This window comes from Benincasa hispida, chromosome 1 (assembly GCF_027475165.1).
Source record: "Benincasa hispida cultivar pf3 chromosome 1, pf3_genome.v1.1, whole genome shotgun sequence".
Lineage (NCBI taxonomy): Eukaryota > Viridiplantae > Streptophyta > Magnoliopsida > Cucurbitales > Cucurbitaceae > Benincasa > Benincasa hispida.
In genome coordinates, this window is record NC_143478.1 from 46529899 (window position 1) to 46590846 (window position 60948).

Consider the following 60948-nt stretch of genomic DNA (forward strand, 5'->3'; position numbering starts at 1 on the left):
CTTCCATTTGTTGGATAGTCAGATATGGAAGGACAAAGAGTTGCGAGCCAATAAGGTTTGTGTAGGAATAGATTGAGACTTGTAGTTGGTTCAGTTTAGAATAGCAACGGGACGTATTGGCCAGCTAGCGGCTGGTATAGCCAGGAAACTTTTCGGTGTTGATTAAGGCATGCAACATTCAGGTATGTGTTATCGTGAAAGGGATGAATGGTCCCAGTGTGGGTAGGTAAGTCCGCTTAAGAAAGAAATGTTCATAGTTAGTTCATGTAGCTCAATTAGAGCAAAAGATGACTTGTTTGATGGGAAAAATAGCTAGACGCTACTAAAGCTAAAGACAGGGTTTTAGTGGAGTTTAAAAGAGTTTAGTAGTGGGATGACCTCCCTTTTCAGATGACGGTTTGTGTAATGATCCAGTGGGCAACGGAGGAGTTCCAGATATTGTAACTAGCAAAGTACTAATACAGAACTAGCATGTTTATGGTTGTTGAATCCTGATGTTATGTGAAAAGCAAGGATTATCAAGCTTGCTACTTAGAGAGGGCATCGAATTTGTTGTGAATTTGATCCTAGGTATATTGGTTCCATAGGCACTGTTCGGGATACTGGCAATATAATTGGAAGAGCTAAGGGTACTTTTATCGGGAATAGGAAACGAGGAGCATCTAGATTCGGTACGTCACCTTAGGAAGTACCAGTCTTGGTTATAGGAAAGAGAAGATGGTATTCTTGAGTAACGTTAAGATTATTGGTAGGTCAAGAAGACAGTCAAGAATTGGTGTGTATTATTCCGACTTAGGTGAGTTCCCGTATAGTTTGAGGTAAACTGTGTGCTAAGCACATCGAGCGTGACTTCCGGGAATGCCAAGATGGTAGAAAGTTTATGTTTGCCAAATTTTATCTTATGCTAGGGCTGAAATGTGAATTCCTATGTATGGTTCCCATGTTTAACACATGTTAACATTTTCAAAAGACAGTTTTAAAATGACTTAAGATAACTTGTTCTTAAGTTATAAAGCATAGTTAGGGGTGATGTTAAGGCCTTAGTTGTTTGGAATGTCCTAGAACTCGCAGTTCGTAAATTTTGTGTTAAACATTCTATTTATCAATAAAATATTATTGAGTATCTTATTCAATAATTTTGTTGATTTTGCATTCTATTATGAAAATCCAATAAACATATCCATGACTAGAGTTTGTATACTTTAACTTTATGTGGTGACATAAATAGGATTAAGTTAATAGTATATAGCCTAAATGGTCTATAAGTATATGGATAAAATTGGGTATCTCATTCTCGTAACCCTATTGGATGCGACCCATTTTGTATAGGTAATACAAATGATGTGATCCACAAATCATTTATATAGAGACATGTGAGTGAGGGAATCCTATGCAATGAGTTTGCATATAGACTGGACCACGAAATTGGTCACTTTTCTTTATAATGACCTTTTACTGTTAAAACTGACTATTTCATACTAAAGTAGACTAGGATAACTCGATCTTAATCCTGAGCTTACTATGAACTCTTGTTTACTCGGGTTGATCTGCATGGATAAGACCGGATGGATAGCTGGGGACATAACCCTGCAAGATGGAATTCACTTCTTCTCGTTTTAGGGTTAGCATATAGGTTGTTCTCTTAAGTATTGATTCCAGGTCTTGAACAATCGGGGCCTCACCTTCTCATAATAGAAAGGGACATGATTCATAAGTAGTATTATGAATCAAATTGTTCATTAAATGGTTAGTGGGAACTTGAGGAACAAGATGTATTTACAGAGGTAAAACGGTAATTTTGACCCAGCTGTATTTATGAACGACCTGTGAAGGATTGACTAACTAATTATGGTTTACAAAAACAAAAATATATCTACAGTGAGGAGAGTGTAACTATCAAGCTATAGTGGTGTGCTTTGATAGTTAACGAATAGTAATTAATTCGATTAAAGAGTTTAACAAATTAATTACAGATCGTTGGAACTCATGATCTGTAGGTCCATTAGGTCCCTCTACTAGCTCTTAAATTGGAATAACAAATTGAGTATTGATGTATGAAATTAAGGTTATGAATTTGAAATGGTCAAAGTAAATTTTAGGGTTTTCAATTGATTGTATATGATACAATTAGAAACGTTTAATTTAATTGAAATTAAAAGAATTTGGAAAATCAATTAATATATAAATTATGATTTAAATATGAAGTTGAATTTATATTGGTGAAATTGGTATTTTATTGATTTAATATGAAGATATTAAATTAATATTATTTTAATTAAAAAGTAATTAAAATTTGTTTTATTTAAACTAATTTAAAAAATAAAATAAAATAAAATAATTTTTGAAACCATTTTTTAAGTTAATGGATTTTTCTATTTTTTGGGAAAAATCCACTAACTACATTTTGATGTTTTATCACCAAAATCCAATTGAATCTTGTGATGATCACCAAGTAGGTGGTGCCCTCCATGCAACCTATTGGTTTTGCATGAATTCTATCTATATAGAAGCTCCATGTAAAAAGATCATCAAGATATATGAGTTTACTGGCTGAAGTAAAAAATTTTGAAAACTCTACTCAACGCTTGTTGATCCTCAATTCAGCTTGATTTAAGTGTTTCCACCACACGTTCCTGCTTGAGCATAATGGAGAAGATCTTGGTGGTGGTTTTCTTGAAGATTCAAGCTCTATCTTGGTGGATTTCTTTTGAATTTCTGGAAGAGATCTTTAAAGGTAATATGTGTTTCAAACTCTCTTATGAATATCATATGAACAACATAGTTTAAGTGCTTATTGATTCTGAAGTCTTTCGTTGCATATTATATTACTCATTCAATTGGTATCAGAGAATGATTTAAGCGCTTAACTATTGTTAATTTGAGTTTGGTGGGTGTTTTTTTTTTTTCGTGAACCGCATGAAATAATATACTGATATGGTTTATTCAGTGTTTTGGCATTTGAATCCTTTCAATTATGTTGTTTCTCTTGTAATTGGCTTTTGTTTGATGGGCCTTAATGTGTGCTTAAGAGTCTGTAATTCATATAGAGTCATTAGAAGTTGAAATTAGGATGTAATTGAAGAAGGAAGTGAAGAAGGCCGAGCTGCAGATTTCCAGTTCTTCAGCTTCTATTTGAATTTCAAGCGAGATTGGACCAGGTTCTACACTTACGAGCAATTTTTGAAGGATCATCCCCCTGTTGACTGGTTATATCCAATGGATACATAAATATATCTGTAGTGCGAAGAGTGCAATTGTTGGTCTTTAGTGGAGTGACTGGAAGTTAATGGATGTTGAATAATTAAATTAAAGAAGTTTAATTAATTATTCGAGTAGCATTGGAGCTTCAATCTACAGGTCCATTAGGTCCCCTCTGTAGCTCAACAAGGATTATTGAGAATTAATTTTGGATTAATTTGAATTGTTCAAATTAATATAGAGAATTAATTACATGTGATATAATTAATTAAAATTAATTACATGTGATATAATTAATTGAAATTAATTATATGTGATATAACTAATATAATTTATTTGATACATTATAATATAAAGTTTATTTTCAGAGGAATTAAGTATTTGAATATGATTCAAATACTAATTATATAGATGTGATTCATATAATTAAATTTAGTATAAATGTGATTTATATTAAATACCATGCATTATTGAGAGAAATAAAACTATATGTTATATTGTATTTGATACAATATGAAAACTATAAGTTATGTGTTATATTTGATATAACATATAGTTATATATATAATAAGTTATATATATATATATATATACACTTATTTATTAAATTAATTTTAATTTAAATTTAATTTCAAAATTAAAGGAACGGAGTTACAACTCCCGCCCTTTAATTTTCTCTTAGTAATCATATGTGGTTGTTTTTGTTTTTCATGATGGCTTTATCTTTTTCATAGAAGAATAAAAGAGGTCTCTCAAGTGTCAGAGAGATCCTTCCTAGAAGCACTCTCCCTGCAAGTTTTTTCCTCTCTCAAATCTCTCTCCCTCTTCCCAAAAGAACACAGAGCGCACAGCTTCTGTGATTCTCATCCCCTATAGAGAATACAAAGGATTACCTCTTAGTAGTGTGCCTTTAGTTTGCTATAATTTTTGGTAGATTGGTGGTTCGAAGTGTTCGTGACCTTCGAGGAGTATTTACGCAAAGAAGTCTTTCTTCAAGGGTAAGCAAATATTAACCCTTCCTCATTCTCTTATTTGCATGATATAAAATATGTTATATGCATAATCTTATGTTCTCTATAATTTTAATCACTGTGAAAACAAAATTGGGATGATTCTGCTTCTGCAGTGGACCTCATAGTTCCTTCATAGGACACATCCTAGGACGTATGGTGCAACACTTTGAGCATTTGACCTCAAAAGATTGGTCATGGATACTTCATCTAAATTAAAGATGAATTGGGAATATAGTCAGGCGCACAGTAGGAGTGTTGTGGATGTATGGTTGATCAATGATGAAAATTTGGCTAAGTGTTGGAAAACACAAGAGTAGGTTCAACTCATTAAACTTGGAAAATACTTAGAAGGTTGTGTAGTACAACTTTGGAAGCATGGTTGGACACATAAAAGGTTATTTCTGCACAATAGCTTGGGCATATGAGAGGTTCACAAGTATAAAACATCTACTTTGAGGAGAGTTACATTAAGCAACCCTAAGTGAAGCACTTGGACGCATACTTGAAGAATATACTTACCTTGGGTACATATTGGAGATGAAGGAGGGTGGCATTGGATGCATACCTTAAGAGTTGCATTGGGTGCAAGTTTCCTATAAGGAAAGGAGAAGTTGGATGCATACCTAAAGACATGAAGGGTTAGATGCATACTTATGGAAGTATTGCATTGGAAATCAACATTAGACAAGAGAAAGAAGGTCATCTTGGAAGCATGACCTCAAGAAGTTGGCCTCGGTACATCTTGGACACATAGAAGACATCTTGGACGCATAGATAGGTTATGTTTGGGTGCATGCTTGAAGAATAAGGTGAATGAGTGTGCTTGGACACTTAGGAAAAATAAACAAGGGAGAAACCACATGTTGATAGGGAGGCAAGAAAACTAATAAATGAAGAAAAGTGGAGGATGAAAGCATGGTATGAGCTATGCATCCAAAGTAGAGCATAGAGGTCAATCGGGAGTTGAAGCCACGTAGGTTGTGAAGGAAATCGGATTCTGAGATTTCTATGAGCAGCGGAACAAGATTATTCCAAATTACAATCATGAATTAACATAACATTTACAGCCGACTTCAAACAAGCAGTTATACAATTCATACAAAGAAATTACAGCATGAATAAATACAAATGCAGTAAGGGAAAACTCTATACACATTTGCAGATGTGTGTCCATGCTTCGTTGCGCGATCGGTCGAACAATCAGCAACCACGAACGCTCGATCTACATGACCGCAACACCGCACAAAAATAGAATGAACACTTCGCACTCATTCTCAACGATCTCCTCGGTCACGATCTCCACAGTACCACGAACGGCCTCCAGAAAACATCGATGGTGTCAGGTTGAGTCTGACACCACCAAAAAGGTGACCTTAGGATTCTCGGTGTGAGAATCCGGAGAGTGGGCTCTGTTCGGACTTCGTATGAGACAGGCGAAGGAGGAAACACCGAATGCGTACACGACTGGGCAAATGGGAGATGGTGGAGACTTATCGTAAAAAAAAAACTATGCGATTGTCTAGCAAAAACTATACGATCGTTTAGTCTATCATTTAGCTCGATCTGTCGCCTACAGACACTACACGATCGCTTATCTTAGGCCAGCAATCATCTAGCAAAACTATGTGATCGTTTAATAAATACTTCATGATCGTTTAGCTCGCACCTGCACAATCGATTAGCTCGCCCAGCCGTCATTTAATAAATCCGAATTTACTTGACAACCACGTGACTTCTTTTGCGCGGAGAGAAAACTCAAAAACTTTTTTTATCGTTTGAAAAAAAAAACTTCCTTCTGAAAATAGGAAACCACTTTCCTTTTGAACTCACGGTTACCATGATCCAATAACCACCCATTCATATGGTTATTAAAAGAAAAAGAATTAATTATCCAATAATTAATATTGTTAGAAATATAAATGATAACCAACTTATCATACTATATTTATAACCTATAGTTTTAATATTTCATATCATGAAACATATAAACCATAGTTCTTTTTCTATTCCATGGTCCTTAAAGAAAATCTCATTTACTTCAATGCTCCACTAGATGTATCTCATATATCATACCGATTATATCATATATAATCAAAATACCTCTTGTCAATTTGAACATTTCAAATCAACACCAAAAACTGATCCTCAACTGAATCCATTGAGCTACCAAAGGGACCTCATGGATGTTTAGGTTAGATGCAAGTCTCTAGTGTCAAGGGCGTTATATACAGAGTCTAGTCATCTCGTGGTCCAGGTCTTATACAAACTCTTTGTATGGAACACCCCCGCTCCATGTCTCCACATGAATGGTCAGGATTTACCATCTGTAGTAGTTTACAAGACTTGCAAACCTCTACAAAGAGGTTTGTATCCGTAGTGTCACCAGGATCAGGTATCCCACCTTAATCCTTATACTACAGACCGATTTAGGTTATCACTTAAGGCATGATCCACTTTTATATCATATATACATGCTTAAGTTCACATCAGATAACCAAGGAGCTTTGTTTATTGGATATGAGTAAATGCCAGAATTAAATAACACTTATTTTATTCATTGAACAATGTGTATCTTTACATAACAATGAGACTCCAGGAGAATTAGGACACCAATCCCAACAATCTCCCACTTGTCCTAATGACTCGACAGACTAATGTACAATACAATATAAAAATGTACAATATACAATAAACTAGGGCATACCCAAGTATCATCTCTAATTTGCCATAGACAAGATGCCGCATGTCCCGCAGACCCAGACTTTTTAGGGGACCCTCGAACATTTTAGCCTAGAGGGCCTTTGTAAATAGATCGGCAACGTTGTATCCCGTAAGGATCAGACCCTTAACTCTATACACAAGCATGTAGTCCCTCGTTCTCCGAAGATACTTGAGGAACGTCTTGACCATCGTCCAGTGATCAAATCCTTCATTACTTTCTTAAAAGACAACGGATCCTCGACCCCATCATTCGTAATGATGTTTTGGGCTTCAGTCAAACCCATGTAGCGATCTGACGGGTTTATAACCCTCCCACTATGTCGAAGCAGTCTCAACTCTTAAGCTGGTTGACTAGACGTTCCAACCTCAAAAACACTTGTTGATCTGTTGGTCTGTTCAACAACTCTTGTTGAACCCTCAGTAGTTTCAGTCTCACTTAAGATCTCACGTAAAACGAGCTTACTTCATGGCTTATGATCCCTCATGTGATCTTCTTCCAAGAAGATAGCATTAGCGGAAACAAACACTTTGTTCTCACTTGGATCATAGAAGTATCCTCCTTTCGTTTCCTTGGGGTAGCCCACAAAGAGACAAACCTTCGAATTTGGTTCCAACTTCTTTGGGTTAGTCGCTAGCACATGTGTCGGACAGTCCCAAATTCTGAAGTGGCGTAAACTACCTTTCCGGCCTCTCTATAACTCAAAAGGTGTTTCAGAAACACTTTTCGAGGGAACGTTGTTCAGGATATAACATGCAGTCTGCACTGCATAACCCCAAAACGAGTCTGGAAGATGAGTATAACTCATCATAGACCGAACCATGTCCAACAAGGTCCTGTTTCTCCTTTCTGATACACCATTTTGCTGAGGTGTATCAGGGGCCGAGAGTTGGGATGAAATCCCATGTTCTATCATATAGTTCTGGAATTAGAGGTCCATATACTCTCCACCACGATCAGATCGTAGTGTTTTTATCTTCTTAACCAACAAGTTTTCGACTTCAGCCTTATACTCCTTGAACTTGTCAAGGGCTTCAGACTTACATTGCATTAGGAAGAGATACCCAAACCATGAATAATCATCTATGAAAGAGATGAAATATTCATATCCACCTTGAGTTCTAACATTCATCAGACCATAGAGGTCTGAATGTATAAGCTCCTAGGCTTCCCTGGCTTTGTAACCTTTTCCAGTAAAAAGTCGTTTGGTCATCTTGCCTTGGAGGCATGATTCACATACAGACAAGGAGTTTTCTTCTAAACTCTTTAGAATTCCACTTTTCACCAACTTCTCAATCCTATTGAGGTTGATGTGACCTAACCTTAGATGCCAAAGATGGGCGTTTTCTTTTGGAGAAACCTTTGGTCTTTTAGCTGTTGTTGCTGTACTAAACATTTCAATGTTAAACAAGGCTTTTATGACTAATGGCCTTAGTACATATAAGTTATTTTCCATTGAACCATAACCAATCTCTATTCCATTCTGGAAAATAAACACTTTATTCTCAGAAAAGGAGACAGTGTAGCCTTGTTCAATGAGACAAGAAACCGAGATTAAGTTCCTCTTAATATGAGGAACTATAAAAACATTATCCAGTAACAGATAATATTTCTTGTCAACAAATAACTTCAACCTGCCTATAACAATAGCTGAAACAACCTCACCAGTATCGACTCGAAGTGTCATTTCTCCCTGTGGCAACGTTTGCCAGGAACTGAATCCTTGAGAAAAGGAACTAACATGATTGGTAGAACCTGAATCAAGGATCCAGGCAGAATCATCATTCTCTCCCAAACATGTCTCCATGACAAATAAATCATATTTACTGTATTGTCTCCTCTTTTGGAGAGTAGTGGGATGAGGTCGTTTTCCACGAAATTCGTTTCACACGATTCTTTCCACTATAAATAATCAGTCATTTTTAAAAGCTTTAAACGGAAATACAAACGAGTTGCTGAAAAGAAAAACACATTAACCAACGTTAGGTTTTAAGCAAATACCCATTGTAAAACAAAACAACATCCAATAAGGTTTTTGCAAAACTAATAAGAACCCCGTATGACATCTAGTTTCACAATGACGCTTCAAAGGTTTAGAACAAAAGCCACCGAAGGGAGGTCAGTTATCCCTCCTCTGAATTGAGAAGTTCTCAACCAGTCATTAATATCAGAACAATTCTTGTTCCTATAACGATAAGCCATCATTGATTTGGCCAATAGATCATTAATTTACTTAACAATCTCTCGTAAGTGTGACCCACCATTTTAAGCCCTAGAATTCCGTCCCAAAAGACTAATCCGAGGGGAAAAAATCCGATTGGGTTAAAACCTAAAGCGACCATCCAATTCTGGAGTTCACCTTATATTTCATGATGCATGCACGTGCTTTCAAGTAATTTCTTCATGCTCAAGTATAACATTTATAATACATGATGCATGAATAAATGCACAAGCTAAGGTGGGTTTTTAACTATATGACAAACACTTTGGCATATAAGCACCATACATCACATGTATAAGCAATAAAAGTTGATGAACTGGGTAAAATTGCCTTAAAACACAAAAAGGAAACCTAACTATTACAAAGACAAGGAGTCTCCAGTTCAAACAGATGAATCGGTTCTTGAATCGCTCGGAAAAGCATCGCTTCTGCAACCATCATGTAATAAACACCCCACGATTGTCTACATGATAAAACAAACACTTCGTTCTATCGCTTACTAGCGCTCCAGAGTTAAACGATCGTTTAGCATTTACTATACGATCGTGTAGAAAAATCAAAACGATCGTTTAGTTATGACAACCCGATCGTGTACCTTTGCTAAGTGATGAAGCTTGAAGTACACGGTCCCTTAGCCTGCTCCACACATTGCCCGCCTCTCACGATCGTCTAAGCGACTACGATACCACAAAGCACCATCGCCTAAGCGATCGCTTAGCTAGCTCCGTATCGCATACGCATGATCGCATAGGTAGTAACTAAGTAATGAAGCTTGCTAAATACGTGATCATCTAGCACGCGCCTTCTACTATACGACGAGCATCACATGCTCCCACTACGATTGTCATCCTCCAGCGTCTACGCGATCGCGCAACCAACGTTACGTGATATGGTAAACCATTTACCCCATCGCTTAGCATTAGCCAAATGATCGTTTAGAAAATACTACACGATCGTCTAGAAAAAAATCTAAACGATCAATTAGTTAAATCCCAACGATCGTTTACTTGGGGCTACACGATCCGACCAATGCTTGGTCTTCTAATTCGTTGAGAACTCCATCGCCATGCACCAAAGCTTCATCACGAATGGCTTGACGAACTCAAACTTTTTGAATTACAGACTCGATTGTGATGTTAATTTTGCCCAAAAACATAGGGGCTCTTACAATTAACACTTTGTAATACTGAAAGATTTAAGAAAAAGGAAATTTAAACCCGAAACGTTCATCATATTTCATCCACAAATGCAGAAAACGGTAACTACAATTGCAGAAACCCACCCTGACTATAAAAAGCGTTCATTTCAGATCTATAATTTGTAATATTAGAGAACTGGGTCTGATACCAATTGAAAGAAATCAGATTATGAGATTTCCATGAGAAGCGGAACAAGACTATTCCAAATTACAATCATGAATTAATATAACATTTACAGTCGAGTTCAAACAAGCGGTTATACAATTCATACAGAGAAATTACAGCATGAATAAATATAAATACAGTAATGGAAAACTCTACACACATTTGTAGATGTGTCTCCACGCTCCGTTGCGTGACTGCTCGAAGAGGAGCCAACCCTAGTACGAATGTGTTGGATTTTATGTCCTAAAACTCGTAGTTTGTAATATGGTATTCTTGTTCAATAAAGCTGTTATTGAAAATCTTTAGTAAATTTAAATTCTATATTCATGAATCCAATAAACTAAGGTTCTAAAGCTATTAATTTTAAGTTTGAACTTTATATAGTGACATAAATGTGGATCAAGTTCAAATATATAGCCAAAATGGTCTATAGTATATGAATAAGGTTGGGCGCCTTATTTTGGGAACACAATGGATGCGGCCCATTTTGTAGTAAATAAAAACGATGTGATCCTAAACCATTCATGTGGAGACATGACAATGGGGACATCCTATGTAAAGAGTTTACATAAGACTGAACCATGAAAAAGTAACTCTTTACGTTCTAAATGTCGTTTAATGTATAAAACTGACTATTTCGTTAATTGATGACCTAGGTAACTTAATCTTAATCTTGAGCTAACTATGAACTCCTGTTCACTCGGAATTATCCTTAGATCTGCATAGGTGAGGGCAACTCATTATCGCTAGCCCAATAAGCCTCTCATTTCAGGGGTAAGATCAAATGGATGGTTGAGAACATAGGGTGAATGACAGAATTAACTCCTACCCGGTATAGGGATAGTAGATAGGTTGTTCCCTTTAGTACTGAATCCAGGTCTTGAAAAAGGGGCCCACCCTCTCCTTGGCCCGAGAGAGGTTCGGTTTATAGGTTGGACCTTAAACCAATTGTTCATTAGAGGATCAGTGGAACTTAAGGGATAAGATGTAGTCTCAGGAATAAAACGATTTTTATGAGCCAGCCGAGATTACGACAACCTGTGAATGATTAGCTTACTAATCATGGTTATATCATATTGACACAAATATATCTATAGTGAGGGGAGTGCAACTACGGGACTATAGTGAAATGATCCGTGAGTTAACGAATGTTGATTAGCTCCATCTAAAGAGTTTAGCCAGGTAATCTAGGATCGTTTGAGCCCATGATCTATAGGTTCATTAGGTTCCCCTACTAGCTCATATTGAATAAACTTAGAACAGTATGATAGAATAATTCGAATTGTTCGAATTAGGTGAAGAGAGAGAAACCGACAAGTATATGTGATATAGTGGTCGGTTTTTCAGTTTAGAGATACAACTTTAATATTTAAATTTGATTTAAATATCAAGAATATTAATACGTTCATATTCGAAAGCTCGGAAATAATGGAAATGATCAAAGATGTAAAAAGTCAAAGAGTTGACTTTTGACTTTTAAAAGTCAAACTTTGACTGACCTTATATTCAAATGTGATTTGAATTTCGAGAAAATGAATGCAGATTCATGCTTGGGAGGTCAAAATTAGTGATCATGGAAAAAATCATAACAAGTCAAAATGTTGACTTTTCGGTCAAAGTTTGACTTTGACAAAATGACAATTTTGCTCTTTGACTGAAGTTAGTGGGAAAATCCAAACTTTTGTTGGAGAATTCCAATGACAAGATAGTGGGCTAGGTGTTGGCTTATAGTGGAGACATCAAGCCCAATTAGATAGTAGATTTGAGGTGTTAGGTTTTTATGAATTGGTTTCATGCAATTTTTGCATGGCTCTTTTTTATAAATATGGGCTTTTAATTTGGATAAGAAACTTTTGACATTTTGCAAAAATTAGTTTCTAAAATTGGGCTGAAAAAAAACCCAAACCTAACTCAAAATTCCTTCTTCTATTTTCATCTCTTTCTTTCTCTCGGGTTGTTCATCCATCGAGTCTCACAACCCGATTCTGAGTCTAGATGATAGTAGGTCAGCTCTAGTGGTTGTCCGGTTCATATTCGAGCAGAGATAGAAGAGTTTCGGGAGCTTCAAAGGTAAGATTTAAAAAAAACCCCAATTAATTGATTGAGGGTTGTAAGTTTAATTTATGCAATTAGAGTAAAATTGTTCCTCATTTCTGCTACACATGCCTATTTTTCCTTAATGTGGTATAAGAGCATGTTTTAATTTTACTCAATTGCATGTGTTGGGTTTCAATTTATTAGATAGAATTGAGATTGGAAACTAAAATGGTTTTTACATTTTGGCAATTAAATTAAGTTTTGTTTGTAGTATTAATTTGTAATTGCTCACATGTTTATGAGCATTAATGTGTGAAAAAGGGTTTGTAAATTTGCTAGAGTCGTTAGACTTGAAATTAGGTTGTAATTGCTCGGTTCCGAGAAAGAGGACAGCTACAAATTTGGAGAAAAATGTCTCACAGACCCGAAATAGCCACCAGACCCGAGAGAGTGCTCCCAGACCGGACCCGAGCAGCGATCTGACTTGGTTCGGAGTAGCCCCGCGCATGCCAACTGTCGATGAAGCGCTTCGGCCTGTTCTGTTACTCGACTCGATTTTTTCACCTGCTCCGTTCTGACTCGGTTCGAAGCTGCCTCGTGCGCTCGCCCGCCTCTGTGACCTGCGCGCTCGTGCGTTTCCGTCGACCCATCCCGCGGTTTCGTTGACTGCGCCAGCAAGCGTTGACCAGCCGGTCTGGACTGGTCCAGTTCAGCCAGTTTGACTGGTTCAACTTGGTTTTTGGAGTTTTTGGGCCGGTTCGCGAGTTTTTTGGCCCGTTCAAGTTGATTCAAAAGTGTTTGAAGCTGGATCGAGAGTGGTTTTTTGTACTGCACCAAATTATTATTGTTGTAATTTAGTTGTTAGCTTAATTTAAGAGCCAAAACCAATCCATTTTAGGGTGTCTAATTAATTATGCATGTTGATGTATGTTTTAATTAAATTTTGAATCTTGTTGTGCATATAGTATGACATTTGAAATAGATGTATGATTCTAGGTTAACACGTACATGCATTTGAAATATTTTATAATTGTTATAACGTAGATAGTATGCATGTTAAGTTTTTTTTTAATATAGAGTGTTATATTAAAGCATGATCATTAAGTATGAATGTATGTTATAGATGTATGATTCTAGGGTTATAATGGTTATAATTTTATTTTATAATTGTTATAAAATAACCTAGACCTTAAAATCTATAATGAAGGTAAAAGTTATGCTCACCTAGGATTAAATTGGTGCAATTTCAATTGACTTTTCTAAAGAGTTAGAATAGGTCGATTACTTATTAAACAAAGAGTTATTTACTTACCCGAGGAGATCTTGTCTAAGGTTGGGGGTTCATAAGATGACGGTTTACGGAACACCTCCTACCTGGAGATCAAACTAGCGTCTAAGTCAAATAACCCTAGTTTTAATGAGTATGCGTGAGAGATGTGAGGTAATAAAATTTGTTTATCACCTAAACATCATAGGTTAAAATCCAGTATAAGAGTTATACATGGATCTATCACCTAGACTTAGGATATGTTTAATTTAGCCGAAATATATCTCTAAGTATTTTTTTTAATATATACCCTAAACCATTATAGAACACTTCAGCTAGAGGGAAGTAACGTACTCTTAGCTTTAGCGTCCCTAAGAGTTCATATCGTGAGGTCCATACAGGGCTTTGGGCCGTGCTTAGGAGCGGGCTCCCTTTGGAGAGTGTTTGCATGGATCAATATCAAGGTGAATAGGGGAAGTAGTTCATAGTAAGTGGGTGAGGTGTATGTAACAACATATCCCAGGGTCTCTTCCATTAGGTCGCACCGTGAGATTCCTATAATGCGCTGCATGTCTGCCCTGGAGCGACCTTTCCCTTTGGAGGGTTGTATTATAGGATTCGGAACACTGCAAACTCCAAATCTGGATAGGTTCTCTTAGATCAGTTTTCATATTGACTTTCCACTTTCGGGGGCATGTTGATTCTTGTTTCTGAAATCCAAAAATGGAAGGTTAAACTTACAAGAATTACTAACATGTTAGTATATTCTCGACCAAAGTAGTGATAACTAAAGTGCTATAAGAATAAAGAGTTATTCTCAGGTTAGAATCTAGTTAAGATTGTCTTGGTTCAAAAGAGGAATAATCGACTGCCGGTGGAGGTTACTCTAAACTTTTGAAATATCGTTGCAAAATATAATAATGAAGGGTGCATTATTAGTTTTTTCTAAATTAAATTGGTTTCTTTGTGATTATAGTTTTTCTAAAAGAATATGTTTATCTTTTTTAGTGTGAAAAGCTCAATAATTCAACTCTTAGCTTCCGAGAAACTAAACGACGATAATTATTCGGCATGGAAATCAAATCTAAACACAATACTGGTAGTTGACGATCTAAGATTTATCTTAACTGAGGAATGTCCTCAAGCCCCAGCCTCAAATGTTAATCGAGCTGTTCGGGAAGCATACGATCGATGGGTCAAAGCCAATGAAAAGGCCCATGTTTACATTCTTGCCAGCATGTCTGATGTTTTGGCAAAGAAACATGAATCCTTAGCTACGGCTAAGGAGACAATAGATTCATTAAGAGAAATGTTTGGGCAACCATCATGGTCCCTTAGACACGAAGCAATTAAGCACATTTACATAAAGCGGGTGAAGGAGTGGACCTCTGTTAGAGAACATGTCCTGGACATGATGATGTACTTCAATATCGCTGAAGTAAATGGCGGGATTGATGAGGCTAATCAGGTTAGCTTTATCTTACAATCTCTTTCGAAGAGTTTTATACCTTTTTAGACAAATGCGTCTTTAAATAAGATAGAATTTAACCTCACTGCCGTTCTTAACGAGCTCCAGTGATTCCAAAACCTTACTTTAGGTAAGGGGAAGGAAGTGGAAGCAAATGTTGCTACCACTAATAAAAAATTTATAAGAGGAACGTCCTCTAAAAATAAAGCTGGACCCTCTAAAGCTCAAATGAAAAAGAAGGGAAAAGGTCAGGCTCCCAAGATAAGAAAGGGAAAAAAGGATACAGATAAAGGAAAATGTTTCCACTGTAACCAAAACGGGCATTGGAAGAGAAATTGCCTGAAGTACCTTGCAGAAAAGAAAGCTGAGAAAACGGCACAAGGTAAATATGATTTACTGGTCGTTGTAACATGTTTAGTGGAATATGATACTTCAACCTGGATACTAGATTCAGGAGCCACTAACCATATTTGTTTCTCGTTTCAGGAAACTAGTTCTTGGAAAAAGCTTGAAGAAGGTGAGATAACTCTCAAAGTTGAAATAGGAGAGGTTGTCTCAACTGAAGCAGTGGAAAATCTGAAGTTGTTTTTTGAAGATAGATATCTAGTACTTAAAAATGTTTTGTATGCACATCTTATGAAGAGGAATTTGATATCTATCGCTTGTATTATACAACAATTATATACAATATCTTTTAATATAAATGAAGCGTTCATTTTTTTTGTAAAGGTATTCAAATTTGTTTTGCTATACTTGAAGACAACTTATATAAGTTAAGACCAACTAGAGAAAATTTTGTTTTAAATACTGAAATGTTTAGAACATTAGAAACTCAGAATAAAAAAAAAAGGTTTCTTCCAACCCCTATCTATGGCACCTAAGACTTGGTCACATAAATCTCAATAGGATTAGAAGATTGGTCAAGAGTGGACTTTTAAGTCAGTTAGAAGATAACTCTTTACCTCTATGTGAATCCTGTCTTGAAGGAAAGATGACCAAGAGATCTTTTTCAGGAAAAGGTCTCAGAGCCAAAGTACCCTTAGAGCTCGTACATTCGGACCTTTGTGGACCAATGAATGTCAAGGCTCGAGGTGGGTATGAATATTTCATCAGTTTTATTGATGATTATTCAAGGTATGGTCATGTCTACCTGCTTCATCACAAGTCTGATTCTCTTGAAAAGTTCAAAGAATATAAGGCTGAAGTTGAGAATGAATTAGGTAAAACAATAAAGACACTTCGATCAGATCGAGGTGGAGAGTATATACGATTCCAAGACTATTTGATAGAAAACGGGATCCAGTCACAACTCTCTACACCTAGTACGCCTCAGCAGAACGGTGTATCAGAAAGAAGAAGCCGAACCTTATTAGATATGGTTCGCTCTATGATGAGCTATGCTCAATTGCCTGATTCTTTTGAGGATATGCACTTGAATCTGCTGTCCATATTTCGAACAACGTTCCCTCTAAAAGTGTTTTAGAAACACCTTATGAGTTATGGAAAGGGCGTAAAAGTAGTTTACGTCACTTTAGAATTTGGGGTTGCCCAGCACATGTGTTGATACAAAATCCCAAGTAATTGGAATATTGTTCAAAGTTATGCCTATTTATAGGTTAACCAAAAGAAACAAGGGGTGATATATTTTATCATCCTCAAGAAAACAAGGTATTTGTATTAACAAATGCCACATTCTTAGAGGAAGACCACATTAGAAATCATCAACCACGCAGTAAAATAAAGTTGAAAGAAATTTCAAAAGACGTTACAGATAGAGCTAGTTCATCTACTAAAGTAGTAGATAAAACTAGTACATTTGGTCAGTCGCATCCTTCTCAAGAGTTGAGAATGCCTCGACCTAGTGGGAGGGTTGTTCATCAGCCTGACCGTTACTTGGGTTTAATAGAAACACAAGTCGTCATACCTGATGACGGCATAGAGGATCCATCGACCTATAAACAGGCGATGAAAGATGTGGACCATGATCAATGGGTCAAAGTCATGGACCTCGAAATGGAGTCTATGTACTTCAATTCTGTCTGGAAACTTGTAGATTAACCAAATGATGTAAAACCAATTGGTTATAAGTGGATCTACAAGAGAAAATGAGACCAAGCCGGTAAAGTACAGACTTTTAAGGCTCGACTTGTGGCAAAGGGTTATACCCAGAGAGAGGGAGTAGACTATGAAGAAACTTTCTCTCCCGTTGCCATGCTTAAGTCGGTTAGAATACTCTTATCCATTGCCACCTTTTATGACTATGAAATTTGGCAGATGGATGTTAAGACAACATTTCTAAACGGCGATCTTGAAGAGAGTATCTATATGGCTCAACCAGAGGGTGTTTATTACACAGTGTCAAGAACAAAAGGTTTGTAAGCTTCAAAAATCCATTTATGGGTTGATACAAGCTTCTAGATCTTGGAATATAAGATTTGTACTGCGATCAAATCTTATGGCTTTAAACAGAATGTTGACAAGCCTTGTGTTTACAAGAAGATCGTCAATTCTATTATAGCATTCTAAGTTTTATATGTCGATGATATTCTACTCATTGGGAATGATGTAGGATATCTTACTGATGTCAAAAAATGGCTAGATACACAATTCCAAAATGAAAGAGGAAATGCGCAGTATATTATTGGGATCCAAATTGTTCGGAATCACAAGAACATGACACTAGCCATATCTCAAGCATCTTATATAGACAAAATGTTGTCTAGATATAAAATGCAGAATTCCAAAAAGGGTCTGTTGCCTTTCAGACATGGAATTCATTTTTCAAATGAACAACGTCCTAAAACACCTCAAGAAGTTGAGGATATGAGAAATATTCCCTATGCTTCTGCTGTTGGAAGCCTGATGTATGCAGTGTTATATACTAAACCTGACATATGCTACTCAGGTGTGGAGAAGCGTAAAACAGACTTGTATAGCTGACTTCACAATGGAAGCTGAATACGTAGCTTCTTGCGAAGCAGCAAAAGAAACAGTATGGCTGAGGAAATTCTTGACAGATTTGGAAGTTGTTCCAAATATGCATCTACCCATCACCTTGTATTGTGACAACAGCGGTGCAGTTGCAAATTCAAAAGAACCTCGAAGCCATAAATTGGGAAAGCACATCAAATGTAAGTAACACCTTATTCGGGAAATTGTACATTATGGTGACATTGTAGTGACCTAGATACCTTATGAGCAAAACATTGTTGATCCTTTTACAAAAACCCTCATGGCTAAAGTTCTTTAGGGTCACCTACAGAATTTAAGCCTATGGTGTTTCTAAACTAGGACAAGTGGGAGATTATGTTGGGCGTAAATGCCCTAGTTTATTGTATTCATATGTTTATTGTACTCATATGTAATATTAATTTCTCATAGTTAAATTCAGCATCGTTTGATCCTACTAGGAGTTTTAGTCCAAGTGGGAGTTTGTTGGATTTTATGTCCTAAAACACATAGTTTGTAATATCATATTCTTGTTCAATAAAGTTGTTATTGAAAATCTTTAGTAAATTTAAATTCTATATTTATGAATCCAATAAACTAAAGTTCCGAGGCTATTAAGTTTAAGTTTGAACTTTATGTAGTGACATAAATGTGGATCAAGTTCAAATATATAGCCAAAATGGTCTATAGTATATGAATAAGGTTGGGTGCCTTATTCTAGGGACACTATTTATCCTAAACTGTTCATGTGGAGACATGAAAATAGGGGCATCCTATGTAAAGAGTTTACATAAGATTGAACCATGAAATAGTCACTTTTTACGTTCTAAATGTCGTTTAATGTATAAAACTGACTATTTCGTTAGTTGATGACCAGGTAACTTAATCTTAATCCCGAGCTAACTATGAACTCCTGTTCACTCGGAATTATCCTTAGATCTGCATAGGTGAGGGCAGTTCATTATTGCTGGCCCAATAAGCCTTCCATTTCAGGGGTAAGATCAGGTGGATAGCTGGGGACATAGGGTGCAAGACAAAATTCACTCCTACCCGTTATAGGGATAGTAGATAGGTTGTTCCCTTTAGTACTGAATCTAGGTCTTGAACAAGGGGCCCTACCCTCTCCTTGGCCCGAGAGGGGTTCAGTTTATAGGTTGGACCTTAAACCAATCGTTCATTAGAGGATCAGTGGAACTTAAAGAATAAGATGTAGTCTCGGGGGTAAAATAGTTTTTATGACCCAGCCGAGATTACAAACAACCTGTGAAGGATTAGCTTACTAATCATGGTTATATCATATGGACACAAGTATATCTATAGTGAGGGGAGTGCAACTACGAGACTATAGTGGAATGACCCATGAGTTAACGAATGTTTATTAGCTTCATCTAAACAGCTTAGCCAGCTAATCTCGGATCGTTGAAGCCCATGATCTATAGGTCCCTCAGGTTCCCCTACTCGCTCATATGGAATAAACTTAGAACAATATAATAGAATAATTCGAATTGTTTGAATTAGGTGAAGAGAGAGAAACCGACAAGTATATGTGATATAGTGGTCGTTTTTCAGTTTAGAGATACAGCTTTAATATTTAAATGCGATTTAAATATCAAGAATATGAATACGTTCATATTCGGAAGCTCGGAAATAATGGAAATGGTCAAAGATGTAAAAGGTCAAAGAGTTGACTTTTGACTTTGAAAAGTCAAACTTTGACCGACCTTATATTCAAATGTAATTTGAATTTCGAGAAAATGAATACGGATTCATGCTCGAGAGGTCAAAATTACTGAACACGGGAAAAATCATAAAAAGTCAAAATGTTGACTTTTCGTCAAAGTTTGACTTTGATAAAATGACAATTTTGCCCTTGACTAAAGTTAGTGGAAAAATCCAAACTTTTGTTGGATAATTCCACTAATAAGATAGTGGGCTAGGTGTTGGCTTATAGTGGAGACATCAAGCCCACTTAGATAGTGGATTTTGAGGTGTTGGGTTTTTATGAATTGGTTTCATGCAAAAATTAGTTTCTAAAATTGGGCTGAAAAAAAACCCAAACCCAACCCAAAATTCCTTCTTGTGTTTCTATCTCTTTCTCTCTCTTGGGTTCTTCATCCATCGAGTCCCACAACCTTGTTTTGAGTCTAGAGGATAGTAGGTTAGCTCTAATGGTTGTCCGGTTCGTGTTTGAGCAGAGATAGAAGAGTTTTGGGAGCTTCAAAGGTAAGATTTCAAAAAAACCCTAATTAATTGATTTAGGGTCGTATGTTTAATTTATGCAATTAGAGTAAAATTGTTTCTCATTTCCGCTGCGCATGCATATTTTTTCTTCAGAATGCTCGATCTACATGACCGCAACACCGCACGAAGACAACACAAACACTTCACGCTCAGCCTCAACGATCTCTTCAGTCACGATCTCCATCACAACAGGAAACGACCTCCACAACACCATGAATGGCCTCCAGAAAACCTCGACGGTGTCGAGTTGAGTCTGACACCACCAACAAAGTGACCTTCATATTTTCGGAGTGAGAATCCAGAGGGTGGGCTCTGTTCGGACTTGATATGAGACAGACGAAGGAGGAAACACCGATCGCGTACACGACTGGGCAAGTGGGAGATGGCGGAGACCTATCGTATAGGTCGATGCCCAATCGTTTAGATAAAGCTATGGGATCGTCTAAGAAAAGCTTTGCGATCGTTTAGTCTATCGTTTAGCTCGGTCTGTTGCCTACAGACACTACACGATCATTTACCTTGGGCCAGCAATCGTCTAGCAAAACTATGCGATCGTTTAGTAAATATTGCACGATCGTTTAGCTCGCCCAGCTCTTGTTTATTAAATTCGAATTTACTTGATGACCACGTGAGTTTCTTTTGCGCGGAGAGAAAACTCAAAAACTTTTTCTATCGTTTGAAAAAAAAGAACTTCCTTTTGAAAATAGGAAACCACATTCCTTTTAAACTCTTGGTTACCATGATCCAATAACCACCCACACATATAGTTATTAAAAAAAAAAAGAATTAATTATCCAATAATTAATATTATTATAACATAAATGATAACCAACTTATTATACTATATTTATAACCTATAGTTTTAATATTTCATCTCATGAAACATATAAACCATAGTTCATTTTCTATTCCATGGTTCTTAATGCAAATCTCATTTACATCAATCCTCCACTAAATATATCTCATACATCATACCGATTATATCATATATAATCAAAATACCTCTTGTCAATTTGAACATTTCAAATCAACACCAAGAACTGATCCTCAATTGAATCCATTGAGCTACCAAGGGGACCTCATGGACCTGTAGCTTGAAGCTCCAACGGTACGTGAATAACTGACTAAACTCTTTAGACACGGGATCCACCATCCGTTAACTGCCACGCATTCCACTAAAGACCGACAGCTGAACTCTCCTTTCCACAAATATATTATGTGTCCATCTTAACCAATCAGTAGTGCGACAACCCTTCATAGATCGCTCGTAAGTATAGCTTGGTCCTCTAGTGCGACAACCCTACGTCTGTCTTCTTAAGTACCACTGATCCCTCTAATGAACATAAGTCATAGTCCTACTATGACTGAGTCTTCACTTCCAAAGAGAAGCGGTGATCAGTATGTTCAAGCCCCGAAATCAGACCTTAAAGAAGCAATCTCTCTACTTAACCATGCTTCGGGAAATGAGTGAATTCCATATTTTGGATTGAGTTCCCAGCTCCCAGATCAGACAAGTCCCCAAAAGGTAGGCATGTTGAGTTGACAATCTGGCCACTCTCACCCATACTAGTCAAAGGACCGCCCTCAAAGGTAGGAGTTCCCAAAACACTAAGGATTGAGGTCGTGTCACTATGGTTATTTAGGTGAGATGCAAGTCTCTAGTATCAACGACGTTATATACAGAGTCTAGTCATCACGTGGTCCAGATCTTATACAAACTCTTTGTATAGGACAGCCCCACTCCATGTCTCCACATGAATGGTCAGGATCTACCATCTCCCCGTTGCACAATCTCTCTGATGAGGTGATACTTACGCTTTATGTGTTTTTCTCGTTTGTGGATTCAAGTCTCCTTGGAGTTCGCCACAACATTACTATTATCACAATATAAAGTGATGGACATTGACATGTTTGGAACAACTTTCAATCAGTCAACTAAGCCGTACAACTTCTTTAGCAGCTTCACAAGCAGCTACATACTCCATCTCCATGGTAAAGTCAACAATACAGTCTTGTTTGATGGTCCATCATACTATAGCCCCTTCGTTAAAAGTGAACACTGATTCTCATGTGAATTTCCTGGAATCCTTATCAGTCTAAAAATTAGAGTCAATGTATCCTGTAAGGATCAAATCCTTAGCACCATACATAAGCATATAGTTTCTCATTTTCCTAAGATACTTGAGAATAGTTTTAACCGTCATCTAGTGATCAAATCCTAGATTGGATTTATATCTACTGACTATTCCTACTACAAGGCAAATATCTAGCCTAGTACACAACATGACATACATTAAGTTGCCTAGTGCGGATACATAGGGAATCTATCACATTTCCTTAACTTCTTGAGGTGTCTTAGGACTTTGTTCCCTAGACAAGATAATTCGATGCCTGAAAGGTACTAAACTCTTCTTGGAATTCTGCATCGAATACCTGACAAATATTTTGTCAATGTATGATGCATGAGACAAGGTTAGTGTTTTGTTCTTACGATCCTTAATGATTTGGATCCCTAGAACAAACTGTACTTCACCCAAATATTTCATTTAGAACTGAGCAGCTAGCAACTTCTTAATATCAGTCAGTAAACCTACATCATTCCCAATTAGTAGGATATCATTCACATACAACACTAAGAAAGTTACTGAATTGTTGATGATCTTCTTGTAAACACAAAGTTTATCAACATTTTGATCAAAGCCATAAGATTTTACCGCAGTGTCAAACCTTATATTCCAAGATCGAGATGCTTGTTTCAACCCATAAATGGATCGATTAAGCTTGCAAACTTTTTGCTCGTAACCTTGTTCGATGAATCCTTCTGGTTGATTCATGTAAATGGTCTCATCAAGATTGCCATTCAAAAGGTAGTCTTAACGTTCATCTGCCATATTTCGTAGTCATAATATATGGTGATGGACAAGAGATTCTAGATAGATTTAAGCATGGCAACAGGCGAGAAAATTTCTTCATAGTCCACTCCCTCAATCTGAGTATAACTCTTTGCCACTAATCTAACCTTAAAGGTTTGCACCTTACCATCTAAACCTCTCTTTCTCTTATAGATCCATTTGCAACCTATGAGTTTTACTCTTTCAGGTTGATCTACAAGTGACCAGATGAAATTGAAGTAGATAGACTCCATTTCCTAATTCAAGGCTTTAATATATCCATCTTTGTCCCTATCAACCATTGCATGCTTATAGGTTAAAGGATTCTTGACATCATTATTTGGTATGACGTTTTAAGTTTCTATTAAACCTAAATAATGAGCAGGTTAGGTTATAACCGTCCTAGTACGTCGAGGCTCCCTAAACTCTTGAGGAGGATGTATGTGACTAAATCAAACAACATCAACAATTCTTGTTGAAATCCTTGGTTCTTCAGCAACCATTGGTGAAGATTCAGTAGATTCTTTGGAAAGCACATCTAATACGATTGTACTTCTTGGTTTATGCTCCCTAATGTGGTTTTCCTACAAAAAAGTAGTATTTTTTTTATATAAATACTTTATTATATTTTGGATTGTAAAAGAGACCACCTCTCGATTCTTTTAAGTATTCTACAAAAAGGCATAACTTTGAACGTGGTTCCAATTTCTTTAGGTTAATCACTAGCATATGGGATGGACAACTCCAAATCCTGAGATATTGTAAACTACTTTTACGACCTCTTCATAGCTCAAAATGTGTTCCAAAAACACTCTTTGATGGAACCTAGTTCAATATAAGGATGAGCATGTTAGATCGAAAAACCGACACGATCGACCCAAACCGGCCGAAATGGAGTCGGACGGTCGAAAATCTACTAAGAGCGATTGATGTCAGTTTTCAATTTTTAAAACCGATTCCAACGGTAGTCGGGTTGAGTTATTGGTTGGGTCTTGACCCGACCCGACCGATTTATTATTTTAAAAAATTATAAAATGCTATTTTATAAAATTAGGGTTTGTTTTTCTTCTTGAGCGATCTTACATTCCACTAGGCTAAGCCATCGAATTCGACTGAGCATCAAATCTAGCCTTTCGGTCGTTGAGTAGCCTGCCAACTTCTTTGTTCTAACCGACCACCCATCAAATCTGTTCCAACCGTCGTTCTTCTTCTTTCTTCTTCGTTCTTCTGTGATTCCAGCGCCAGCCCTACAGATCCATTCCAGCCGTCACCGATCTTCCTCATTCTTCCTTCCATTCTAGCGCCAGCCGGTCGTTGAGTAGCCTGCAGGTCCGTATCTATTCCAGCATCTGATTTTTACATTCAAATAAAAATCATCTGCACTGCTGGAAATGAAGATCAACTATTTATATGTATTTTTTTTTATTTAACTCTTCATTATTAAATACATAGAAATGAAGAGAATAAAAAGATAATGAAGAATTAAACAAAATTAATTATGCAGGTCTCTATCCGTTCCAGCCAGTCTTTGATCTTCGTTTTTACACTGCACAGTGCATTTGATTTTTGCATTAAAAAAAAAAAGGAAGTTATTTATATGTAAAATTTTATTTCTTTTGGTGTTAGAGAAAACATAATATTGTTTGAAAATTATGTATGTTATAATTTCTCTACCTATTTGTCTATAAGAATTATTCAATGCTTCACCATTATTCAAGTAGATATCCGAACTTGATTGCCCATGTTTCAATGCTTCCCCATTAAATGTAAAATTATGGATGTGTGGGTAGTGATTGTAATGTATTATACAGTGGCCAGTGCCATAATCTTATACAAGTTATTAATCTAGAATTTTCAAATTGTACTTTGAAAACAAAAATGGAAGATAGTTTTTTAAAACAATTGTCCAAGCCATCCTTAATGTGCATGAACTTAACAATCTTGCTAAGATTAATTTTGAGTTATCAAAGTATGTGAAAGTGGTGTAAATACTTTGAGTATCTGAGTTTTTGTAAATACTTTGAGAATTGAGTTTTTGTAAAGTTGAAATACTTTGAGTTTTTGTGAATTGTGTGATACTGACGTCTGACATGGTGTGGTTCAACTACATGAATTCAACGGATATAGAGTTTGATGGAACTGCAACTGATACTTCAAAAAATTAATGAGATACAGAAACGGATGCCAATACAAATATAGTTAATGCTGATTCAGAAAATGAGACATCATATGTTCCAAATCCACCAAAAAGAAGGAAGGTTGTGAAAAAAATCCATGGTTTGGGATCATTTTGAAAGGCTAAAAGATGATCCTAAAGACCCTCATGCATAATGTAAGTACTGTGGAGTTGTCTATGCATGTCATTCTAAATGTAATGGTATTGGAACTATGAAGAATCATTTGGAAAATTGTAAAAAATACCCTTACCAGAAAAAGAGAGATCCAACCCAAATGACATTAGCTTTCAAAACTAAAGACAAAGAAAATGTTGGGAATAATATGTCACAACTTGTATGTGAGTCATATAGTTTAGAGAGTTGTAGGGAAGCGTTGGTTGGAAAAGGTAATTGTTGACGAATTTCCATTCAAGTTTGTGGAGGGTAAAGGATTTAAAAAAAAATTCTATAGATTAATATGTGCAAGTCAACCTAGATTTGTTGTTCTGTCTTGGTTTGCTTTGGCTAGAGATGTGCTTAGGTTGTATGTTAATGAGAAAAAGCATTTGAAAGACATGTTTGTGAATAAGAAGTATAGAGTTTCTCTCACTATGGATTGTTGGACATCAGGACAAAATATAAATTACATGGTAATAATTGCCTATTTCATAGATTCTGATTGGAGATTACATAAAAGGATACTTAGTTTTTGTCCAATTAAGAATCATAAAGGTGATACTATTGGTAAAACCATAGAAAAGAATTTGAAGGATTGGGGCATTGAAAGGGTAATGACTTTGATGGTTGATAATGCAAGTTCGAATGACACTGCCATTGCTTATCTTCTGAAAAGATTCAATAAAATATTATTGTTTGGTGGAGAATTTCTGCATGTTAGTTGTTGTACTCATATATTAAATTTCATAGTATGTGATACTTTTAAGGAACATAATGATTGCATTGAAAGGATTGGATACGTTGTACGATTTATAAGATCTTCTCCTGCACATATTTTGAAATTTAAAAAGTGCATTGAAATTGAAAAAATTTCTTGTAAGAGTTAAGTGTGTCTTGATGTTCCCATTAGATGGAACTTTGCATATTTGATGCTTGAGGCAGCTGTGAAGTTTGAAAAGGCTTTTAATAGATTAGAAGACGAAGATGCTCCTTATAGACACGATTTGTCACCAAATAAGGAAGATTGGACAAATGCTAAGATGTTGATTAGGTTTTTAAAGGTCTTTTATGATGTGATGTTGAAAATTTCAGGGTATTTGTACACCACTTCGAATATGGTTTTTCATCAGATTACAGTGGTTCAGAATTGTATACATTTGAATGTTGGTAGTGCAAATACAATGCTAGTTGGAATGGCCAATAACATGAAAAAAATATTCTATTGTTGTATGTTGCTATTGTGCTAGATCCTCGAAAAAAGTTAAGGTTTGTATTTTTTTGTTTAAATTTTTTTTGGGCCATAGGTTGCCAAATCTATGGAAAATGTAGTGGAACAGACACCTCTTTCATGAGCACAGTACTACTCAGAGTGGGAGTGGGAGTGGGAGTACTCCTACTACTAATACACCAATTGTCTCAGCCTCGGAGACCATGATTGATTGTGATCCAACTGAAAAGTTGGGTGAAGACTTTGTCTATGATACAATTGATATTGATTTTGAGGGCAATGAGACTACACCTTTTGAACAGGGGTCAGAGATTGATATTTATTTGTTGGAAGCCAATGCTAAGAATGAAGGTGATTTTGACATACTTCAATGGTGGAAGATGAACAGTCATCGGTATGAGGTTCTTAGTCGTATGGCTAGAGATATTTTGGCAATTTCAGTATCTACTGTATTGTCTAAATTTGCTTTTAGTACAAGAGGACGTGATGTTGATTCACGGCTCCAAAAATAGCGGAGGCTCTCATTTGTACTCAAAATTGGCTAAATTCTGATCCAATAGATCTTGAAGTTCAACATGACATGGAAGAAGCTTCATTATTTGAAGAAGATATTTATTCAATTGTTTAAATTTAAACTTTATTCATTTGTATTTTATTGTTGCAACTTGTGAATTTAAAATCTTAATGAGGTTGTCTTTCTCTTCTTAATCTTAATTATATAGGATTCAGAGCGGTTATGAACAATGAAAAAGAGATTCAAGACCTTCCAAATTTTGCAAAGTTGTTAGTTATCGATTAAGCATTTATCATTCGATTTTGGTTGTATTTAACTATTTGTGACGTACTACTATTTGTGTTTTATTGTAATTTGGCTGTATTTGACAATTGACTTTATGTTGTAATTTCTAATTTGATTGTATGTGACTATGTGTCATGTGACATTTCTATTTGTGACGTACACTCTCGATTCTCATACTAGTTTTGTTTTCAAATGTATATGTAATATGTATTATGTGCTTCTTTAAGCAATTAAGCGAAGCGAACACAATCCCAAACAATGGACATGTTAATTGTTAAATATTAAGGGTTGTCAAATCAAATCATATCAATATTTTATTTTTAATACCTCTATTCCATAAGTATTAAAATGTGAAATAGTATATTGAATTCTGAATCACAATCACAAATTAAGAGAGAAAACTAAACATGATTGATAAGGAAGTTAACAAATAGTTTATTTTTATTTGTATTAAAAAATTGCTATTTATAACGATAATGATTTATAACTAAATATAACTTTTACCTAATAGCAAATACTAAATAGTACAAACTATTAAATATAACAATTTTTCTAAGAATTTTAATAAATAAATAAAATTTTTTAAAAAAGAGGAAAATGAAAAAACTGACAAAATCGACCGACCGACCAACTGGTCGGGCGATCATGTTTCTGCTCTGAACCGACCAATCGGTTCGGCGTCGATCGGTCTGGTTGGAAAACCGATCTCGACCGACTGATGATCACTATTGGTTCAATAGATCGGCTACAGTCTCTACTGCATAACCCAGAACGAGTTAGGTAGAGAGGCATAACTCATCATTAAACGAACCATTTCTAACAAGGTTCTGTTTCTCCTTTCAGATATACCATTCTATTGAGTTGTACCTGGTTATGAGAGTTGGGATATGATTCCATATTCTATCAAATAATTTTGAAATCTCATATCTATATACTCTCCACCTTGATCAGATCAAAATGTTTTGATCTTTTTACATAATAAATTTTCAACAAGCCATGTACTCCTTGAACTTTTTAAGTATATCAGACTTGTGTTGCATTAGGTAAACGTTCCCATATCTTAAATAATCATTTGTAAATGTCATGAAGTATTCAAACTCTTCTCTTTCCTTAACATTCATGAGACTACAAAGGTCTGAATATACAAGTTCCAAGGGTTCTTTGTCTCTGTGACCTTTTCCAGTAAAAGGTCGTTTTATCATTTTACCTTCTAGGCAAGATTCACATACAATCAACGAATTTTCTTCTAACTCTTTTAGAAGTCCATTCTTGACTAATCTCTCAATTATATTGAGATTTATGTGACACAATCTCAAATGCCAAAGATGGACATTTTCTTTTGGAGAAACTTTAAGTTTTTTTATTTTGTGTGGTTGCAGTGTTGAGCATTTCAACATTATGGAGCATTTTAGATGCTAACAGTTTTAGCACATATAAGTCGTTGTTGTTTATTGTTGAACAAATGTTAATACCATTCTTTGAGATAAATGCTTTATCGCAAATAACAGATATATTATAAAAATATTCCAATAAACAAGAGATTGAAATTAAATTCCTCTTAAAGTGAGGAGCAAAATAAATATTATCTAATAATATAAATTTAGTGTAAAAAAAACTTTAAGCTTCGATTGTAACTGATGTGGTGCACAATTGTACGCAATCGAAGTAATAAATCCCAAATAGGGTATCATCCTCATGGACCAGCGTGAGCGAAATTTTCCTAAACTTAGCTATCATAGTTCTTTGTTAATTTTATTTAGGCAACCCAAAAGATTAATGTTATCTACAAATATGACTAATGAAAACTCAACCACACACACATGAACAAATTCAGAGCAAAAAGATTCTAGGATATTGTTTCATTTAGGGAGTATAGTGAATATGACATGTAATTGATTGAAATTGATAGATTGAGGCTAGAAGTACTAAAATCAAGAAATCTTCTCTCGACCTCAAACCTTCCTAATAACTATCCTTCGACTCAAATCTCTTCTATCGCTTGAATAGGTACAACATTAAGATCCTTCAATCACACCACTTACTATTCTAAATTCATTCTCATATAATTTCAAATAACAATCTAAATTATTGGGTCCAGGAAATTAAACTCTATCTCTAGACATCTAATTAACTTAGGTTTATTCAATTAATGGCCAGTTAATCAAAAGTATTAAACATAAATAATTTAGAAATCCATGTAAAATCAATCAACTGTAAATTCAGTATTCAAAGTAACATTCCCTAAAATCCACAAACACCCTAGAATAATAGAGTTTAGCCACACATGATTTCGATAACAAAATTCCACCAATAATCAATCATTAAAGAAAAAAGTGAATTAACGTAGAAGAATGATCTCCCTTTAATAGGTCCGAATATCTCATTGACTCTCGCCATGAATCTCGTGTTGTTCTTCAACAAAACAGCACAATCACGATCAATCTTCCCGTCACGAACAGTCCAGAGATGATCTTGGATCAACTCTTAATCGAAATCTCAAGTCTTCCAACAAAAATGATCAGAAATGTTGTACGGGTGCCGAACAATGACGAGGTCTGCCACACAATGACGAGATGATCGTTTTTGGTGGAAGACTCTCGTACTTGTCGAGCCCTAACATTCATAAGACCACAACTGTCAGAATGTACAAGCTCCAAGGCTTCCTTGGCTCGTAACCTTTTCCAGTAAAAGGTCATTTGGTCATCTTGCCTTTGAGGCATGATTCGTACAGCGGCAAGGATTTTTCTTCTAAACTCTTTAGAAATCCATTTTTCACCAACTTCTCAATCTTATTAAGGTTGATGTGACCTAACCTTAGATGCCAAAGATGGGTATTTTCCTTAGAAGAAACCTTTTGTCTTTTAGCTGTTGTTGCCGTACTGAACATTTCAGTATTAAACAAGGCTTTTATGACTAACGATTTTATTACATATAAGTTACTTTCCATTGAATCAAAACCCATCTCCATTCCATTCTTGAAAATAAACACTTTATTCTCAGAAAAGAAGACATTATACCCTTGTTCAATGAGACAAGAAACCAAGATTAAGTTCCTCTTAATATGAGGAACTATGAAAACATTATCCAGTAATAGATAACATTTCTTGTTAACAAATAACTTTAGCCTGCCTATAACAATAGCTGAAACAACCTCACCAATACTGACTTTAAGAGTTATCTCTCCCTGTGGCAACGTTTACCAGGAACTGAATCTTTGGTAAAAGGAACTGACATGATTGGTAGCACCCAAATCAAATATCTAAGCAGAATCATCATTCTTTACAAAACACGTCTCCAAGACAGTAAAATGAGATTTACTATATTTCTTCCTCTTTTGGAGAGTAGTAGGATCAATGTCAGAACAACTGACACTACTGGTTTTTTCATCCATCCCATTGTTCTCGAAAAGTAAGAACTGACGTTCAAACAAATATTGCAACGAGTCCATGATCTCGCATGCGATGACCATGTTCTCAACCCTTTTGGCCAAAACATTAGGTATGTTAGCCAAAATGTGAAGTCGGGCAAATGAATTAGCCTTTATCCATATCTCATATACATTACGAACATTTCACGGTGCATCAAGGGTCAGGACTTGAGGACTCTCCTCAACCATGACAAATTCGAGGTCGTTTGCCATGAAATATGTTTTACATGATTCTTTCCATTGTATGTAATCGGTCATATTAAAGGCATTAAACAAAAATACTAACGAGTTGCTGAAAAGAAAACCAACATGTTAACTAATTGATTACGATAAATTGGATCGGATTTTGCAATTTTTTCTTCTACAGTACCTCGACGTGACATGAGCGTGAAAAGGGTTCAGGAATAAGTTTTCTTTTTATATCAACCTGTGTTAGGTTTTAATCAAATACCCGTTGTAAAATAAACAACAGCCAATAAGGTTTTAGCAAAACTAATATGAACCCCGTGTGACATCTAGTTTTGCAATGAAACTTCAAAGGTCTAGGACAAAAGCTGTCGAAGGGAGGTCAATTATCCCTTCTCTGAATTGAGAAGTTCTCAACCAGTCATTAATACTAGAACAACTCTTGCTCCTATAATGACTAGCCATCATTGATTTGGTCAAGAGATCATTAACTTACTTAAAAATCTCTCGTAAGTGTGACCCGCCATTTTAGGCCCTAGAGATCCGCTCCAAGCAGCCAATCCATAGGGAAAAAAATTCGATTGGGGAAAAACCGAAAGCAACCCTATCTATTTCTAGAGTTCACTTTGATCTTGACCGACTACATAAAATCCATCCGAAGGGGGACGCTCCCAAGGTGGCACGAGGGAGTACATAATGATCTCATGGTGTGAACCAATGACAGTGAACCATAGGACGTGTTAACACACACCCTTCACCCACTTACTATAAACACTCTCTCCGTCCACCTTGATATTGACTCATGCAAACACCATCCGAAGGAGGATGCTCTCAGGGCACCATGTGGCCAAGCATGAATCTCATGGTGTGAACATTCAAGGAGAAACATAAGTGGAATCATAGACATATCAGATACATCTCTTCCTCCCACTGAGTATTTTATAACCTAGGGTTTAGTTTACTTAGAAAAAACACGGCTAAGGATTTTAACTAAGTGACTTTTAAGTTTACCCAAGAGTAACTTTTACCTTGGATAGTTAAACAACTTTTGATGATCATCCATTAAACTCTTTAACGGAGTCTTAGACCAATTGTCACATGCTTGTAGAAAATCTATCTAATTCACCTTTCCAGGTAGGTTTCTATGTAGGGGTGTTCCATTTTCGTCAGCTCAAGAACCCCAACCTTGACAGAACCCGCCTTAGACAAAAGGCCCCTTATAGATAGATTTAAAACAAATTTAATCTTTTATGCCAATCAATTTAATCCTATTAAATCGATTTTAAAAAGCTTAATCTAGGTTACTAAACTCTTTAGAACCATTTGAACTTAGGTATATCTCAATTCAAATTTTAAAACCCTTTTAAAACACTTGAGTTCACCTTAAGTCTGCATGCAACTCTTTCTTATCGATTTTAGTTCTAATTTCCTTTATAACGCTTATAAACGGAAATAACCAAAACCATAATGCAAAGCTAACACATGCAAGACATTCATAACTTCTATAAATAGTCTAAGTGTTACACTAAATGCATTGTTCATTCATTGCTACTTCTTTTATATAACGCTGATACAAAAAAAAAAAAAAAAAAAAAAAAAACGAAACAAGCACAACATGCTTCCATTCACCCTTAGACTATAACACTTATAATAAAAAGAGGATGCATGATAATGCTCATCGCATACAAAATATAACTCTTATATTTCATGATGCATGTGCATGCTTTCATGTAATTTCTTCATGCAAGATTATAATACTTATAGTACATGATGCATGAATAATTGCACAACCTAAAGTGGGTTTCAAACTATATGTCAAACATTTTACCACATAAATACCACACATCACATGTATAATAAAAAAAATTTTGATATACTGATAAAATTGCCTCAAATTCCCAAAACTAAAGCTAACTATTAAAAAACAAGGAGTCTTCAGTTCAAACAGGCGAACCGGGTCTTGAACTATTCGGGCGAAGCAACGCGTCTCCAACCATCGTGCACCAAACTGCCCGCGATTGTCTACACGAAAGAACAAACGCTTTACTCTATCGTTTACCAACGCTCCCAGAGCTAAGCGATTGTCTAGCAATGATCGTGTACCTTTTACTAAGCGATGAAGTACGAGGTACGCGATCGTCTAGCGCGCTCTACACAACGCAAGTCTTACGCGATCGTCTAAATGATTACGATGCGGAAAAACACCATCGTCAAAACGATCGCTGAATGAGCGCCTTCGTATCATATACCGTATGATCATATAGATAGTAACTATGCGATGAGGCATGCTAACTACATGATCGTTTAACGCGCGCCTTCAACTAAAAAATGAGCATCATATGCTCCCACTACGATCGTTTACCTCCAGCGTCTACGTGATCGGGCAACCAACACTACGCAATAGAGTAAAAGATTTACCTCATCCTTTAGCATTAGCTAAACGATCGTCTAGTAAATACTACACGATCGTATAGAAAAATCTACACGATCGTTTAGATAAATCCCAACGATTATTTACCTGAGGCTACACGATACGACCAACTCTTGGTCTCTTCTTCATTGAGAACTGCATCTCCTTGCTTCGAAACTTCATCACGAACTACTCGACTAACTCAAACTCTTTGAAACATAGGGGCCCTTACAAATTAACACTTTGTAATTTAAAAAAAGCTTTAAACAGAGGCAATTAAACCCGTAAATATCCATCAACGTCATCCACATAAGCATTTAACAATTAAACACAAATGTAGAAAACCAACCAAGACTATAAAAGAAGTTCAAAAGAGAATTGAAATTTGGAATATCAAAACAACCTGGCTCTGATACCAATTGAAGGAAATTGGACACGAGGATTTCCATGAGCAGCGGAAGAATCTTTCCAAATTTCAGTCATATATGAACATTACATTTACAATCATAAACGGAAACATACGGTTATACATAAAATAGAAATTACAACAAGCTTTACTACATGATCAAAGGAAGGAATTAACAAACCTTTGAAGACTCATCTTCAAGTTCCTTGATCACGAACGCTCGATCACAGTAACACAGCAACACATGAACGTTCGTCTAACACGATTGCTACACTACACGATCACAGCAAACTCGAACTAAGCGATTGCCAAGGTCATTAACATCTCGAACAACACGAACGACCTCCACAGAACCTCGACTGTGTCGAGTTGAGTATGACACCACCAAAAAAGTTACCTCGATATTTTTGGTGTGAGAATCCAGAGGGTGGGCACTGTGTGGACTTGGTTAGAGGCAAAAAACTAGAGGAAGAACAATCGTGTAAACGATTGAGCAAGTGGGAGATGAACCAACCTATCGTATAGGTCGATGCCCAATCGTTTAGTAAAAGCTATGCAATCGTCTAGCTGGGTGTCTATCGTGTAAGAACAATCCACGATCGTCTAGCTACTCCAAGCTGTCGTTTAGTAAATCTGATTTACTTGACAACTATTCGTGAGTAATTTTCGAGATTGGAAATCTCAAATTAACAACTTTGCAAATCTGCCTAAAATTAGGAAAATATTTTTCCTTTTATCTCATGGTTACCATGAAACCACCAATAACCTCCAACTCAATTGGTTATTAGAGAAAAGGAGATAATTATCAAATAATTAATATTATTATAATTATAAATGATAACAAACTCATCATACTATTGTTATAACCTATAGTTTTAATATTTCATCTAATGAAACATACAAACCATGCTCTTTTTTTATTCCATGTCTCTTAATGTAAATCTCATTTACATTAATCCTCCATTAGATGTATCTCATACATCATACCGATCATATCATACATAATCGAATTACCTCTTGTCAATTTGAACATTTCAAATCAACACCAAGAACTGATTCTCGGCTTGAATCCATTGAGCTACCAATGGGATTTATGGACTTGTAGCTTGAAGTTCTAACAGTACGTGAATAACTGACTAAACTCTTTAGTTATGGGATCCACCATCCGTTAACTGCCACACACTCCACTAAAGAACGACAGTTGAACTCTCTTTATCACAGATATATTATGTGTTCATCTTAACCAATCAGCAGTGCGACAACCCTTCACAGATCGCTCGTAAGTACAGCTGGGCAATTAACCGTTATGCTCATGTAGTTACATCTGTCTTCTTAAGTACCACTGATCCCTCTAATGAACATAAGTCATAGTTCTACTATGACTGAGTCTTCTCTTTCAAAGGGAAGCTGTGGCCACTATGTTCAAGCCCCAAAATCAGCCCGTAAGGGAGCAATCTATCTACTTACCCCTGCTTCGGAGAATGAGTGAATTCTATCTTGTGGATTGAGTTCCCAGCTCCTAAATCAGATAAGTCCCCAAAAAGGTAGGCATATTGAGTTGACAATCTGGCCACTCTCACTCATACTAATCAAAGGACTGCCCTCAAAGGCAGGAGTTCCCAAAACACCCAGGATTGAGGTCTCACCTATGGTCGTTTAGGTGAGATGTAAGTCTCTAGTATCAACTGCGTTATATACAGAGTCTAGTCATCTCGTAGTCTGATCTTATACAAACTCTTTGGATAGGACACCCTCGCTCGCATGTCTCCATATGAATGGTCAGGATCTACCATCTGTAGTAGTTTACAACATTTACAACCGCTACAAAGCGGGCTGTATTCGTAGTGTCACCAGAATCAGGTATCCCACCTTAATCCTTATACTATTGACCTATTTAGGTTATCACTTAAGGCATGATCCATTTGTATATCTCATATACATGTTTAAGTTTACATAAGATAATCATGGAGCTTTGTTTATTGGATATGAGTAAATGCTAGAATGAAATAACAATTATTTTATTCATAAACAATGTGTATAATTACAAACAACGAAACTCCAAGAGAATTAGGACATCAATCCCAACACTTCCCTTTATGTTGTGTTTTTCAAAATTGAAATTTAATTGCACACGTTCACAAACTTCCACAAGCAATTCGATTTCTTCAGCCACATGTAGTATTGATAGATCTTTTTGACAGATTGAGCCATGTGTGTTATGTATCCAAAGAAAGGAAGAACTATACTGATCTTGTGGTGGTGTTTTCTCCAAGTTGTTTATGTTGTGAATGTATCGATCTTGAGAAGCATTATTTGATCTTAGGAGAGCCTAAGAAAAAGTTGATACAGAAGGATTCTTGACTTTAGAAGGATCCTAAGGTATCATCCATCGAGAAGGTTAAGACTTAGGGGAGTCCTAAGTGCTCACGTGAAGGGTCTTCACAAGAAGGAGGAAAGATATCTACATAGTGAGAGGGAGTCTCGCACACTTAAGAGGGAGCTTTAGTGTTGGATCACTAATATTCAAAAACTTAGGAGAGAGCCTGAGTTCGAGTGAGAAGAAGTCTCATATTTAGGGTGAGCCTAGGTGATAAAATGAGTTTGGTTCTATGTGTGATTTATTTACAGATAAGTACAATGTTTTAATCACTTGAATTTTTTCTATCAGTGATTTGTCTTTTCCGTGCACATTACCCCTCAGACATAGGTGATTTATCACCAAACTGGGTTACCAACTCCAGTGCATTCATTCTTATTTTACTGTGCGTTACCCTGTTGTTTTTTTTACTTCGCTAAGACATCTTGTGTGACATCTGTGGTTTGCATGACAAATGACCTCTAAACTACAAAACTTCTAAATTATTATAAGTGAATAAATCTAAACCATTTTTAAGATTACACTTGAAGATAGTCCATGCATTTAATTCTTACATACGTATAGACTTCTTCAAATATCAAAAAAGTAAAATGGACAATTGAATTGATGTGTGGACCTCAAAGGAAATATTAAATAAGAATCTAAATTGATTTCACTTATTAAATATAGAGATTTAAATGACTAAATTATAAGTCTCACGTGATGTTCATCCCAATAAAACCTAATGGATGGTACAAATTGATACAACCTCAAAATTTAGAAATGTAAATTGAAAGTTTTCCAATAAATCAAAATACTGTGTAATGTAATAGAGGATATTTATGATGATCTTTATGTTAAATGATATAATATTAAATTTACTTTCATCCATCAGCTTAAGCTTTTGTGTCAATTAGTGATTTAAGATGATATCTGAACAAGTTTTTTCAGAAGACCTTATGTTCAAACTCCTGCAATGTTAGGTGAATTTTGTGATGCACCCAAGTATTGTTCTTTAGAGAATACAACTCTCTAAGAAAATCTCTTTCCGATAAAAGAAAAAAAAAACTCATTAAATAATACTAGAATTAAAGAGTTTTTTACTTTTATCTCTTTTGATGTTAAAATTGTTAGGCATTAGTATAAACTTAATTTACAAGTAACTAAGATCTCGTTTGTAATGTTCGAGTTTAGAAGAAGTACATGAATAAGTCAAAAATAATAATAAAAAAAACGAAATGGTTACTTAACAATAAAAAACAAAATGGTTACATAATTAATTTTTTTTATTATTTTTTTATATATATTACTAACTTCGATCAGGGTAATGCCTTCTAAATAGGAGGGAGATGATATAACAATGAAGAAGAATTTTAAGGTTAATGGAAGAAGTTAGTGTGCTAAGTAATATAGTTAGTGTATTAGTGATTAGTTTTTATTTTATTCTGTAATTATTTGTTATGTTTTCAATTCTATGAATAGAACACGATTGAAGTACTTGATCCTGTGTTTATTATAATTTTCTATCTTGTTTTTATTTGTGTTCTCTTTGTTTTGTTGTTTATCGTTACATGCATATTTTAAAAATAAGTGGTTGCCTTTTCTTCTATCCTTAAACACTAAGATCATGCTTACTTTAGGTAAAAAGTAGTCCATCAATGAAAATGTAAGAAGTGGGCTCCAGTTGATAACATTTGTTGTTGTTTACTTATGTTCTATAATCATGATGAACTGTGGGGTCACCTGCAAATTTGTAATCAAACACACAATCTAATTTAAAAACGAAGAGTATTAAATTTGATTGTGCTTGAAAATTACGTGGGATTCACTACCTTTACTGTTATTGTTATCATTACTGTAATCGTATGAGAATTATGAATATGTCACATTTACGGCTAACTTTACACAACAAATTAGAGATATAATAGCTTTTATTTATAGCACTTTGTACAAACGTTATGAAAAACAGAAGGTGGAAGTAAAAAAAAATTGGCAGACAAATTTGCGCCAACTTAAAATTTTGCTGAAAAAGAATTCCTTCAGTTTTGCCCACTTCCATCATTTGTCAATTTTTTTCTGTTGTCAAAATCTCCTATCTCCAACCTTCAGTTCTAACTTATATTTTTGCGAAGCCTTAATTTCCCTTTCTTTTTCCTTTTATCTTCCTCTCCATTACATCCTGCATTCAACCCCTCTTTGAATTTGTTATCTTCGACACCTGGTATACAACGCCCATGATGCTTCTCCCTTCAAATACAACGTTCGTCGTGTTATCCCTCTCTCGATGACCCACAAACTCGATATTTTCTTCTAAACCTACGGAGATGCGAGTAACCTGCAACATCGCAATAACCAATCGACGACTATAGGCTCTGTTCTCTACAATGAAACCCATACGACAGCAACCATAAGCAGCAATGAACGACAGCTTGTTTAGTTTGACGTGTTGTATCAACACACCTTATAAGTAAATATGTGACAAACACCCCTTGAATCGCAGCGGCAACGCATTTTGGCTTATTAACGACTTTCGACCTCAACCCACAACTCAAATAATCTCAAATTAAATTACCCATAGTTGGTAGGGGTCAGAAACGTTTTTGGATTTACAAAATTTTCCATTAGATAGATAAAGAGAGTTCAATTCAGTTTCCTTGCTGAAAGTTGTGGAGTTTTTCTTTTGGTAATAATATTGCATCTGCATAAATTCGAGCAAATAAAATGAAGAGTTATAATGTGCATCAATGGTGAACAAGCTTCTCCCTTTGATATTGCTCTTCGGTCACTTATCATAATTTACAAAAATGAGCTAAGGACTTAAAATTACAGCTTTATGCATAGTTTCTCTCTTTGCTTTAAGTTTTGGACTCTCAACTTTTGTTAATGGTGATTGCCATTTTTGTGTCATTATATTGCAAATTTTGTGGCCATTTGTGTTGCAATCTATTGTTTGATTTTCTTGTGCTTTCCAACAGTCAACCAATTATATGAATTTTATTATAGTTTATGTATGAAAATTACACAAATCCCAGCTACAAAACTACTAGATGAAGGCTTTTGAAACTTCAGTTGATAAACAAGAGAGCAGACTTCTCTTTTGCATTATTTTCTGGTGGTTTATCAAAAATATGTTGTTTTTATTGATCTTTTTTTACTCTATTGACTTGGAATATCTATGGATAACAGTAGTCGCTTCATGATTTCATCTTAAATATCGCTTGCTGAAATCCTACATCCTGTTTTATTCATTCATTCATTCATTTTATTGGTTTTATGTTTTGAAACGATTGAATTGAGTTTGATCAGTCATGAGATTTTGTTAACTGGATTTCTGCAATTCTATAGTTGATTTGTCAAAAGTGGTGAATCCATTTTGTTTTTTGCTTCCCAAAGCTTTGTGTAAATTGTCATCATATAACTGATGTTGTTATCAAATGGAGCAGCCCTTCCATTGATGGATGGTATAATTTATGTGTTTTGTGCATCAACAAATTCGGTAAAGCCAACAACATTAAGCTTAGCCCGGTCTTGTTCTTAAAGGTGCATGCGTGTACACCATCTACAAGCAGGTCGGACAATATTCTTTGGTTGAGTTTTTTTGGAATAAGATTTTCTTCTGAAATGTAGTTTCCTTTTGTTAAAGTCTTTTAAAGTGCCTTCATCATTCTCCCAAAAAGCATCTCGTGAAGAAAATCAAATGAATCATGCCTTTTGATCAGGGATATATAGGTATAGCTCTCTGCCTTTCTGTGCTTATAGTTAGTGAAGAAAGTTGCATGCAATTGAACTCTTATACTTCATTGGATATTATTATGTTGCCTTTTGATTTATGTTTCATTCGTACATAAAAAGCTTGTGTTTTTTTTATGCTATTGACATCTTAGAAATTAGAGAGGTTATTATGTTCTTTTTTTGTTGGGTGGAGTGAGAATGAAATGAACGGGAACTTATCTAAAGATTGGGTATTGTTGTGTAAACAATAGGTGGATTAGTTTGTGAATGAAATTGGTGTCAACTTACTTGAAGTGCACAGTTATGCTCTTGAAATTTTGGTCATTTCATAGTTTTGTTTGGAAGGTTTTGGTTTCGCCTCAGAAGAGTTGTGTATCTGTGTGTCATTTAGGTACTTTCGTGGTCAAAATGACACTAAGTTTATTTTAAAGAACATTTTAGGTGGTTTATTCATGGCTTTCTTTCGTTGTTTTAAACATTGATTAAATGTACATTTAGTTTGTATCTAATGGTAAGCGAGATACACAATACAAATGTCTTGGGTGATAATACTTAGGTTGATTTTTTCTTGATTTCTTCTTTTCATTTGGGTTAAATCTAATTGTTTGTTAGGTTTCATTTTCAGAAGAAACACAATTAAAGGAGAGCAAATTCTTTTCTTGATATTTTATTGAATCGAAGTCTCAATGACGTCGTTGATCGTTGTTTTATTTTTTTACCTTTGGTTTCTTTCTTTCTTTTTTGATATTCAATGCTTTATTGGGTTTTATTTAAGTGATCTCTTGTTGGCTTGTTGGCATTTGAGTAGTGATTTAGTTGAAGAGTTTCTAAATGTTTTGAATTTTTGTTGGTTATAAGACATCTCCCCTAAATGGTTTTTTTTTTTTTTAATGTTCAATGCTTTGATGGGTTGGTTTTATTTAAGTGATTTTAGGAGTTTCTAAATATTGTGAATTTGTGTTGGTTATAAGACATCCCCACCCCTCCCCAAAGGGCTTTTTGGCTTCTTGACATTTGAATGGTTTTACTATGATTTTTTGTTAGGGGCGTATTGAACAAAATCGCGTGGGAACGTCTCCTTCGGGTAGTATAATTGATGATGCAATTAGTAGAGTTTTCAGTCCCAATCATGGCCATGTACGAGACATATATGTACTGTTGTATGGCCAATGGATTAAATCAAACTATGTAAAAAAATTTATTTACTACTTTGTGAATTAAGTATTTATTTAGTTTATTAGTTAATCTATTGTTAGAGTTAGATCATGATAATTTCTGAAAGCTATTTTGTTTTTTTTTTATTAAGTGGTTGATATGACGACAAACATCGAGTTACATATTTTTTCTGGGAGAATTTGGGTATCGTTATAGCCTAAACATCTTTTTTTATTGTATCAACTTTTTGGGATTATATATGTTTCATTTTATTTTGATTAAAAATTTACAATTTGTTCTATTAGGTAAGATCTTTGTTGGAACATACTTTTGATGACTATATCAAACCTTTGGGATGTATATAGTGTTTTATTTCTTTTGTATGCTATAAATTTGAAGATTTTGGTTATAATTATGATTGTAGATTTGGATGAAATATGAATTACATCTTTCTTCATCTAGGCAATAATATGGGCAAGCGACTTCTATAAATATATGTTTATAATTAGTTCTAAAATAATATTTGCGAAACAAATTGTAAAATCTAAAAAATGTTTTTAACAAGTGCTATTAAAGATCCATTATTGCATTGTGTTTACTACTACATAAAATGCTTTAGAAAGTTCATTAACATTAAAATTCATATATGAAGATGGGGTATTTATAACTTTTTTCCATTACAATGAAAAAATGCTAATAAAAATAAGGGACATTCGATAGTGCGTCTAAACTCACTATAGAACGTCTTTTATAACATCTTTTTATTGCTATGAAAACTTTTGATGGTACTTTTTCCATAACATTGAATTAAAACTATCATATGTCAACTTTCTATAGCGATATTAATAGTTGTACAAAACCGCTATGAAAAGTCTAGGACTTTTAATAACATCGGCTACGACAACATTTATAAAACGTTATGAAAACTTTTTTATAGCGTTTTTATAATGTTATTAAAAACGCTATTGAAATATTTTGATAGTGTTTTTTATCGCATTGAAAAAATGCTATAAAAACGTTTCAATAACGTTTTTTTAAGCATTGAACAACTGCTATTGAAACATTTTGATAGCACTTTTCTAACACTATAAAAAAACACTATCAAAATGTTTTGATAGCGTTTTTTTTTACGCTATGAAAAGTTTTATAGCATTATATATGTGCTACCAAAATGAACTTTTTTATAGCATTTTTTATAGGGTTTAAAAAATGCTATGGAAACACTGCTACAAAAATAGTATTTCTAAACGTTTTTTAAATGTCAAAAATGACTTTTCTTGACCTTTTTTGAAACGTCAAGGAAGCCAGTGTCAAGAATGTTGATTTTCTTGACGTTTTAAAAACGTCAAGAAAAGTGACACTTGACATTTAAAAAATATCGAGAAGCACAGACACTTGACATGTTTGAAATGTCAAGAATATGGACATTCTTGACAATTAAAAAAATGTCAAGAAATTTTGTGAACTTGACATTTAAAAAATGTCAAGAAACACAGACACTTACATGTTTGAAATGTCAAGAATATGGGTGTTCTTGACAAGAAAAAAAAGTCAAGAAATTTGCTTGTGATTTTTTATAGAAAAATCTACAATGTTGACGTTTTTACCTATAATTGCTCCTGTATTTTGATCCAACAACTATATTTGGTATATATATGATATACATCATCAATCAAATAAACAATATACACGCATTGACAAACTTATATATCAACAAAAAAATCACCAATATCTCTTTATAAGAACTTAACTTCTTTAACATTGTCAATAATACAACCTAAGGAACATAATTCTAACAGTCAACCCATATGGACACTTCCAAAACAATATAAAGAACATAATTCTAACAGTCAACCCAATATGAATAGTTTTAAAAATACATTTCCAAAACTTCTATCAAAACCATCTATCTACCCACACATGTACCAATCCAAAACTATTGGTGTTGAGTCACTAACTTCTTTTTTCTTAGTCATTTCCATGGAAGATTTCTCCTAATGCAGCAAAATCATAGCAACAAAGGTATATAAAGCAGAAAAATTAGACATTTGATGAACTTAATTGATTTTATTTGTTTTTTTTCCCACATTTTGTATCCTTCCCGTTTTTCCACCTTGATTCACCACATTTAGGACATTCAATTGCATCTGCATATTATTTTCTATACAAACAACAATCATTAGGGCATGCATGAATCTTCTCATATTCTATTCCTAGTGCACCTAAAGTTTTATTTGCTTCATACATTGAATTTGGGAGCTCATTGCTAGTGGGCAAAATTTCCTTTAAGGTTTTGAGTAGTTCTGAAAAACTAGTATCACTTCATCCATATCTAACTTTTAAAATTATACAATTTGACTAATGTAGATAACTTAGTATATTTTTTGCACCCTTCGTATAATGGTTTTTCAGCATCATCAAGCAACTTCTCAAATCCATTCGAATCTCTTGAATATTCCTCGTGAGCAGCTTCAACCATTTCTTTTAAACTTCCAACATTAGTCTCTTCATACATATGGATGTCAAACTTAGAAGATTCTCCACAAAATGATGGGTTATGAAGTTTTTCCCCATGCCAAAACCAAAATTTGTAACTTTCATCAATCTCATTGACATATAAATGATCTCTAATATCCTTGCTACAATGTTTTTCACAATTCCCACATTTCAAACAAAGACAACGAATATAGGAGTTATTGGCATTAGAAAATCCAAGTTTTATGAAGTTTTTCACACCTAATTCATAATCTTTGGATAACCTACTCTTGTGCATCCATGATTTATCCATGATTGTAAATTTAGTAAGAAAAGATGATAAACAATGATCAACTTCAGAAAACAAGTTGTAGAAAATAAACAAGTTCCCAATACATACAACTTGTCATTTCTAGCTCCACAACATTCCAACCTCAAGAAAGTAAGACAAATCAGAGAACAAAGACAAACACATCTAGAAAAAGTGAATCCAAGGTGTAATCGAACCTAAAAATTGAATCCAAGGTGTTCACATGCTCTAATGTGCTAAACATATATTAATTCCAATAACTAAAAATTGAACCCAAGTTTGGCAAAGCATTACTTAGTTCATAAAGCCCTAACAAATTAGACACATTGACATATCTAACTTTGGCAAGCATTTAATTAAAGAAAAGTGGCAAGTTCTTGCATGTTCTCTAAAATTAAAGTCCTTACTTTGGCAAAGTATTGAATTAAAGTGGCAATCCCAACTTTGGCAAGTTCTCTAAAATTCAATCTCATTCAAGAACAATATGAAACAAGAGTTTATTATGAGATTCAAGAACATACGTGAGAGATTAAACCCTAACTTTGAAAGTTCAAGTCTCAAACCAAACAAATCAAGCCCTAACTTTGAAACTTCATGCCTCAAACCAAGAAAAGAATTAAACCTAATCTAAACAAGATTAAGCCTAATCTAAACAATAAAATCAAGATTAAGCTTAATCAAACCAAGAAAATCAAGAATTAAACCCAATCTAAACAAGAAAATCAAGATTAGGCCCTAACTTTGAAAGTTCATGCCTCAAATCTACTTACTTCAATAAATAATCTCTTCAAGATTGTTGAAATAACAAAAATGCATCAAAAGGAAGTGAAAAACCAAGAAGATTTAGAGTGTATTACGAATAAAATCGACTAAATCTACTGGAATTTCTTTTAAATCTGTCTAATAGTGTTACAACGCTACTAAAAGAGTGTTGCAACACTGTTGAAGAGCGCGCAATTTTCCTGTCAAAACCCGTAGCGTTGCAATGCTACTTTTTATCGTTGCAACACTACCCTGTATATTCTACAATTCTTGACGTTGTTAAAACATCAAGAATCCATTGATTGAACTTGACATTTTTAAAACGTCAAGTATTGTATTTTCCAAGAAAAACATACAACCCCGGCTTTTTAAAATCAATTCTTGACTCTTTTTTTTCTTTAAAATCACCTATTTCTTGACTTTTTTCATAAAAAGGTCAAATATTTAAAACTGCAAATGTCAAGAAAGATGGTTTTCTTGTAGTGGAAGTCATGGACTTTCAATAACGTGGGCTACGATAGCATTTTGAAAATGCTATAGAAAGTCTACAATAGTGTTTTTTTAATGCTATTATAAGTAATATTTCTTATAACGTTACCCTTACCGTTATCGTTAACGGTAAAAGTAAATGTGATAGCTTCGTTATTCTAAGTAAATGTGATTAAAAACAATCTAATTACGATTGTGATTTAGGCTCACTATGATTGGTCCCTCAATTAAATTTCATTACAATTACACCAATTTTCATTACAATTTGATAAATATAGCCTAATAATAATAACAGATCACACATAGAATTAAACTTGATGGGATAGATATATTCAGTGAGACAATCGCTAGAACTTGAAAAGGAGTAGTGACAAAAGTATCTCTATTGGAAAAGAGGAAATGGATAAGGAGAGAACTTTGAAGTCCAAACATATCATCACATTGACTTACAGCCAAAAAATGATATGGAACTCAACCTTAATGTGGTCTTCTTCACATGCACATTTTTTTAGGTTTTACTTAATTTTTCATTTATTTATATTTTCATCACCTTGAACTACAATTTCATTATATTTTGAGATTTGGAAAATTTAAAACTTTGTCAAGGGAGAAATTTAATTGAATTTATACATTTGGTTGCTAAAGTACTAGATATTGTGATTCAAACATATGTGGAATGAAATTACACTACGACAAATTCGATCTTCAATATCAATTAAAGAATGATGACTGCAGAAAAAAAAATGGCAGGAATACAATGTTGGACAATGATTTATATTATTACCTGTGGCCGATCCATGATTTTAGGTTGGGGCACAAATTCTTATAATGTAATTTTAGATAGGGGTGTACATAGTCCGGATTGGGTCGGATTGGAAGATTTTTGTGGATCAATCCAAAAATTCGAGTTGGCTAATAATGAACCCTATTATTTCTTTTTTGGAGGGTCAACACAACCCAAAATTTTCGGGTTGGACCAGGTTGGGTCACTAGTTCTGTTTTTTTTTTTTTTTTTTTTTTTTTTAATTTGACTGTTTTTAAGTTATAAGTTTTAACTTTTATATATATATATATATGGGTCGGGTCGGGTCGATCCGACCCTGAAATGGGGTAACCCAAGACCCAACCCGAATTTAATATTTTTTAACATTTTTAACCCATCCCAACCCAAAATAAAATCTAACCTAACCCAACCTTTGCGGTTTGGGTTGGGTAGTCCGGGTTGGTCGGGTTACCGAGTTTTTTGAACACCCCTAATTTTAGATGCATGCAATACTTAACTAATATGATGCTTGTATTATCGACTTTAGAGGTTCAATTTTCCACCATACATATTTTCAATATATATATATATACACACACATAAAAAACAAATTTATATAGACATAATTTTATATTCACTTTCTAAAAATAAAGTATAATTGAATAAACTAAAAAATATACCTAAAAATACAACTTGAAATCCATATTAAATCTTTTCTAAAATTGAGTTAAAATTCTTTTCATGAAATTGATTTTCTAAAATAAGTTGGCAATTTAAAAATATTTGTAATATTATAAATATGTATAATATATTATACATATATTATAAAAAACAAGGTCTAATTTAAAAATGTAATATATTATAGTTAATGTAATTTCAAATGTCGAATATTTTTAGTTTTCAAATTCATAACAAGGTCTAATTTGAAGAGTTGTCATAAATTACAAAAGTTGAATTTAAATATTTTAAAGTGTATTGAACAAAAACAAAATGCATATGTTAAAATAGTATCTTAATCATCTTTGTATGATAAATTCAAATTCACTACAAAAATTAAAATCTGGTTTATTTTATTTTATTTAATTTATTTACTTTGAAAATTAAAAATCTTGTTGATTAACTAGTGATAACTTTTATAAAAAAAATATATATATTTTTTCATAAGAATTCAGAATTCTTTTAGTGTGGAAAATAAGTGTATATTTTATTTAAAAATTGAAAAGATTATTTTTATTTACCACATCAAATTTTGGAGTACTCAAGTTTACAAATTATAAGTAAAAAATACAAAAGGAGAAATGGAAAGAAAGAAAAAAAAAATCAGAAAATAAGGGAAAAGGTGCAGCTAATAGGCAGCACTTGATGTGAGCACAAGGACATGCGTCAAGTAATAGTATACTTACTTAACATACATTTATGATCAATCAATGTAACAAGCACAATAATACTGAAAAACAATTAAGAACACAACATCCATAAAAAAAAATACTTATGTAATTATCTTAAATTCATAAAAAAGTTCATCAACACCCTAAAACTAAAACGTTTAGCCATCCATCATTGCTACATCCATATTTTCATACATTGCAACAACCATAAATAGTAAAAATTAATAATAATAAAAAGAACGAAGAAAAACTACTCTCGAAGCAATCTTCGTCATTGAAATCTATCAATCTTGTCTTGATTCACACCTCGGTATCTTTAATGACCTCCAAACAAACTTCTAAGTATCTCCTTCTAAATCTATGCTAAAACACTCTCTAAAGCTCCAAAATTCCGTGGTGTAATGAATGACTTTGGTTGAGCAAAACTCTAGAACTTAAAAAGAGAAAATATTTCCAACATTGACCAATTTTCCTTAATTAATTGCCTAGTGCCGCACGACGCTACTACCTCCGCGCCTAGGCGTTGGGCAGACGCTACACAATATTAAGTTTCTCTACCTCTTGGGTTTTGGCATTGAGGCAATGTCGTACATGCATTGTGATGCTGCTTTATTTTCAGTTCCTTGGTCTTTTTCTCCTTTTTTTTCTTCTGTCTTTTTGATACTTGGCTCGGTTTTGACCTCTTTGGCCATATTCAGGTCATTTTTAGCTCATTTTGACATTGAATCTCCATCTCGAACGTAACCAAAAAAATTACTAGCAAACAACATCGATCTACTAAAATCATATAAAAACTATCTAAAATTAAGGGCAAATAATGTATATTTTAGGTGTATATCAGCATCGAGGCGCTACTGCAATGCCATGCTTCTATCTTCAGCATCACACATTGATGTGGCGCTAGGACTTCAAAGGGACATATTTGTCATTTGACATTCTTTTCCTCTTGAATGCCTCACTTGACTCTTATCTTCCCCGTTTAAGCCGATTTTGCTTCCAAAGGGTCCCCAGGCTTCCTTTGCTCTATTTTCTATTTAAGAACTCATTTAAACATTAAATACATAAGAATTAACCCAATTTAGGTCAAGAAAGACAACTCATTTGGGGAGCTATCACATTCCATTGAAAAATATGTGGCATATGAGAAGTAGCATCCATCTAATCAAGCCTTTCTAACTAAGTTAGACAACATTCAGCTCCCGTAGATTATACAAGATGCACTAAAAGAACCTAAGTGGAAAAAGTTGTGGATGAAGAAATTAAAGCTCTTGAAAGTAATGAAATATGGACTTTTACTTCACGGTTAAGTACAAGTAAGTCCAAGTCAAATGACAATATTGAAATATTTAAAACAAGATTTGTTGCTAAGGGTTTCACCGAGTCATATGGTATAGATTACTAAGAGATTATTTTTTTCTGATTGCAAAATTGAACACTATACGTGTCCTTTCATATTTAACTGTAAATCTAGATTGGGCTCTTTATCAACTTGATGTTAAGAATGCATTCTTAAATAGTGATCTTGAAGAAGAAATTTACATGCAGTTTCTTACTGGAATGGAAAATAAGTGTAATAGAAACTTGATATGTAAGTTAAAAAAGTTATTATAAAGATTAAAATAATCTCCTTGTGCTTGGTTTGATAAATTTACAAAAGTTATGGTTTGACAAATTTGCATCTTCAAATCATAAAATTGCAGTTCTTATTGTATATGTAGATGATATTATCATTACAAGAGATAATCTAGAGGAGATATTTGATCTAAAAAAGATGCTTGCAATAGAATTTGAAATCAATTAAGATTTGGGAAGTTTGAAATACTTTCTAGGAATAGAAGTAGCGAGATCTAAGAGTGGTATTGCCATTGCATTTGATTCCCAAACCTTCGAGAATGTAAGCAAGATGATGACGATAAAACAATGATTCACCAATGGTCAGAAAACTTGTCAATAACGTCTTTGATCTAAGGGAGATACTATGAAACAGAGAGACCATGCTTCTTGATGTCGCTAAAGTTGCGAACAAATGCCCATTATACTAGCAGAATGGAGCCAGCTCATAATGGTTCGATTAAACCATTTGGTTTTTGTTGAGGCTGAGGGGAAAACGGAAGTTGGTGAACCTGAGAGAACATATAACCTTTGCTGAGGCTGGAAACCAGGAATGTTTGGAACATTAAGAGGAATGGGGGAAGATGAGTGTGGAATGCAGTGTTGTTATCAAATCTCTTTGGTTTGGAATCTCCCCCTCAAGCTTATATTATCTATTCATTATTCTTCTGCTATATAACATGCATAATCACATCCTCAAAAGAAAGATTATTATTAATTAATATATTTCAAGATCATTTCAAATTTAAATCTTACAACTTAACTAATATAGTTTTTTGAGAACCCACCATTTTCAATGGGATGCCATAATTTCTGTCCCTTATAACATCTTCAAGAATATAAACAAACTTTTATTTTATTGTCTTATGGTCCATTTTTCTTTCTTTTAAGTAAAATCAAGTTTTAGGGAAATTATGTTTCATGTTTATGAAGCCTACAATGGAATAAAAACTTGTATTTGTTCAAAACTAACAAATATATAAAAACAAAAGCTTATTTTAAAAAACTAAGATTTGTATGCTCGTTTAATATAATTGTTCTATTTTTTAAAGTTTATCTTTAAGCACTACATTTAAATATATGTATTTTTTTTTTTTTTACGCACTTAAAAAATTCAAAATCTAAGATAAATATTGTAATCTAGAAAATGATAAAATTTTGAAATTTTGTTTTTGTTTTTAGAATTCCACTTGAATTCAAATCAATTTTTAGGAGAGAAAAAAAAAAGTAAAAAAATCATGAAAACGCATAAATTCCTTTTTAAAAAAATCGTTATTAAACAGCTCTCTCTAACTGGAAAGAAGTAAATTGATAATTTAACCTAAAAAAAACAAGTGAGATTCCACAGTAATTCTGGTGAGGGGACCCCATCGAATCAATGCTCTAAAGAGAAGTGGGTCCCACCGTTAGCTCAACCAATCAAAATTAACCATCGTATGCTGACACTTAGCCAACTAGATGTCAATTTCAAAAGACCGATCAGCCAATCAGATTAAAGTAATCTGCTACTGTATAGCAGACGATTGTCCGGTGTGAGGCCCAATCAATGACGTTCGTAATGTTGACTTTTATTTACGTCAATTCGTCGGCTTGGCTTTTGACGTGTGTAGTACAGTTGGCTCTTTCTTGGGTACAAACCCTCCATTCACTTTGGAAGTTTCTAAATTTTACGTACTAATAACAATTAAGAACAAAAACTAGAGAGATAATGATTAAAATACCATTTTCCGATACTATATTTTGAAGTTTTTTTCAATTTTTTATTTTTAATAAATCTCAAATTTAGTTATCTCTTAGTTTGAAGTTGATTTAGCCTATTTAAAATTTGGCCAATCTTTCAAAAACATTCGAATTTTGGCCTTCAATAACGTCGGTCGTGTGTGAAATGTTTGTTTAGTCCTCAAAATGTTTGAAGACGTGTGTGCATCCCATTTTCTCGTTTGTTCATCTCGCTTCACACTCATTCCTCTCGTTCTTTATCGGAATGAAGTTGAACATTTTAAATTTAAAATTTCAGACTTCCTCATTCCTCAAAACTACAGAATATTCTTAAACTTTGTACTTTATATCAAAATATTCTTAAACTTTTAAAATTTTCAAAACTACCCTTAAACTTACTAACAAAGTTCAAAACTACTCTTTTAGATAGTTTTGGATAGAAACAGTTAATATTTTGTTTCAAAAATACTTCTGAACTTTAAAAAATTTTAAAAAAAATCCTTAAAACTTTTTTAAAAAAATAGAAAATATCATTACTACTAGTATGTATGAATACAAACTGTTAATACTCATTTAAAAGATATTCTTGAACTTTCAAAAGTTGAATTAATATTCGTAACCTTATAAAGAAAAAAGTTCAACCCTATAGATACTTTCTGTTTTCTCCCATTTATTTAATTTTACACCAATTTTCTAACAACAAAATATAAACTAAAACATCAAGTTAAAAGCACAAAATCTCACAATATTCTAAATTCAAAATATCTCCTTAGAACTTACCAAAACAATAAATAGCTAAACACAAAATCAACATATTTAGTTATTAGTACACACTTAACTACTAATGTACAATCCTATTAAAACACATAAGATCTAAGGTCCCTTTGGTGTTTCCATTATTCTTTTTTTTTTTTTTTGTTATTATTTATGTACCTTAATTGAAGAAGGATTTTTTTTTTTATGAGATAGATAAAAGTAAAAAAGTTAACCAAAAGGAGAATAAGGAGAAAAAATAGATAAAATAGAGAAGTGTTAAGTCACATATTGAAGTAGGGGATTTGGAGGAAATGAAAGAGATAGGTAATTAGGTGTTGATAATTTATTATTATTATTATTATTATTAAGTTAATGGTACTAATACAACTTTTTTGAAAATTTAGAGGTACTTTTGTTATGAGGTTTTAATGGTTTTTGTTCATATAGTAACAGTAAAGGGTATATTTGACTTTTTTTTTTTTTTTTTTTTGTAAGTTTGAGGTTATTTTTTAAACTTTTGAAAGTTTTAAGGGTTTTTTTAAATAAAACTTTAACGGTTTCCATAATTTTTTTTTAAAAAAAAACTAACGATAAAGGTATTTTTGAACTCTTTTTGAAAGTTTAAAGGTGTTTTTGAAACATTTGAAAATTTAAGGGTATTTTTGACACACAATGCAAAGTTTAGGGGCATTTTTTATAATTTAGCCAAATTATTGTTATTATGTAACTAATTTTGTTAGAAAAATACTTTGAAAGACAGAGTTTAAGATTTAGTTGAAAATAACAAAAGATAAAATTGGACAATTAGGCTACATTTGACATTGCATTAACGGTGTCAAAAAGTGATTTGAGAAAAGTCTTAATCGTTTTTTGTGTTTGGTAAAATAGATTTAAATTAAATATATTAAAATCACTTTTAAAATACGTTAATTTCACGTTGACTTTAAAAGCAGTACTTTTTAGCTTTTAGATTTTCCTAAAATCGGGTAGAAGTTTTAATTAATATTTAGTTTTCAATTTTATGCATTAAAAGAAGATTTATTTGGTATATTTGTCTATTTCTCACCTAATCAAATCTCTATTTTCTATTTTTCATGATAGATGCATCAATTTTAAAAAAATATATATATACCATAGTCATTTTTTTTAATAAAGCAATTTTCCTTAATATTTAAAATTTAATTTATAATAAAGAAAATTTATCATACTAAACAATTATTTAAAATTTTAAATTACAAAAAAAATAAAAATAGTCGATCATAAGTCAACTTTAATTATTATATATAAAATAAGATGATTTTTTATTTATTTATCAAACACTTTAGCCTATTGTTTCAAGTTTAAGTTGAAATTTACTAAATACTCATTTTTTTAAAAGCACAACTATTAACCGTTATTTTAAAAGCTATAGCAATCCCAAACGAAACCTTGAAATTATATAGACTAAAATTGAATAAACTTTCAAATTGAAAAAGTAAAATAGTATTTTAATATTTATTTACTTATTTTTGCACGTTAGTTTAAATTCTATTTTGGTGTACCTACTTTTAAATTTGCTAAGTTTCGTACTTTATGCTATTTTATTCAAATTTCTTACCATTGTGAAGAAAAGTAATTTTAGTTATTTATTATTATGTTTTTTTTTTTTAGATTAATTTTGATACACTTCCAATTTTTGTCTCTTAGTAATTGTACTTTCAAACTTTCTATTTGAATCCTTCTTGAAAAAATTGTTGTAGTCTACATTTTGTTAGATCTCAATGTAAATCCTTTTCTTAATAATGACATTAATATTTTTAGAAATTTACCCTGAGTAATTTGTGGTGAAATTGTAATGGAAGAAAATGAGGTTATATAAGAAAATAAAGCAAGTAGATCAAATAATCACTTTTTAAGATTGTTGGATCAAGGGCTATAATATAATGAACAAAAGTTAAAATTATGTGAACACAAAAATTTTTAATTTAGAGATGTAAATGACGTTTCTCCTTCAAGGCCAAAAGTTAAATCATCCACTTTGTAGTTGTTGTACTATAAAATAATATAAGCCTCTAATTCTTAATAAATAAATAGTTTTTTTTTAGTATGATATGGATGTGCAAATCTTTTAGCTATTAATAGTTAGAAGTGATAGTCGGACATGTTTCTCAATTTCAAGACCAATCGAAAACCAAACTGAATCGATTGATTTTCTAAAATATGAATCAAATTGATGTCTAATAAAGGACAAAACCAATGGTTTAATTATTTAAGTGGATTGATTCTATGTTTGGCTTGGCTTTCGATTTCCGACCCAATTGACATTTTCCTTTCCTTTTCTTTTCTTTTTTAAATTGTAATTTTTTTTTTTTGAGTTAGTCATTTTTGTTTTTTCTCAAATTAAAATTTGTTTTTCTTTAGATTAAAATTGGTTTTTTTATTTCTTTTGTTTTAGATAATAATATTTGGGACTTTTTTATATTCTAAAAAAAATTATTTAGTTCTTTTTTCTAAATAATAAAAATACATGTACCATAATAATTAAAATACTAAAGGCAAAAGTAATAATACAATCCATCATCCATCCAACCAAAAGTACTAAAAATACATTATCCTTTCAAATTTAAGAGTATATATATGTAAGGGACGACAAAACTCCAAATATCTCTACAATGGTAAATATTGTTCATTCATTCTTATCATTGTCTACTTTGGATATAACTCATGATCAAAATATAAGAATTTGATCGCATTCCCATCCAACAATTCTTTCCTCGAACAAAAGACCACCAAGATTTTCCTTCAAATAGTCATCTGATCTCCGTGCTAACTCAACCATGGAGTAGTCATCCATTTGAATTACTCTTGAGCATACTACCTGGTCTGAAGGCTTAACCACGGACGGATATTTTAGTCATGACTATAGTTTTCAAGGCTCCCACTTCTTTGTTTGACATTTGAGGATTCTGACGAGGCATGACTTTGAAACCAATTGGCGCTATTCATCTAATCATTCTCTCTAGTAAAATTGTTCTCCCTCTTCCTCGTGGATGTAGTTTTCAATAAAAAAATCGAATATTAAAACCAATAATTTTTTGTTTTATCCAAACACAAATCTGTATGTCCAATCGCACACTAAAAAATTGAACAGGACCAATGGATCAACTTGGAATGGTTCAGTTTGCAGATTCTTTTTTTGTTATAGCAATCCTAATTAATACATACTATGTGTAATTTGAATTAAGCTCATTTTGACACATATGTTTTAAGAAATTATTTACGGAATCATATTGTGGGCACAGGTTTTCTTCATTTATACCGTGAACATATTTCAATTGATATACAATATATGTAAGCGACTAAAGAAGTATGTAGTTCGAATTTTTTCGTCCCATTGTTCTAAAAAAAGTATTTTTTTTCCTTTACACCTAATAAGTAAATATCTACATATGGAATATTTGAAGTCACATATTGTATAGGTTAGGTGTTAAATTTCAAATATATTAATTTAAATAGAATTCAATTTAAAATAAATAATTAATAAAAAAAATTGATGATGGAGATTTAAATCAAAGTTGACTGGAAAAAAGACAAATAATATTGGAAGTTGAGAAGAGGATAATATAGTATAAATAGAAAACCTTTTAGGGATTGTTTGATAATATTTTTATTTTTTACATTATATTCCTTGTTTTGTTTTAAAATACATACACTATTAAATTATTAATTATGTTCTATACTTTACCTTTTGTATTTTTTTAAGATAAGAAATGTTGTTAAGTTCTATACAAGTTTAGGGTTTTTTTTTTCCTTTCTATATTCAAAATTACGTTTTTTTTTTCTCTTTTTAAATTTTAAATGTCAATATTTCAAGTAGTCGAACATCAACCATTCATTCTGGAACAATATTTAAAACATTCTTAAAAAATACAAATTCCTATATCACTTAGGTATAGTTGATGGGTGAAAATTTCCCATTCTAGAAGGGTTTTTTCTTTTTTAATCTTCTACTAAATTATTATAAAATATATATATATATATATTAAAATTTCGACACTTATTTAAAAGAAAAATTATTTCAAATGGTAAAACTGTTAAAAATATTTACAAGATATAGCAAAATTTTAGAACTATCAATGATAGATGCTAATATCAGTATCTATCAATATCACTCTATCAGTGTCCATCAACGTCTATCAGTTTTAAATTTTTACTATATTTTGTAAATATTTTATTTTATTTTTCTATATTTAAAAATAATCCTATTTTAATACCCCATTCTTCTATAAATAACAATATTACCCTTGATTTTTCATACAAGTTTTAAATCTTCCATTGGAGTAAAAAAAAAAAAAAAAAAAAAAAGTATAATGTTGGAGAAAAAGTTGATGTGTCTAGATGTTATTCTTTTGTACTTAATTTATGCAAGGCAAAAATTTCTAGTATTACGAGATACTATCAATTTATTGTTTGTAATATCAGCATCTTAGTTATCATCACGTTGCTCTACATCATTGCCACATCCATTTCTTATTCAATATTTTAAAGAATTTTTATTCGTAGAATAGTTTTGAAATATTTATGGTTGTAACTTTTAAAAAGATCATAATATAATAATAAAAAAAAATTAAGGAACACTTATTATTTAGCCTAGAATGAATATAGATAAATATGTCCTTATCTTAGAAGGCAAAATGTGACTTAGTTTTTAAAAAGTACATAAGGACACGTTTGGTTACTATTCATTGGCTGTTTTATGTTTTTAAATGAATTGTCTTCAATAAATATGTGTCTAGCAGATAACTTAAATTTTATTTCAGAAAATTTTATTCAAATTATGTGATTTAAGTCATGTTAATTTTGAAAACAATATTTATATATTTTCAATGTAAAATTATAATAAATAAAGAGAAAAAAAAATAAGAAATACAAAATGTAGGTTACATACTCAATTTAATTTTTAAAATTAAAATATGTAATATGTATCATATTATAAATTATATAATATTACAGAATAAGACTTAAAATCATTTATTTTAACATGAAAATATGTTCATGAATAAACGAATATTAATTTATTGTCAACTTATATATGATGAGTAACTATAACTAGATTTATGATTTATGAATATAGTACCAATCATTTTTAAACAATTGTTTAAATTAGAATCCAATTTCTAAATTTGATATCAAACACATATCTAAAAACATAAAATACAATTATGATTTCATTTAGGTCTTGTTTGGTAACTATTTTGTTTTTGAAAATTAAGCTTATACACACTACTTTCACATTCAAATTTCTTCCTTTGTTATCTACTTTTTACCTATGATTTAAAAAACCAAGCCAAATTTTGAGAATTAAAAAAGTTGTTTTTGTTTTTAGAATTTGGCTAAAGATGCAAAATGTAAATCATTGTAAAATATATAATATAAATAAAAGAAATTATTATTATTATTATTATCATTATTATTTTGGTGAAATCTTAAATTAAAACCGCAATCAAGTGGGTGTACCGATGGGATGATTGAGGAAACGTTTGGTTCATTAGCATTACGCTCCCGAAAATGATAGCTGCTGCTTTGTTAAAGATGCCCATCAACGGTCAAAATATATATATCCATAATATTTTAAAATTACAAATTAGCAGTTTTTGTTTTCCTAATTTCTCAATGTTATCTATACTGTAGCAAAAAAAAAAAATCTCAATTTTAACACTATTGAACTTATGCTTTTATTAATAGATAGGTACTCTCTGAAATACACCTAAATATTTATTTTATTAATATACTTTAACATAAGAATATGCCACTTAGAATAAATGAATTTTATTGATAGATAGGTTGAATTTTACTTATGGAGAAATTAAAATTTATGTGTCAAGTAACATTTAAGAGTAATAATAAAACTACAACAACAAATAATACATGTCTAAAAAAATAGAGAATAATACAACTACTTTTTATTAATAAAACTTAATAGGTTAAATAATTTAGAAGTAACTCAAAACTCAAATGTAGTTTTGAGATGGGTATGAAAGCTTAAAAAAAAAAAAAAAAACCACTTTTGAAAGAATAGACGTATTTTAAAGGAAGATGAGAAAATTTAGAGATATTTTTATAATTTAGTAACTAGGTTGGTTTATTCATCTTCTAACTTAAATCTATAGTATTAAATTTTCATCGACATGTTGATGCTTTTAACGATATTTTCATTTTTTTCATGGGTTCGATATCAGAGGAGAATTAATATTTTTAGATGTTGTCGATAAATTACAGAACATAATAATAAAATAATAAAATATTACTATTATAAATATAATATAAATAATAAGGACGTGAACTTGTTTAAAAATAATACACATGACTTAAATCTAAGAAATAAAAAGTGATAATTTTTTTCTCGTTTTTTTTATAATCCATGTGGATACAAATGTTCCACATGGCAACCATCGATTTGAAAACTTCACTACAAAGTTCCCTCCTCTGTTTCAAAAGTTGGAGTGTATTTTGTATAGCGAGCTCATTGAGGCCACATTGAATTCGCCTGTATATTAAACCTTTCCCTTCAACAATCCAGCTCAACCAACAAAACCCACTTCATTTTATTCTTCCTCCATTGGAGCCATTCCACAAGCTTTTCACATTACCCATGTGGGTTTGTTAGCTATTTTCTCAATTTGGGGACAAAACAACAAAAAAAATGGAGTTCCCGCAGGGAATTTTAGCGGCGGCGGTTCTCGGTTTCGCTTTTCTGGGTTTTGTCCGGACAGATCTGGCCTCTGACAGGGCGGCGCTGGTGGGTTTTCGGGCGGCGATGGGTGGTCGGCCCCGATTAGAGTGGAATCTCTCCGATGTATCTCCCTGTTCTTGGGCTGGTGTTAATTGTGACACGAATGGGGTTTTTGAGCTCAGGCTTCCGGCAATGGGGCTTTCCGGTGAGCTTCCGATGGGGCTTGGGAATTTGACGCAGTTACAAACTCTTTCTCTAAGGTTTAATGCTCTGTCTGGACGGATTCCGGCGGATTTTGCGAATCTTCGTTCGCTGAGAAATCTTTACTTGCAGGGGAACTTGTTTTCCGGCGACATTCCGACGTTTATGTTCGATTTGCGGAATCTGGTTCGGTTGAACATGGCGGACAACAATTTTTCAGGTGAGATTTCATCTGGGTTCAACAATTTGTCCCGTTTGGCTACTCTGTATTTACAGAACAATCAGTTTACCGGAGTAGTTCCCGACTTAAATCTCCCTCTTGAGCAATTTAATATCTCCTTTAATCAATTAAATGGCTCAATTCCCTCGAAGCTGTCTAGTTTTCCGGCGAGTGCTTTTGAGGGGAACTTGCTTTGTGGGGCGCCATTGTTACTCTGTAACTCGACAGCCACTGAGCCCGGTCGAAAGTCGAAACTCTCGGGCGGGGCGATTGCTGGAATTGTGATTGGTGGTTTGTTTGTTTTGGTGTTGATTTTGGTTGTTTTGATTCTTGTGTGTCAAAGAAAAAGTAAAGGAAAATCGGAGTCGAAAGAGGGGGTTCGATCGGCCAGTGAGGTTGCGGTGCCAAGAGAGAAGACGGCAATAGCGGAAGGGAGTAGCGAAAGCATAAACATAGATCATTTGACTCCAGCGAAATCCTCGGCAAAGGGTGGCGAAAAGGATAAGAGATTGGTGTTCTTTGGTAATGTGGGAAATGTATTCGACTTGGAGGATTTGTTGAGGGCGTCGGCGGAGGTCCTTGGGAAGGGGACGTTCGGGACAGCATATAAAGCGACATTGGAGACGGGGATGGTGGTGGCCGTGAAGCGGTTGAAGGAGATGACGGCGGCGGAGAAGGAGTTCAGGGAGAAGATGGAGGAGGTGGGGAGGATGAAGCATGAGAATTTAGTCCCTCTTAGAGCTTATTATTACAGCAGAGAGGAAAAGCTTTTGGTTTATGATTACATGCCAATGGGAAGCTTGTCTGCACTTTTACATGGTGAGTTCTCTTTTGAGCTTTTCTTATTTGACCTAATTTATATTAAAATTCGATGATCTGAGAAACTCGATCAATAGGTAGTAGAGAGTCAGGGAGAACTCCGTTGAATTGGGAAGCAAGGTGTGGCATAGCACTTGGAGTCAGCCGTGGAATTCATTACCTTCATTCTCAAGGCCCTACCATCTCTCATGGCAACATCAAATCCTCTAACATTCTCCTCACAAGATCATACGAAGCGTGTGTATCCGACTTCGGCCTTGCGCAACTAGCCATGTCTCCGTCGGCTCCAAGTCGTGTCGCTGGGTACCGAGCCCCAGAGATTACCGATTCTCGAAAGGTATCACGAAAGGCAGATGTTTATAGTTTGGGAGTGTTGTTATTGGAGATGCTAACAGGAAAATCTCCTACACATTCTATTTTCAATGAGGAAGCTGTGGACCTTCCTAGATGGGTTCAATCTGTGGTTCAAGAGGAATGGACAGCTGAAGTGTTTGATGAACAACTTCTTAGATACCAAAATGTTGAGGAGGAGATGGTTCAACTCTTAGAACTCGCTCTACAATGCACCATCCCTTATCCCGATAATCGTCCCGAAATGGACGAGATCGTTCGACGCATCGAAGAACTTTGTCGATCTACCTCACAAAAACAGAGTGAGGCAATTGACAATGATGGAAATAATGGTATTTCCACACAGTTTCATTCATTAAACTCACCTCATCCACCATCTGCAGAGTAGGGATGAAGTAAGATTGAAGAATGGCAACTTTAGATTATTTTTTTTCTTTTTTCATTATTATTCTTGGGTTTATTTCTTTTTATTTTTCATATAATACCTCTTCATTTTTCACTTATATAATACTTGTAAGTCTTATACATGTATTTTTTTTAGTTTGTAAAAGTACTTTTCTCTTGCAATTCAATACCTTTGCCAAAAAACATAAACAAAAAAAAAAAGTGTAGGATCACATTTATGAAGAATAAAAAGCACTTTTGAAACCTTTTATTTTGGGGTTTCTATTTACAAGAATTTCCCAAGAATAAATGGGCCAAAACGACTATTTAATTGTTATTTTAAATATATATTATAATTCATGAAAAACATTATAAAACTCTTAATTAGAGAACTTTTGGCATTTTTTTAAAAAAAAAAGTTGATTTTTTATTTTTTGGAAAAGAATGTTCGGTGAGTTAAATTCACGTTGAATAGATATAATCAATTTTTGAACTATAAAAAAGATTAAACACGTGATGAATCACATATTTAATTGATCTAACTAAATATAATAGATACACATATACTTTTTGGGACATGTTTCGAAA

The 60948-nt window shown here is 33.5% G+C and overlaps 1 protein-coding gene and 1 pseudogene across 1 annotated transcript; one reads left to right on the plus strand and one right to left on the minus strand.

The window, feature by feature from the left end:
• Positions 1-43467: 43467 nt before the first annotated feature.
• Positions 43468-44188, minus strand: LOC150038497 (uncharacterized; annotated as a pseudogene).
• A 13964-nt stretch (positions 44189-58152) lies between these two features.
• LOC120069827 (putative inactive receptor kinase At1g48480) lies at positions 58153-60548 on the plus strand. The gene is made up of 2 exons (XM_039021670.2): positions 58153-59625; positions 59703-60548. The coding sequence occupies exons 1-2, from the start codon at positions 58356-58358 to the stop codon at positions 60362-60364; spliced, it is 1932 nt and encodes a 643-aa protein (XP_038877598.1). The 5' UTR covers positions 58153-58355; the 3' UTR covers positions 60365-60548.
• Positions 60549-60948: the final 400 nt, after the last annotated feature.

Excerpts from the sequence above, each read along its gene's own strand:
- LOC120069827 (XM_039021670.2), top strand. The coding sequence starts at position 58,356 with ATGGAGTTCCCGCAGGGAATTTTAGCGGCGGCGGTTCTCGGTTTCGCT. Across the intron at positions 59,626-59,702 it reads CTTGTCTGCACTTTTACATG|GTAGTAGAGAGTCAGGGAGA; the intron begins GTGAGTTCTCTT and ends CTCGATCAATAG.